The sequence below is a fragment of the Ambystoma mexicanum genome, assembly GCF_040938575.1.
Source record: "Ambystoma mexicanum isolate Mex_15411 chromosome 12 unlocalized genomic scaffold, UKY_AmexF1_1 Mex_chr12_unloc.2, whole genome shotgun sequence".
NCBI classification, from domain to species: domain Eukaryota; kingdom Metazoa; phylum Chordata; class Amphibia; order Caudata; family Ambystomatidae; genus Ambystoma; species Ambystoma mexicanum.
Genome location: NW_027182323.1, coordinates 10,152,847 through 10,224,935, shown reverse-complemented (window position 1 = coordinate 10,224,935; position 72,089 = coordinate 10,152,847). Strand labels below are relative to the sequence as shown.

The 72,089-nt window shown below is 43.2% G+C and overlaps 10 non-coding genes across 10 annotated transcripts; all 10 read left to right on the top strand.

Annotated features, from left to right (window-relative positions):
- The first annotated feature begins 22,156 nt into the window (after positions 1-22,156).
- On the top strand, positions 22,157-22,228 carry TRNAE-CUC (transfer RNA glutamic acid (anticodon CUC)). Its single transcript has one exon. It is a non-coding gene; the product is annotated as a tRNA-Glu (tRNA).
- A 1,527-nt stretch (positions 22,229-23,755) lies between these two features.
- On the top strand, positions 23,756-23,827 carry TRNAA-CGC (transfer RNA alanine (anticodon CGC)). Its single transcript has one exon. It is a non-coding gene; the product is annotated as a tRNA-Ala (tRNA).
- A 9,482-nt stretch (positions 23,828-33,309) lies between these two features.
- On the top strand, positions 33,310-33,381 carry TRNAE-CUC (transfer RNA glutamic acid (anticodon CUC)). Its single transcript has one exon. It is a non-coding gene; the product is annotated as a tRNA-Glu (tRNA).
- Positions 33,382-34,908: 1,527 nt separating this feature from the next.
- TRNAA-CGC (transfer RNA alanine (anticodon CGC)) lies at positions 34,909-34,980 on the top strand. The gene has a single exon. It is a non-coding gene; the product is annotated as a tRNA-Ala (tRNA).
- A 9,492-nt stretch (positions 34,981-44,472) lies between these two features.
- TRNAE-CUC (transfer RNA glutamic acid (anticodon CUC)) lies at positions 44,473-44,544 on the top strand. The gene has a single exon. It is a non-coding gene; the product is annotated as a tRNA-Glu (tRNA).
- Positions 44,545-46,071: 1,527 nt separating this feature from the next.
- On the top strand, positions 46,072-46,143 carry TRNAA-CGC (transfer RNA alanine (anticodon CGC)). The gene has a single exon. It is a non-coding gene; the product is annotated as a tRNA-Ala (tRNA).
- A 9,493-nt stretch (positions 46,144-55,636) lies between these two features.
- On the top strand, positions 55,637-55,708 carry TRNAE-CUC (transfer RNA glutamic acid (anticodon CUC)). The gene has a single exon. It is a non-coding gene; the product is annotated as a tRNA-Glu (tRNA).
- Positions 55,709-57,237: 1,529 nt separating this feature from the next.
- TRNAA-CGC (transfer RNA alanine (anticodon CGC)) lies at positions 57,238-57,309 on the top strand. The gene has a single exon. It is a non-coding gene; the product is annotated as a tRNA-Ala (tRNA).
- A 9,493-nt stretch (positions 57,310-66,802) lies between these two features.
- On the top strand, positions 66,803-66,874 carry TRNAE-CUC (transfer RNA glutamic acid (anticodon CUC)). The gene has a single exon. It is a non-coding gene; the product is annotated as a tRNA-Glu (tRNA).
- Positions 66,875-68,379: 1,505 nt separating this feature from the next.
- On the top strand, positions 68,380-68,451 carry TRNAA-CGC (transfer RNA alanine (anticodon CGC)). Its single transcript has one exon. It is a non-coding gene; the product is annotated as a tRNA-Ala (tRNA).
- The last annotated feature ends 3,638 nt before the right edge of the window (positions 68,452-72,089 follow it).

Below are 72,089 nucleotides of genomic sequence, written 5' to 3'. Positions count from 1 at the left end.
ATTGAAGAATTACCGCCCGTTTATCCAGGGGGAACACATCATAGTGGAGACTCCACACCAGCCTCTGCAATATCTCCAAAGTGACAGAATCCGGGCCGGAAATGTGAGTAATTCCCGAATTACTTCCTGGATTCTGTCAATGCAAGGCTTTCCTGTGGAGGTCAGATATGGCCAAAACAAGAAGAGTCCACTCGCGCAAGGTCTGGCTGACTTGCATGATTGTGCCAGAGAAAACTGTCTCGAGGACGAAAGTCTAAAAATAAAGGACAACATGGAGGCATACCTTAATTCCCCCCACAAAGTCTTTGAAGAAGACAAGTGTGAGGGAATGCCCACTGTCTATGTGGATGGATGCTCTTACCATGTTGACAACAACGGGGAGAAAGAACTGGTGGCCGGCGTAGGGAATGCATGGGTGAATGAGTCCCCAGAACCCTCCGCTGGATACAAAATTGGTCCCCGAAGTAGTCAGGTGGCAGAATTGATGGCTGTGCATCAGGCCATCCTCACTGCTGTCCAACATCAACTCCACGAACTGGTCATAATCACAGATTCGGATTATGTACGGAACGGGTTCGTGGAGCACCTGGTTAATTGGAAAACCAGAGGCATGTTATGTGCTAACAACAAACCCTTGAAACATGGGAAGTTGATCCAAAACATTGATGATCTGGTCACCTCGAACGAGATGACCATCTACTGGAAAAAGATCAAGGGTCATTCCAAAGTAGAGGGACCAGACAAAACTGGAAATGACTTAGCTGATCAGCTGGCCAAAACCGGGGCCATCCAAGGGGATCTAATTGAGATTGAGTCCCTGTTGGGGGAAATCCAGGTCACTGCCATCACTAGGTCCCAGACAACTGCTCACAACGACCTTTCAATTGTACAATGGAGTAAGGAGACCCCTGATGCTGATTTGATTACTGCTCAGAAGGGGGATCCAATAATTGGTAAATTTTACCAGCACCTTGAGGACCCTGAGAACTTTCCCCTGACGGATACCGATTACATTGGGAAAGAGGACCTAAGAGTGTTGATGAAATGTCCAAAAATGTTCCGAATCCAAGACGGTTTGTTGGTAAGGAAATCCAAAGCTGGCCACGATCAGTGGGTGGTTCCTACCTCATTCCGAAGCCTGATGTTAAGTCACGCCCTTGATGCGGCCACTGCCGGTCACAGGGGGTTTCACACAACATTGGAAATCTTAAGAGAGGTTGCATACTGGCCACACATGGGGCAGGACCTCGACCAATACTTGAAGGGGTGTCTTGTGTGTGCACAATTTCAGCCATCATCCCTCACGCACCGCGCGCCTCTCCAAAAGAGGGGATGACACTGCCATGGTCAGATTTACAAATCGACTTTGTAGGCCCTGTGATTCGCTCGGCTAGGGGGAATAAGTACATGTTGACTGTGACATGCTTGTTTACCAAGTGGGTGGAATGTCTCCCAGCCCCAAATTGCAAGACAGAAACGGCAGCTGCCTTGATGATTAACCACATCTTTTCCCGTTTTGGTCTACCTCAAAGGATTGAGTCAGACAGAGGTAGCCACTTCACCAGTGAAGTAATGACAAAGATGTGGGAGATACTGGGGGTCAAGAGAAAGCTGCATATTGCTTATAGACCAGCTTCTTCTGGGGCAGTAGAGAGATATAACCGGACAATTGTGAGCATATTAAAGAAGTTTGTGGCAGATTCTGGGCCAAGTTGGGATATCCGATTACCTCTGGTCCTAATGGCTATCAGATCTACCCCTTCATCTGCAACCAAAATGTCACCATTTGAGTTGATGACTGGGCGCAAGATGGTGCTTCCGCAGCATTTGCTCTACAGGACCCAAGAGCAGACACTGATAAATGCCTCCACTACTCATGAGTATGTAGAGAATTTAAGGAAACACCTTCAACATGCTTTTGCTTATGCTCAGCGGAATCTAGAAAGATCAGCTGATAGCATGAAGACCCATTATGACCTGAAAACTTCCAGGAAGGAATATCAGGTGGGAGACCGGGTCTATCTATACAACTTCCAAAGGAACCAGGCCAAGCAGCGCAAATTTTTGCCTACATGGAAGGGACCCTTTGAGATCGTCGATAAGATCTCCCCTGTGGCCTACAAGATCCGCATCCCCAAAGGCGGTTCGGCAGAGGGGGAAGACAAGTGGGTCCACATAAACCAGTTGAAATGTTGCCATCCCAGGCACACTCTGCAACAACTGGAGGAATCCTCTGGAATCCTAGCGGGTACTGTCTCAGACTAATTCAGTTCCAATCATAAAACATACCACATCTAGTCTCTAAAATATTGTGATTTGCATGAAACTGTCTCTTAGTTATACTGTTTTTTATCAAAATAAGAATGTAATGTTTCGTTATGATGAAATGCATATGCCGCCCCACTATCTCAACGGTGGTGGAAAAACGTCTATGAATAGGTATTGCCGCTCTTCCTTTGTCGTCCTAGGAGAAAGAAAACCTTGAGACGGGCCAAGGAGGACGATCCGGAGACCGGGAGCTGAGACGCAACGGGCTCGGGGTACCGCCCAATATTCCCATCAGGACCGGCGAGGAGAACCGATCGATCCGACCGGATGGAGGAAAAGATGCTGAACTGTGCCATCTATTGGAAGAAGATGAGGAAACATCCCAGGTCTTGCGAGTCCCATTCGTGAATTAGAATGGCCATCGCAAGAGGGGGGCTTGTGGGATGTATTTACCCATGCATCCGAGCCGTACCTCAAAACTGTGCAGTACTGACATGGAAAACATCATGATGGCCAGAGCTTCCCAGAAAATGCGCAGGGAAATGCATGAAGAATAGGCTGCCACCCATTTTTGCCGATGTTATGGGCACAGAAGGACACTGCCTAAAACCACCATTGGACTACCCGCACAGTAGTCTGAAACCATTGGGATTGGCAATGCTGATTGCCAAATGCAACCTAGAATTGTGGGGAATTCATTTTCTTGAATCCCAAAAATGGGTGCAGTACCAGTACTCACCACTATCCAAAAGCCGGCAGTTTAAAACCACCCTGTGTTTCTCTGAAGGCAAGCCAAAGTGCCTATTTCAAACATTGCAATATGTGCAAAATATTCACTGAACACCAGCAGACATTTGGTAGAATGGAGTTTTGTGTGCCTACAAAATTTGGGAAATGAAGAGCCCAGAACAATGCTTATAACAAAACTGGCTGAGCTATGGAGTCAGCAGTTTAAGTTGCACTGGATTTAAAGACACTAAAATCGAAAATGTTTAGATTAAATAAGTGACCTATGTTTGGTGTCACATGCCTTTGTAACTGTTTAAATGTCATAGTTTTAAACTTAGAATCAGCCTTCTAGCTGCATATGTGAAAATGTTTAGTTTTATTTGAATGCAGAAACTGGGGAACAAAAAGTGACATTTTATCTGAAACCCGGCTTAAGGAACTGAATTCTGCCTGGCAACTACCCCCATCAGGAGGGAAACTTGAGTCACCACTGTGTTCCCAGGCCAACCTTCCTTTTGCTGCCCACACTAAGGATATGCCATCTATCTGATAATTGAATTACCTGTGCTCTGCAGGAGAGTGAACAAAGCCCTCTTCACTCAGGCAAAGGTTTTTATTACCGCAGTCGTAAAATGTAGCTTCCTCTTGGCAGGAGCTGGGAGGGGCACTGCCTGTGAGAGCAAGCTGGCTTGGCAGAACTGGAAAGAACCAGAAATTCAACCTTGTGCTGAGGGTAAACCACACCCCTTTGGAGCCAGAACATAACTTTAAAAAGATGAATAACTCATAGAGCGGACATGTGAAAATTTTATAAATGATACCATAATTCTTGTGATTTTTCTGCCCACAGTTTAAGAGGTTTTTAGAACCGGTGGCATGTTCAGGGGGGTGTCAGCGGAAAAGTGGATATTACTCTAAATGTATGCATGTTAAAAATCTGAAACTTCATCAGTTAATGTCCCTACTCCCTGCACACATGTATGTAAAGTTGGGTCAATGTCAGAAATTGCAAAATCAGTTAAAAAGTGAAATATGTGCCATTTCTGAATGCAAGCTCCCAGGAAGAGCAGAGTTTGAACAGGGTATACCTCCTGTAATGCATGATGGGTGCATATGATTTTAAAACAATATGTACCTCTGCAAATATGTATTTGTTTCAAATCTAGATTTGAGTGTAAGTTGACAGGAGGAGTGGACTTTCTGCAGGCTGTAAAATGACATCACTCTGACTCACAGTTCATTCCCCAATCAAATGATAAATGGAAGTTTGACCAATTAGAAGCTGAGAGAGAGGTAGGGTCAGTGATGCTAGAACACACCCACATTCTAAACACATAAAAGCAGACAGACAGGACAGATAGGGGCTTCCAAATCCATCTGCAGCGGGACGCTCTGCCGGAAAAATCCATACTTACCTCCATCAACCTCCAGAAAGCCAAATTAGAGACTTCAATCTATCCAGAACTAGAGACCAGACCAGAGGGAGAAAGCAGTGCTGTACCCAGAGAGAAAGCAGTGCTGTGCCCAGAGAGAGACCCGAGCCCAGTCCAAAACCCTGACCAGATCCATGGCGAGGCCCATTTCACTCAAGAATATAGTGTGAGTACCTAGAAAACTGTGCAGAACCAATCTCTTAGTTAAAATAATATAATTCAATCTATTTAACCTAAGTAGAACTGCCTCCTAACTGTCACTTGTCATTTTCTAGTCGCAAGCTGCACTTGTCTTTTTGAACTTTAAAATTTCAAATCTGAAAAACGACCTTCACAAAATCGCTCATATCTCCGCAACCGTTTGTGCTAGAGACTTGCAATAACTTTTATTTGAAAGCTTAGAATCTTAGCTTTGAATCGCACCTAGAACCGCATTCCTACCCCTTATAGTTTTACCGCAATCGCGGAACACGCATCCGCGAATTTTGCCGCGATTTGCAAATTTCTTCACATGTAAAAACTGCTGCTGCTTGCCTTCCATTTGCCAGAAATTCGTTTAACCTGCTAACTATCCCTGCCTCATTGCTAGTGTGAGCCTGGACTAATATTAACTAGATACCACTCACCCTGAACCTCTGAAAGGGAATTAAAAGCGTTTCCAGCATATTTCTCATTCATTGCCAGCACATATCAAAGCAATTTGAGCCTGTGATTTCAAAACTCCTATCTGTTTTCTGTTGTCTAAGCTTGGGGGGGATTGAACTGATTACATTGATTGCATTTCTGAGAACTGTGTGCTTTCCTCCCATTCCCTTGCATGGCATAAAGAGGGGGGGGGAGTGAATAGCCAGAGAAAAGTGATTACATTGTTTTGTTGAAATCATATTGAGTATTTTCTATACTGCATTTCATTCATTCAACCTTGCATTTCCTTGAACCCTATAAAGCATTTTCTACCACATTATACTTTTGTTCCTATTTACCAGTGTGCTACCTTATCCATTCATGTCAACTCCTTATTGATTATAAGAAGTGTGCTAGTGCCAGATTCTCCGTTGTTGATCTTTATCATATCAGATTCAGTGTGCTATTCAATTATTAATTTATTATAAAGCGTGATATATATATCTATTTTAAATTATCAAATAAACCTTTTAAACTTACAAAACAGAACTACTTCTTGGCTCAGTGGGGTCAGGGGGATTCCAAGAGAGGGGTGTTATACAGGGGTAGTCATCCAGAACGCATGAACTGGACCTAAAGATATATCAATAAGGGTTTTCATTCAGTATTATAGACTAGGCGTTGACTTAGCTGTAGTGTTGAATTGAATCCTCTTACAGGATAGCTAAACTGTGTGGCGGTGAGTGTATTTATATCCTATTTATCCTGCAGCCTTACAAGGCATTACACTGCTAGACATTAGCAGCACTATAAACCTGATGCACTAGGATCTGTTCAATTGTGACATAACCAGTGAAGTATACGTGATCTTCACGCTATAATGACTAGGTGATTTCCTTCCACCATAGGTGCAGGAGTTCGCCGTAAGCTTTGTTGAAGATTAATGAAGAACCAGTTACCCCAATGGAATGATGAGACTAGTGTGTCGACTTCTAGGAAAGGTACCTTCTAAGCACCTCAGCTCTCCCCTTTTCCTTAGCTTACCTTGATGACAAATTAGTGTTTGAAGCTTCACCCCATTGATCCAATTACCATTTCTGACACTGTAGTGGTTTTATTCTTGAGTAAGGTGAGACACATCTAGTTGGCTTCATGGACATATGAAGTGATCAAAGTGTTTGATTCTTTATTGTTCCAAATTCCCGTTTTGTTCCCATGACATTTACTGAAGATTCCATCAGTTATTTGTATTTTGTATTTATTTGTTTATTACTATATGTATATTCAAGTGGCAGAATTGGTAATTCACTGAAAGTGTCTCCTTATGTGATATTTCTCTGCAGTCCGACAAGGCTCATGAAGAAGAGGCCTATCCCTCAAAACGCGTCAGGAAAAGATACCGGACATGTGGATGGCTTTGCCTAAAGTTTTTCACTATTGAAATAGTGAATTTCATTACACACATTGGTTTGAAAATATTTTTCCAGATTTATTGATTGAATTTGCATTTGTTAAAATTTTCAAATTGATTCCTTAACTGTCATTGACTGTTTTCCATAGTGTGCCGGGGACGGGAGGATTCTACCTTTGGATCCTCCTTTTCTTCTGTATCTAGTGTTGGTTCTGTGCCAGGACCTCAGTTCCTCCCCTGCACCTTTAACGCTCCCTAAATGAGTGATTTATCTAACTAGAATATTTCATTTTGAATATTGGTGTGCACCAACAACCCTTGGTTACATAAGGTGTTGATTTGCCTCTCCACTTTGTGTATGCTTCGCTCCAAGCACTGAGGTGCTTTTGCCTGATGTGGATAGCCAGCTAGCGTGCTATCTGTTTTCCTTTGTTCACTGGTTCGTTTGTTTAAAGTTCCTTTTATGGCCCATGACCGCTGCACATGACTGGGAGCATTTATCTCCATTTCTCACCACTTCATTTTTAAAGTATTTTTTTTTTTATTTCTTCTCTGTTTGCATACTTTTATGTGATCTTCAGGGAAGTTTTGCCTGGCCTTCACTTTACCCCGGGGCTCGATCCGGCAGTCAGTTTTTATTTTATTTTTTGCTTGCATGTACTAGACAGCAGTATCTCTTTAGTGGCTGCTAGCATGGGCCTTGCACCTTGCATGCCGAAGTTGCTCCAAAGTTAAGCCTGTCTGTGCCCTTACGGGCCACGGCCAGCTTGGGGGGCTACTCCCCATGGACGCAGTCTGCGTTACCGATACTGCTTGGCTACACGCGAAGCCCACTGCTGAAACTGGCACCATCGTCTACTGTGCTTCCCACAGGATTGACAACGCTAGATAGGTTCCCCAATGTGGGGGGCGTCCGGGCAGCCCCACTGAAGTGTTTACTCCTGAACACACGTTCAGTGGTTGCGCACTGCACGCATTACTATGACTTTGTTGATGATCTCGCCCCTGACTTTGCGTGCAACACTGAGACGTGGCTTGATGATACATCAGGCTCGGTTCTTGGGCATTTACCACCATCTGAATACAGTATACTGCATGTAGACCAGCCTAACCCCAAAAGGGGGGGACACTGCCATTTTTTAAAGTCCTGCTATAGTTACTCTCTTCTTGCTATTAGTCACCACATTAACATGGAGGTTATGTTGGGACGTTTCTCCCTCCCTTCTAAACTTTGTGTCCACTTATTGGAGGTTTAGCGGCCTCCGGCTCAGGACTGTTTTTGGATGCTTTCCTGGATCTTGCAGCTGATGCATGCACACCTTATCATCTTGAGTTATTTTAATCTTAAAGTGAATGCGGTAGAGAACTCGAAGGTTCAAAACTTCCTGACTTCTATGAAAGAGCTATCCCTCGATCAGCTAGTCAATGAGCAGGCGCACTCTTTACGTAATACCATAGACCCAAACTTCTCATCAGGTACGGGGGTTGCTGTCTTCCCGGCTCTTCGAGTCCCGTGGTCAGACCACTTTATGGTCCCCTTTACTTGGAACTTAGTGTGCCCGTTATCCGCCCCAAAGGCCAAATTGATCCTGCAGCGCGGGTGGTGTTCAGTATCCAAAACTGATACGGTTTCTCTTATACATGCCCATCACTCAGTGCTGTCTCCCGTGGACATGAGTTCACTTACGACTACTCTGGTCAGAGTCGCTGACAGAATTGCCTCCTTTAAAAATCTAGGGTGTCCTCACGGCCCTCCCAGCAATGGTTTACGGATGTGCTGCAGGCCCTTTGCGTGCAATCATCCCAGAGAATTGTTTAAGGTGATTCGTAATCTTTCTATCACCTCACCGGTTTTGGATTCGCACCTCTCAGGCCCTTTGTGATTCCATGTCCTTACTTTTTATGCACAAAATTAGCTATATTCGGTCTCAATTTGCGGCTTCTCTTTCACCTCCTGTTGTTGACCCAAGCTCATCTGAATCTTCTACTGCATCTTGGTCTGTGTTCCCTACTTGTTCTGATTCGGATGTCACCACACTAGTTATGAGTCCTAGGTCGTCTTCCCCTCTTGATCCTATCCCTCACCATCTTATTAAGGACATGCTTCCCCATCCTGCTGTCAAAAGCAGTTAACATGTCTCTTTCGACTGGAGTGATCCCAGCTCCTCTGAAGTTGGCCACAGTTCTCCTGCTTCTAAAGAAGCCTTCGCTGGATTCACTGGTCCTTTCCAATTTTCGTCCTATCTCTCTCCTTCCTTTTCTTATGAAACTTCTTGAATCTTTGGTCTGTCCTGTACTCACCCCCTTTCTTGAAGAATCTTCTTTTTTTTCACCGGTCACAGCCTGGTTTCCATCTAGGCCGTGAGACTGAGAGTGTCCTAGTCTCTGTCATGGACGACCTGGCACAGACTCGTGACCAGGGCAGCATCAGTGCTCTGATTCTGCTGGAACTGTCGGCCACCTTTGATACCATTGATCATGATGTCCTGCTGAATCGGCTGGCCGGGGCAGGTCTCTCAGGCGCCGTCCTGGCTGGTTCTCTTCTATTCTCACTGATCGTCATAACATTCTCTATCTTCCTCCTATCGTTACTACGGCTATGGCTCTCAATTGTGCTGATCGTCATCAAATTCTCTATCTTCCTCCTATCATTACTACGGCTATGGCTCTCAATTGTGCTGATCGTCATGAAATTCTCTATCTTCCTCCTATCATTACTACGGCTATGGCTCTCAATTGTGCTGTTCCTCAGGGGTCTGCCATTTCCACAGTCATATTTAACATCTACGTTCAGCCTCTGACTAAGATGATAGTCTCTGATGGCTTCCTTTGCTCTTCATATGCTGACGAAACACAAATCGTGGTTCATTTGGATCTTTCCAGCCCGGAGTCAGCTGCCAGATTTCATGCCTGTCTGGTGGCAGTGGGGGAGTGGATGCTTGATAATTGGCTCAAGCTAAGCTGTGATCTTAGTGGCGAGCCCTCCTGCAGTTTCTTCGCTCTGGACGCCTGCTTTCTGGTCGGGCTCCCTGGGCCCTTTTCCTCAGCCAGTCTCCATAGTCAAGGGCCTTGGGGTTAAACTCATGTCAACCTTGTCCTTGGAGCCGGAGGTAAGTTCAATCTGTCAATTGGGCCATTTTCAGTTTAGGCTTCTGGGACGGGTCACTACTTTCTTTCCGGCTCACCTCCTTGCCTGCGTTATCTCTGCATTGGTCACATCCTCGCTGGACCATTGTAATTCCTTATATTTAGGCCAGCCTTCATATGTACTCCATCGCTTGCAAGTTTTTAAGAACTCTGCAGCTCGGCTTGGGACTTCCAATCCACGCTGTTGCCATATATCCTCTGTCTTCCTCAAACTCATTGGTTACCGGAGATTAAACGTATTCAGTTCAAGGCGCTATGTTTGGTCCACTAGGATTTGTATGGCCAGGAGGCAGAATATCTTAAGGAGAAATTCCTGCCTTACAACCTGAGCCAAGCTTTGCGGTCAGCTAACGCCCGTCTTCTGACTGTCCCAAGGTCAGGTATAGCCGTATTGGCGGCCACTCCTTTTCAGTGGCAGCTGTAGCTCTCTTGTACTCTCTCTATGTTTCGCTTAGAGCTACCCCCGTTCACCGTGCATTGAGCAAAGCTCTTAAAATGCTCCTCTTTTATGTTATTTCTTTCACCGTGCTACAGTGAGCACTGAGATGCCTTTAGGCGAACGTTGCGCTTTATCAATAAAATTCAATCCAACACACACACTGAGTTAATACAAGAGGCTTCACGGAAGCCATGTCTGTATTTTAGGGGGAAATTACCAGAGAAGAGACAAGAGATTAAAAGCAGATGTGACCTGAAGATGACTGTTTTGCCCAGACTTATTTCTAATCGAAGCACTACTGATATAAGACCCAACCTTATTCTCCCACAATGCGAAGAAAACGTTTATACATTCCTTTGGGGAGGGAAGAAATCACGCATAGCATTCGCAAGGCTGACCAGGTGGAAGGTGGAGTAGGCCTCCCAGACTTAAAGGAGTACTATGGAGAGCCCCATCTTTGGATTGCCGTAGATATTGTGGGATGTATTTACCCATGCATCCGAGCCATACCTCAAAACTGTGCAGTACTGACATGGAAAACATCATGATGGCCAGAGCTTCCCAGAAAATGCACAGGGAAATGCATGAAGAATAGGCTGCCACTCATTTTTGCCGATGTTATGGGCACAGAAGGAAACTGCCTAAAACCACCATTGGACTACCCACACAGTAGTCTGAAACCATTGGGAATGGCAATGCTGATTGCCAAATGCAACCTAGAATTGTGGGGAATTCATTTTCTTAAATCCCAAAAATGGGTGCAGTACCAGTACTCACCACTATCCAAAAGCCGGCAGTTTAAAACCACCCTGTGTTTCTCTGAAGGCAAGCCAAAGTGCCTATTTCAAACATTGCAATATGTGCAAAATATTCACTGAACACCAGCAGACATTTGGTAGAATGGAGTTTTGTGTGCCTACAAAACCTGGGAAATGAAGAGCCCAGAACAATGCTTATAACAAAACTGGCTGAGCTATGGAGTCAGCAGTTTAAGTTGCACTGGATTTAAAGACACTAAAATCGAAAATGTTTAGATTAAATGAGTGACCTATGTTTAGTGTCACATGCCTTTGTAACTGTTGAAATGTCATAGTTTTGCACTTAGAATCAGCATTCTAGCTGCATATGTAAAAATGTTTAGTTTTATTTGAATGCAGGAACTGGGGAACAAAAAGTGACATTTTATCTGAAACCTGGCTTAAGGAACTGAATTCTGCCTGGCAACTACCCCCATCAGGAGTGAAACTTGAGTCACAGCTGTGTTCCCAGGCCTAGCTGCCCTTTTGCTGCTCACACTAAGGATATGCCATCTATCTGATAATTGAATTACCTGTGCTCTGCAGGAAAGTGAACAAAGCCCTGTCCTGGCTCAGGCAAAGGTTTTATTGGCAGGAGTCGTAAATGGTCGTAAAAAGTGGCTTCCTCCTGAGGAAAGGGGAGGGGCACTGCCTGTGAGAGCAAGCTGGCTTGGCAGAACTGGAAAAACCAGTATTTCTACCTTGTGCTGAGAGGAAACCACACCCCTTTGGAGCCAGAACATAACTCTAAAAAGATGAATAACTCATAGAGCGGACATGTGAAAATTTTATAAATTATACCATAATTCTTGTGATTTTTCTGCCCACAGTTTAAGAGGTTTTTAGAACCGGTGGTATGTTCAGGGGGGTGTTAGCGGAAAAGTGGATATTACTCTAAATGTATGCATGTTAAAAATCTGAAACTTCATCAGTTAATGTCCATACTCCCTGCGCACATGTATGTAAAGTTGGGTCAATGTCAGAAATTGCAAAATCAGTTAAAAAGTGAAATATGTGCCATTTCTGAATGCAAGCTCCCAGGAAGAGCAGAGTTTGAACAGGGTATACCTCCTGTAATGCATGATGGGTGCATATGATTTTAAAACAATATGTACCTCTGCAAATATGTATTTGTTTCAAATCTAGATTTGTGTGTAAGTTGACAGGAGGAGTGGACTTTCTGCAGGCTGTAAAATGACATCACTCTGACCCAACCTAGCTCCCCCAATCAAATGATAAATGGAAGTTTGACCAATTAGAAGCTGAGAGAGAGGTAGGGTCAGTGATGCTAGAACACACCCACATTCTAAACACATAAAAGCAGACAGACAGGACAGATAGGGACCTTCAATTCCATCTGCAGCGGGACGCTCTGCCGGAAAAATCCATACTTTACCTCCATCAAACCTCCAGAGAGCCAAACTAGAGACTTCAATCTATCCAGAACTAGAGACCCAGACCAGAGAACCAGAGAGAGCTGACCCAGATCACTGTGAAGTGCAGAGACCAGAGGCGAATTTAAAACCCTGACCAGATCCGTGATGAGGCCCATTTCACTCAAGAATATCGTGTGAGTACCTAGAAAACTGTGCAGAACCAATCTCCTAGTTAAAATAATATAATTCAATCTAGCTTAATCTAAGTAGAACTGTCTCCTAACTGTCACCTGTCATTTGTAAAGCTGTCACTTGTCATTTCCTAGTCGCAAGCTGCACGTGTCTTTTTGAACTTTAAAATTTCAAATCTGAAAAACGACCTTTATTTAATCGCTCATATCTCCGCAACCGTTTGTGCTAGAGACTTGCAGTAACTTTCATTTTGAAGCTGAGATCCTAGGCTTTCCTAGGACCCCAAAACGATAGAGATAGTCCTTGTGGTTCCTCTGTAATAGCGCTCGACACATCCGCGAATTTTACCGCGATTTGCAAATTTCTTCACGTGTAAAACTGCTGCTGCTTGCCTTCCATTTGCCAGAAATTCGTTTAACCTGCTAACTATCCCTGCATCATTGCTAGTGTGAGCCTGGACTAATATTAACTAGATACCACTCACCCTGAACCTCTGAAAAGGGAATTAAAAGCATTTTAGCATATTTTTTAATTCATTGCCAGCACATATCAAAGCAATTTGGGCCTGTGTTTTCAAACTTCTGTAGTCTAAGCTTGCTGGGGTGAACTGATTTACATTGATTGCATTTCTGAGAACTGTGTGCTTCCTTCCATTTCCTTGCCTTGCATCAAGGGGGGAAGGGGATTGCCAGAGAAAAGTGATTACATTGTTTTGCTGAAATCATATCAAGTTGTTTTCTATACTGCATTTCATTCATTCAACCTTGCATTTCCTTGAACCTTATAAAGCATTCTCTACCACATTATCCTTCTGTACCTATTTACCAGTGTGCTACCTTATCCATTTCATGTCAACTCCTTATTGACTATAGAGAAGCGTGTTAGTGCCAGATTCTCCGTTATTAATCTTTATCATATCAGATTAAGTGTGCTAGTCAATTATTAATTTATTATAAAGTGTGATATATATATATATTTTAATTTATCAAATAAACCTTTTAAACTTGCAAAACAGAACTACTTCTTGGCTCAGTGGGGTCAGGGGGATTCCAAGAGAGGGGTGTTATATAGGGGTAGTCATCCAGAACGCATGAACTGGACCTAAAGATATATCAATAAGGGTTTTCATTCAGTATTATAGACTAGGCGTTGACTTAGCTATAGTGTTGAATTGAATCCCCTTACAATATTTTAAAGGAGAGTAAATACAAACAATGGGTAGACCTTGAAAATTGTTTGTTGTCTCCAGTCACTTTGGGTAAGTGGTTGTGGGTTCCCTGCAGGCAATTAGTGGTTGGAATATGAATGCACCGCATTCTTGCCACATTATTGCGATTGTGAAGCAAATTGAAGGAAATGGAAGGAGTCACATCCTGGCCCTCGCCTCTTAGTTGTTTGTGGGCCCCTCGAATTAGGGATAAAATACATGAACCACTCAGATATCAGCCCTACTATAAAGTTGGACTGGTGAGAGCGGGTCAGTTATGTCAGGAAGGTACATTTTTGAGCAAGACAGAATTGGATGAGGTGTTGCATGAAAAGTTCATGCCTACATTTATGTTTTTACAACTGAAAGGTGTTTCAACAGATCGTTGTTGAGAAGGGTATCTAAATCGGTAATTTACACCATTCAAGCAAGTCTTAGATAAGCAAACAGGCTCTAGAGGCCTCATCGCTAACTTATATAATGCATTGATAGCCAGAAGATGCACGCATTCTCCCAGCGCTAAAGTATTATGGGAAAGAGACTTGGGTATACAAGAAGGCTAAGATTTATGGCTAGCCATCTATTGGACGGTTTGGTCATCGACGATTGCTGTGCAATATGAAATGCATAATTACAATTTGCTTCAAAGATGGCAATTGACCCCATAGAGGTTAGCCAAGGTGCATCAGGGGGTATGTCTGCTATGTTGGAGAGGGTGTGGTAACATCGGTACCTATTGGCATATTTGGTGGGAATGTCTATTAGTCCAATTGTTTTGGAAAGAGGTTTTTGCAAGGGGAAATGAAATAGATGGAATTGAAAGTCCCCTTTCCTCGATGCTGTTACTATTTGATCAACAGGAAGTGGGAGATTTGCATATCAGATTGGCCCATATGGCAAGGAATTTACTGTTATCGGAGGGTGTGTATGGCAAACCACTCGAAGAGCCTACATCTTCCGACACAGAGAGAATGGATCAGTAAGCTTTTCAAATATTTGAGATGGAGAGCATGATAGACTCAGAATGGCTTCCATTTATATTGTTTTTTTTCTTATTTTCAACAATAGTCAACAAACAACAGTAACATCAACTAAAGTCATTGAACTGCATAACATACAATAGTGGGAAGCAATACAACAGAAATTCATATCATAACCCCGTATCCCACCATCATAAACTGTAAAATCAATCAAAAATCAAATCAAATGTACCAAACAAACAACAACATACTAACAAGACCACACAAACAACCACTCAAACAACACAAAACCCCCACCCCCAAAACTACAGTACTTGAAAGTAAACCAGTGCACTCCACTCCATAACACAACTTAGCCTTATCCATAAAGATCATCCAACTCCCCCCACATTTCATCATAAAGGTCTGCCTTATCTCGTTTTACGAAACATTGTCCTTTCAAACCTCGATAAAGCTCTAACATCCAAAATCCACTCCTCCACTGTCGGCTTTTTCCGTGTCTTCCAGACCTTCAACACCTGTTTGGCTGCCACCAACAAAACTTTACGCACTGCACACAACGTCACCCAACTCACAGTACGCCCACCTCCATAAGACAAAAATATAACTGCCAAGGGATTGCGTGGATAGACAATATTCCAGATCTGGTCGATCCTGTCAAGAACCTCCCTCCAAAAGCCTACCACCCTTTCACAATGCCATAACATATGTAACAGAGTACCCCGTTCTTTCCCACAACCCCAACATAAAGCATCATCAACCAAACCTAATTTGCACATACGTGCTGGAGTCCAATAGATCCTGCCCACTATCCTTTGATGGATGTAGCGTAATTGCAAATCCACTTTGGCTGTCGTCGGCACTCTCCAAATCTTATGCCATTCTCTCAATGCTACCTCCCTACCCAACTCCTCTGTCCATGATAACCTCAACTTTTCCCACAAATCCAACCATTGCCTGTCCGGAAGCATAAACTGCGTGAACGTAGACACCCTTTGGAAACCCATCTCCAAAAGACCAAAGTTCTCTGGCTTTTTCAAAAAAGGAGCATCCAACATCTCTCTCCGCTCAACGAGTAAAGCCACCAAAATATTATACCTCCGCAACTCCCTGTTCCTCAAACCAAATTTCTCTACCAAACTCTCAAAAGGCACTACCCCAGCCTCATTCCACACATCTCCAATAGTCAAAACCCCTCTCTGAATCCAAGTCTTCCAAGACAGTACCTTATTATCAAACAGCAGACCAGGATTACGCCAAAGTGAGGCCTCCTCATAAAGATATAAACCCTGACCAGTACCAACAATCCACGACGACAACGCCTCTTTAGTAGCCAACACAGATTTCAAACACTGTACCTTCTTAGGCAACTTCCCAAAAGAAAATAAACATTTAATATCATAAGGCAAAAACCGCTGCATCTCAATTTGTACCCACCACGACATCCGGTTCAGATCAATACCATAGTAACAAGACTCTTCAACAAGAAACCACTACAATAACTTCTCAAAACCGGATACCCAAATCCTCCATCTTTAACACTCTTGTCCATAATGTACCAGGGAATCCTGGCCCTCTTAGTAATGCCTTAGCATCTAAGATTTTAAATTTAATATTCTCATCTCTCGACAAAGCATAACTCTGTTGTAAGTCACCAAGTACCCTTTCAAGCTCCACCAATCCGGCTTCACCCCCCCTACGCATCCGTGCAGTCCAGTTCATCAGTTCCCCTCTAACAGAAGCTTTAAAAGCATCCCACACCACCATATTGCCTGCCTCATTCATCTAAAAAAGAAAAACAGGTATGAAATTCATTAATGCGTCCACAGCATCCTGGTTGCTTAACACAACAGGTTTCAACCTCCATCTACTAAGATCCTGCCTCTCAGCAAATAACATCAACTTGGTCATTACCATTGAGTGATCCGAAATGTGCCGTTCACCCATAAACACCTCCCTTACATTCTCAACCAGTCTATCCGACATCAATATGTAGTCAAGCCTAGAATAAGAATCATGTACCAGTGAATAAAATGAGAACCCCCTATCCTTCCAATGAAAATGTCTCCAGGTATCCACCAAGTTATAAACATCCAAAAAGTCTCGAAACTCCCTACTCGATTTCTGCCCAGTAAACCTGCACATCGATGACCTATCCATCTTGGGGTCAATCACACAATTAAAATCCCCTCCCAAAACAATAATTTCACTTCCCATATCACTAAGCCTCCCCTTTAGCGAATCAAAAAAGGGCCTCCCACCCGCACATGGCACATACACAGATCCCACAGTTAACAGCAAGCCCTCACATTTAAGATCAATAAGTATAATACGCCCCTCGTCATCCATACTCACTTTTTCAACACATGCATTCAAGCCTTTCTTCAACAATATTCCAACAACTCGGGGGTTGGAGGAGTAGCAATTCAAGAAAACCTTTGTATATCTCGAATTATTCAGTGAATCACCAGACCCATCAATTAAATGTGTTTCTTGCAAGATCGCCACATCAACTTTCTCCCTCCAAAGTTTAGCCAAAATGTTCTTCCTCTTCCGCACACAGTTCAACCCTTACACATTCCAAATACACAACGAAACAGGCCCCTTCATAACTCACTAAAACACTCCATATCTCCACATAGACTCATAACTATCATTCGTCCACAAACCATCTATTAAACACTGTGACAATCATCCAGCCCATCCCATAAAGTGGAGCAACACATGTCTCAACCCCCCACCCCGCTCTACACATAAAACAAAAAACACACACACAGTCAAGACAGCCTTAATTGTAAGAAACCCAGTATAACATAGGTCTCAACAAAATACCATTATGTACAAAATCATAACCCATTCCAACTATCACCTCAGAACCCTATGCCCAATATTTTCACTATCAGAATAACCTCCTCAAACATCCTCAGCAACAAGTCCCAGAACCCACACCAAAACCAACAAGCATCTTCAACAAGACTTCAACTACTATTTATAGTGTAAAAGCATGGATAAGTACCAACCCTTCCACCAAACGTCAACACCCCAAATAGAACTATTGACAACAGCCATCCCAAGCCTGCATGCGCAAACAGGAATTAAGATAAACAAATTGGAAGCCAACTCAAACAAAAGGAGCCCAAATCTAAACAGCAGTTGCTCCAACCACCCCTTCCCCACCAGTGCCATTGCACAACAGCACAGTCATCAATCACAAAGCACACATCCCCATAAAAAATGCCAATCCCACCATTACTCTCCCATAGGGCCAGAATATAAGGGAAAAGATGCAACAATTCAAACAGCACCCACCCCTGTACACCGCCATGACCATTGAGCACATGTCTTCCATCCAATAAGATACGACATGCATAGCAGAATCCACAGAGTCTCTATCTACCGTAAGACTCCATCAAAAGGCATTAAATGTCCGTTGAACAGTATAGTTCATAACAAGAACATGCAAACAGTAGATAATGCATTGAAAGCATTAGTCTACAGACAGACCAACTCTCAACCAACCAACGCTCACACACGGAAACAAAAGGTCAGCATAAGGTACTTCCTGGACGGAATGCAGGCAGAATCCAGGCATGCACTAGTCCACACACCAGCACATATCAGGGCATATCACTTCTTCTCCCCATTTTTATTGTTTAATTGAAGGATAATGTCATGAGATAGGTGTAAACGAGCATGCCAGTAAGTCTGGACTAAAAGCAGTGTACAACAAGTTAACATCAACTCGGTTGCTGATGTACATTTGATTTCCCCATACACCTGAGAGGTCCTGGGTTGGTTACCTTCTTTGATGATTAAATCATCTTTGTTGCCCTTGATACAGGCAGAACAGGCTTGAAGTGAGTGGCAATAGAAAGATATGTATTAGTCTCTTTGGGACAGCTCATAAGCCAATCAGCAGCCTATCCTGCCACACATAGCTCTGCAGGGACGTTGGTGGGCAAAATGAAGACGTGTGTTGATCGAGATGGTTATACTTATAATTGATCGGACTTAAAATCTCAAATCGCCCAAAAATGTTCTGGTAAATACTTATACCTTCCTAGGTATGGAGATGGTTCATCATGCCAGGTATGAGCCCGGATAGCTCAGTGATACTTTGTTTTTCACTTTTAAAGAAAGCAACACATAATTATTATTTCACCTTTCTCAAGCAATTGAGGTGCACTGGCAGTCATCTGTGGTACATATTAAAGTACTGGAATAGCAGTTTGTTCTGACGACCAGGACTGAGAAATGGCTGGAATAACAGGGCAGCATGAGGTCATGATTGAGGTGCACTGACAGAGCTACCTGTGTGTGAGCAGTGCTAGATTACTTTGGGGGTGCTGGTTATGGTAATGTACATTTGATTTCATTTACATTTGTACCGGCTCTCCGTTCTCACCAAGAAGAGAGCCCTTATCCAAGCCCGCATCTCTGCGGCATCAAACAACTCCGCCGAACTCTTTAAAATCTGCAAGGAGCTGGCCAACCCTGTTGCAGTCTCTACCTCTCCTGTCCCCTCCCAGGCCCTCTGCACTGCACTGGCCTCTCACTTCATCTCTAAAACTCAGGACATCCTGTCCTCGCTCTCCTCCTCTCACCTCCCTCCCCCCCTACCTGGCTCTTCCTCTGGCCCTTCTGCGGTCAACCCTCCTCCCTCTTTCTCTGCCTTTCCACCCTTCTCTGCTGACGAGGTTTCCAGACAAGTCCGATCAATGAAAGTCTCGTCTAAACAGGTTCACCCCTGTTCCCCCAAAACTATCAAGGACCACATCGACTCCCTGGCTCCTGCCCTGGCTGACTTTTGCAACCACTCCTTCGCCTCTGGAGTCTTCCCTTCCCCCCTCAAGCACTCCCTTGTGCACCCTCTTCTCAAGAAACCCTCTTCCGACCCCTCCTGCCCGGCTAACTATCGCCCTATCTCCATCACTCCCTTCCTGGGCAAGCTCCTGGAGAAACTGGCTATCTCCCAGCTTAACCTCCATGCTGAATCTGTTGGTAGTCTTCATGACCATCAATCTGGCTTCAGAGCTGCCAGAAGCACGGAAACTGCTCTTCTGAACATCCGTGAAGACCTGCTCCTGAACCTTGATTCCAACACTCCGTGTGTTCTCATTCTGCTCGATCTCTCCTCTGCCTTTGACACTGTCAACCATGCCATCCTGCTCAACCGTCTCCGGGAAAACCTGGGTATCACTGGTCAGGCTCTGGCGTGGCTGACCTCTTTCCTTTCAAATCGACCCTCCCAGGTCCAACTGGGGTCCTTCCTCTCCGACATCTTTTTCTCCACCTGTGGTGTCCCCAGGGATCTAATCTCTCTCCCTGGCTGTTCAACCAGTATCTGGCTCTCCTTGCCCACCGCATCGCCGCTCTCTGCCCTAATTTCCAGTGCTATGCGGACGATACCCAGCTCATTTTCAGGCTACCCTCAGCCTCCCCCTCTCCTTCCCTCATCTCTGACTGTCTGTCTGCTATCCAAGAATGGTGTGCCGCCAATGACCTCTGCCTTAATGCCAGCAAGACTGAGATTCTACTCATCGGTACTCCCACTCCCTCCTTCCCTGCAGCTCTCTGGCCTGCCTCCCTTGGCCCCCTCCCTGCTCCTACCTGCAAGGCAAAAAACCTTGGGGTCATCTTCGACTCAACACTCTCCTTCTCTCCTCATATTTCTTACGTCGCCAAGAGGTCACACTACCAGCTGCACCTCCTCAGAGGTATTCTTCCCTTCCTCTCCTTCCCCCAGAAGCTCACTGTCTCCCGAGCCCTGGTTCTCTCGAAGCTGGATTACTGTAACAGCCTCTATCTTAATCTGCCTGCCTCCACTCTCCGCCCTCTGCAACTCATCCAGAACAGAACTGCGAGACTTGTCCTTGGCCTCAAGCCCAGGGACCGTATCTCTCCAGGACTGAAATCTCTACACTGGCTCCCAGTGGCTGCGAGGATAAAGTTCAAAACCCTCTGCATTGTCCACAAGGCCTTCTGGGGCCTGGGTCCTAAATACCTTCAACTCTCTCTTCCCAAATATCTTCCTCCCCGAGCCCTTCGCTCATCCGCCTCCAACTCCCTCATGGTCAGCCGCTTCTCGAAGCAATGAGCTGGGGGTAGATCTCTCTCCGCGGCAGGGGCCTCCCTCTGGAACAGCCTTCCTGCCTCCCTGAAACTTGAGGAGAACCACCTCCGGTTCCGGAAGCACCTCAAAACCTTCCTCTTTGCTTCTGCTTTCTCTCTCCCTCTCCCCTGCTGAACAGCTAATTAAATTCTTCACTAAACTGCACTGATCCTGCAACTTGACCACTCTAAACTGCCTTCGGTCCTGGTCCCAGTCACTGATCCCCTGGAACCCCTCTGCACTACGGGACTGTCTCTGTATCCCTACAGCCCCCCCCCCCTTCCCCAGCACTTGCTCTGCACTTACCTTGCACTTGCCACTAGCTGGCCCTTTTTTATTTATTACTTACGCCACTTACCTTTACTGCACTTCCCCCCCTCCCCTTCCCCTTGCACTTTTCCCCCCTCCCCCACCCCTGCACTTGCGCGATCTGAATGACACCTGGCCTAGTAGGATCGTTTGTTTTGTCTCCCCTTGTTCCTCCCCTCCCTGCCTCGTCGCGCCTTGAAACACCTGTGTATAGGCGCGTTACAAATACCATATCATATCATATCATATCATATCATATCAATACCCCAGAGTGGTCCTGGGTTGGTTACCTTCTTTGATGATTAAATCATCTTTGTTGCCCTTGATACATGTTGCACCCCGGAAAAAGGGAGGGTGGGTGGAGTTTGCTAAAGTTGGTTGATTGACAGAGATAGCAATATGTTTGCTTTGGCAGGTGTGCAGGATTATTGTTGCTGTTGACTTGCTAATACTCTGTGATGTCATGTCATTCTAGACGTGCATTTCGTTTTTGTTGCTCCCGAAAAAAAAAAATCAATGAAGAGTTAATTACATTTTGTTTTTTAAAAGCAGATGTGAACGTCTGTCCCAGTTACTTTTTATGAGCCACAGGCTTTTAGGGTGCATCAGTAACCCTTGTGCATGGGTGGCTGCAAAGAACCTTACTTGATTGCGAGTGATGAAAAGTGTTGAGTATTCCAGTTCATAGGAGCACATTTATACAGGCATATTTTCTCTGTCTTGCTGGGACTGTCTTATTGATAATTCTGCATGAAGACTTACGAAAAGAAATTAACAAAATATTAACATGATGTGAAATAAAATGCGAGGATGCAGGCTTTAACACAATTATTTATGAAGATGATGCAAAGTATCCGCTCTACCACTGAGCGACTGCCCATGTGAGTTATTACAGTATATATGTGAGCTGCTTGCCACGGTATTTTCATGCTGCAAAGTAAATGGAGGCTGGAAAAAAGATTTGTAAAGTGAAATCGAAATTGATCTGCATTGCAGGACCGAGATTGTTTCTGGCATCCAGTCATTGCTTGTGGAATTCCTATGAAAGAAATTTATAAAACACATGCCACAGCCAGGAAGTCATGGTGGCAGTTACAGGTACATGCGGGAAATGGGTCATATATACATATGCTCCCTGGTGGTCTAGTGGTTAGGATTCGGCGCTCTCACCGCCGCGGCCCGGGTTCGATTCCCGGTCAGGGAAAGCACATTTTTTTTTTATCCTAAGTTGTTATTATTAGTGTGATTGGTTTTCTGTTTGAACGTATTTTCATAAATGTTTACTTCGCTATGGTATTTCAACTTAAAAGTACAGAGACCATCCCAAAATGTGATGAATGAGTTAGATAAGAGAACGTATCTCATTCACTGTAGTCTTGAGAAAACAGTAACTTTGTACATTTTTTTGGTCAGTGTACTGCTGCTAAAACGCGGACAGAAACAGCCCTTGCAGACTTCTTGGTAATTTAGGCGAACAGGTATGGACCATTACTGTCAGCACGCGTGTAAGCCGTCCGTTTTGTCATCTCTGATATGTCTCTCTTACCAGTGGTATTTCGGAATCGTTTACTCTTCCGTGCTAGGGTGGATAAAAGGAAAAGGAAAGCTCCGCTTGTTGTGATTTGAGAAATACAACACTACACTGAGTAACCCTTGCTGTACTGGTGATACTGGGCGGGCGCCCTTCATACTGGGAGGAGACGGGCAGAAGAGGCTTGAAGTGAGTGGCAATAGAAGGATATGTATTAGTCTCTTTGGGACAGCTCATAAGCCAATCAGCAGCCTATCCTGCCACACAAAGCTCTGCAGGGACGTTGGAGGGCAAAGTGAAGACGTGTGTTGATCGAGATGGTTATACTTATGATTGATCGGACTTAAAAAGTCAAATCACACAAAAGTGTTCTGGTAAATACTTATACTTACCTAGGTATGCAGATGGCATGTCAGTTCATAAATGGGTCGGGATAGCTCAGTCGGTAGAGCATCAGACTTTTAATCTGAGGGTCTAGGGTTCAAGTCCCTATTCGGGCGGATATTTTGTTTTTCACTTTTAAAGAAAGCAACACAGAATTATTATTTCACCTTTGTCAAGCAATTGAGGTTCACTGGCAGTCGTCTGTGGTACATATTAAAGTACTGGAATAGCAGGTTGTTCTGGCGATCAGGACCGAGAAATGGCTGGACTATCACAGGCAGCATAAGGTCATGATTGAGTTGCACTGACAGAGCTATCTGTGTGTGAGCAGTGCTAGATTACTTTTGGGTGCTTTTTATGGTAATTGAGGTGTGTTGTGCACAGCTAGGCGTGGGTCCCTGTGGGTGAAGAAACTGGGTGTTTTGCGGGCCAGGGTTGAGGTGCATTGGCAGAGCTGTGTAGGGGCAGGGATTGTCGACAGGCACGTGAGAGTTGAGGTACACTAGCAAAATAGTTGGATCCCGTTCTGACATTGGAGGTGATGCCACAGCTCCGGATTGAGGTGCATTGGTGGAGCTGTTCGTAGAGAACGTGGCCATCAAAACAGGTCTAGGAAGTGGAGGACATTGGTAATGATTGCAACTTCTTACCCTACCCCAAAAACCCAATGATGAATAATTAGGGATGAGGTGCCAGCAACTCTACGCCCCAATACATGACTTAAAAGGCCCCTCTTATAGAAAAAACAAAAATACTCATGGAATAGGGGCTCTGACATATTTAGCTGTGAACTGTCCTTCAGCAAACTAAGGGACAGGGGATGTAGCTCAGTGGTAGAGCGCATGCTTCGCATGTATGAGGCCCCGGGTTCAATCCCCGGCATCTCCAGGTTTTTCTTTTGGCTTTAATCGTTTGTTTTAAACAATGATAAATTCTGTCCATAGCCACAAGGGTAGAGACAACGTCCTCGAAAACCTAAGCTTGGTTGAGATCAAGCAAATTACGTTTACCATTTTCATCATTAACAATCTGTGGGCCATGACACTAAAATATATTTAAAAAGTAGCATATCGAGATCCACAAAAGAAATATCAATATTTTTGTGGACATTCATCAGTGATAGAACTTGTTTTGCTCTTTGTGTGACTTTGCTGCTGGACACCACTCACAATCAGGAGCATGTGGGGTGCTTGTGTTGCTGAGGGATTGTATGGGTTCTGTGTGAATGTGCACCCCACATCTAGCCCTCTTATCTGGGCTAGAATGTGGAATTCCTGTGTGAAAAGGATTGTGTCCTGTGTATGAGTAAAGTTAGGCGCATGTGTAAAGCAGTCATCGGTCAATATAGGCATATTGTCGATAAAACCAACCAGGTAATGACAGAAGTGCAGGCCAGCGCCAGTGTTGTGAAAAATGTTAATGCAAAAATTCCCAAATACGGAACGCACCTCCAAGCACCACAGAAGACTCTCTATTTTCTGCCTTCTTACCTCCCTCTCTTCCTCAGTCCTGCATCCCTCCTTCCATTTTCCCCCGTCCCATCCTCCCTCTTTTGTTTTTTTCCTTCCTCCAAGGCCCTTTGGAACAGATGCAATCGCCCATGTATATTGCAGTGCCATACCCAGTTTCCATTGGGTAGAGGGAAACAACACATGAGAAGGGAGACAGCTATTAACTGTCCATGGCCATTCTAATCTGTTTGGCTATTCCCACCCACTACGTGCCCCTCTACACCCAACACGCATTCTCCTGATATCTCTATGTGCTAGATTTGTGATAGAGTGACTTCGGTAAATTTCGGCCTGCCAATGTTATTTCTAAGCAGTCTGATGAGTGTTAATTGCTTAAGCGCAGTTGTAAAATTCATTGTAAATTCACTGTTCGTGTATAGAAATACCTGAACAAAGTGTGCTTTCAGGCACTTGATTTTTATCTGTTTCTTGCAGGTCCTGTTAAAAACAGGCACTGACACGGGAAATAGTTTTTGCTTGTGCATAGGAATTGTATATGTTTTTTGTGAGACACTGCTATCTTATGCCCATGTATAGGTTCAGCTGTTTTCGTAAGGTACTGCCAGTAAGCAGTGGCTGGCAAATGCCTTACCCATGCCAACACAATAGCCAAAACTGTTGGCTTTGCCAATGCTTGTTTTAATTATGTTTTTAAGGCTCGATGAATTTCCGAAGGCACTGTTTGCAAGGTGGATATTATCAATAGCCGGATGACAATTTGAAACATTTTTGGATGAAACCCAGTGTGGCATTAGCTCAAAAAATGTGTTGAGTGGAACATGGGAGGGATGCATGGCTAACTATTCATAAGTAGAAACAGACATATGATGGTTCTAGGTGGTCATATGGTGTACTTCATAAACCTAATTAATGCAAGTACCTCTTGGTTTTGCACCATGCTTCAGTAACAACCATGATGGGATCGGCTTTATGAATGGGGTGTTGTTTTAATGGAAGGGCACCTTGCAGTGATTGTCACAGGCAATGGGGGCAATTAGAATTCAAAGAGATGGAGGTTAACTTTCATTGTAATAGGGTAGGGCATGAAACTAGTACTGTATACCATCTAGGGAATAACAGGACTCTGGAAAGTTTCAACACACTCTTCATAGAAAGTATACACATGGCTATGGTGACCTTCATAGCTATCGGTTCCTAGTCATTCATTTACTGATGACACGTAAAAGGGATGGACACGCAATGTCGAAATATGTTCAGCTTGGCTAAAAAGGACATACGTGTCCCCCTAGACTTATCTATAGTGATGGCTAGAATAAGAACAGAAGAAAGGTACTGCAGAGTGATTTAATGGAGACGTGACGCAACTCCCCGACTTCAGAACTCACTCAGTTTTAAATACATGAACAATTTCTGAATTAGCACAGGTTGTTCACATGCAACCTTCGTTATTCCCAAGATAACCTGTGTAACTGGGGCTAGGGTAAACAGCGCTGGAGCAGTGCAGCATCCTATCCCTGAGGTGCATCGTTGCAAACCCTGAAGTTTTTATCATATGCCATCTCAGGATATGTGTGTGATTGGTGTTTCAAAATTAGAGACTCTGACAACGTCATCTTTATAACAGATATAGACATAGATTCACACAGGGTACGTTTGCAGATAGTCATATTAATGCACTCTGCCACACTCTATGTCCATCTATGATACTAAAGCACTTAAATGCACAGGACATGGTCATCCATGTCTTATGCAAGTCCTTTCTATTGCGCACAGTCTAGCCAGCCACGTCCATGAGGCACACGGTATAATTGAATGCATTTCTTTTGTACTATATGCTATAACATAGTGGTACAATCCTCCCTTTCACGTACACCACATCCCTTAAACATCTGTGCCCTTTTCTCAGCCACCAATGCTCTCTCTTCCCAAATGTCCACCCAGATGCTTTTCCTATTTCCCATATGTTAAGGCGCTCTGTTTGGTCCATCAGGGTTTGTATGGCCAGGGGGCAGAATAAATTCCTGCCTTACATCCCGAGCCGAGCTTTGCGGTCAGCTAACGCCTGTCTGATGACTGTCCCTACGGTCAGGTATAGCCGTATTGGCGGCCGCTCCTCTTCAGTGGCCGATGTAGCTCTCTTGAACCGTCTCTATCCTTCGCTTAGAACTACCCCTGTTCACTGTGCATTGAGCAAAGCTCTTAAAACGCTCCTCTTTTAGGCTTTTTCTTTCGCTGTGTTACAGCGAACATCAAGATGCTTTTGGGCGAACTTTGCGCTTTATCAATAAAATTCAATCCAACACATACACTGAGTTAATCCAAGAGGTTTGACGGAAGGCATGTCTGTATTTTGGGGGAAAATTAACAGAGAAGAGACAAGACATTAAAAGCAGATGTGACACTATAGATGACTGTTTTGCCCAGACCTATTTCTATTTGAAGCACTACTGATATAAGTACCAACCTTATTCTCCCACGAAGCGAAGAAAACGTTTATACATTCCTTTGGGGAGGGAAGAAATCGCGCATAGCATACTCAGTGCTGACCAGGAGGAAGGTGGAGTAGGCCTCCCAGACTTAAAGGAGTACTATGGAGAGCCCCAACTTCGGATTGTCGTAGATATTTTAAAGGAGAGTAAATACAAACAATGGGTAGACCTTGACAATTGTTTGTTGTCTCCAGTCACCCTGGGTAAGTGCTTGTGGGTTCCCCACAGGCAATTAGCGATTGGAATATGGATGCACCCCATTCTTGCCACATTATGGCGATTGTGGAGCAAATTGAAGGAAATGTAAGGAGTGACATCCTGGCCCTCACCTCTTAGTTTTTTGTGGGCCCCTCCAATTAGGGATAAAATACACAAACCAGTCGGGTATCGGCCCCACTATAAAGTTGGACTGATGACAGCGGGCCAGTTATGTCAGGAAGGTACATTCTTGAGCAAGACGGAATTGGATGAGGTGTTGCATGAAAAGTTTATGCCCACATTTATGTTTTTACAACTGAAAGGTGTTTCAACAGATCGTTGTTGAGAAGGGTATCTAAATCGGTCGTTTACACCATTCAAATAAGTCTTAGATAAGCAAACAGGCTCTAGAGGCCTCATCGCTAACTAATATAATGCATTGATAGCCAGAAGATGCACGCATTCTCCCAGAGCTAAAGTATTATGGGACAGAGACTTGGGTATACAAGAAGGCGAAGATTTATGGCTAACCATCTATTGGACGGTTTGGTCATCGACGATTGCTGTGCAATATGAAATGCATAATTACAATTTGCTTCAAAGATGGCAATTGACCCCATAGAGGTTAGCCAAGGTGCATCAGGGGCTAAGTCTGCTATGTTGGAGAGGGTGTGGTAACATCGGTACCTATTGGCATATTTGGTGGGAATGTCTATTAGTCCAATTGTTTTGGAAAGAGGTTTTTGCAAGGGGAAATGAAATAGATGGAATTGAAAGTCCCCTTTCCTCGATGCTGTTACTATTTGATCAATAGGAAGTGGGAGATCTGCATATCAGATTGGCCCAGATGGCAAGGAATTTACTGTTATCGGAGGGTGTGTATGGCAAACCACTCGAAGAGCCTACATCTTCCGACACAGAGAGAATGGATCAGTAAGCTTTTCAAATATTTGAGATGGAGAGCATGATAGACTCAGAATGGCTTCCATTTATATTGTTTTTTTTTAATTTTTTTAAATCACTTTATTTCTTATTTTCAACAATAGTCAACAAACAACAGTAACATCAACTAAAGTCATTGAACTGCATAACATACAATAGTGGGAAGCAATACAACAGAAATTCATATCATAACCCCGTATCCCACCATCATAAACTGTAAAATCAATCAAAAATCAAATCAAATGTACCAAACAAACAACAACATACTAACAAGACCACACAAACAACCACTCAAACAACACAAAACCCCCCACCCCCAAAACTACAGTACTTGAAAGTAAACCAGTGCACTCCACTCCATAACACAACTTAGCCTTATCCATAAAGATCATCCAACTCCCCCCACATTTCATCATAAAGGTCTGCCTTATCTCGTTTTACGAAACATTGTCCTTTCAAACCTCGATAAAGCTCTAACATCCAAAATCCACTCCTCCACTGTCGGCTTTTTCCGTGTCTTCCAGACCTTCAACACCTGTTTGGCTGCCACCAACAAAACTTTACGCACTGCACACAACGTCACCCAACTCACAGTACGCCCACCTCCATAAGACAAAAATATAACTGCCAAGGGATTGCATGGATAGACAATATTCCAGATCTGGTCGATCCTGTCAAGAACCTCCCTCCAAAAGCCTCCACCCTTTCACAATGCCATAACATATGTAACAGAGTACCCCGTTCTTTCCCACAACCCCAACATAAAGCATCATCAACCAAACCTAATTTGCACATACATGCTGGAGTCCAATAGATCCTGCCCACTATCCTTTGATGGATGTAGCGTAATTGCAAATCCACTTTGGCTGTCGTCGGCACTCTCCAAATCTTATGCCATTCTCTCAATGCTACCTCCCTACCCAACTCCTCTGTCCATGATAACCTCAACTTTTCCCACGAATCCAACCATTGCCTGTCCGGAAGCATAAACTGCGTAAACGTAGACACCCTTTGGAAACCCATCTCCAAAAGACCAAAGTTCTCCGGCTTTTTCAAAAAAGGAGCATCCAACATCTCTCTCCGCTCAACGAGTAAAGCCACCAAAATATTACACCTCCGCAACTCCCTGTTCCTCAAACCACATTTCTCTACCAAACTCTCAAAAGGCACTACCCCAGCCTCATTCCACACATCTCCAATAGTCAAAACCCCTCTCTGAATCCAAGTCTTCCAAGACAGTACCTTATTATCAAACAGCAGACCAGGATTATGCCAAAGTGAGGCCTCCTCATAAAGATATAAACCCTGACCAGTACCAACAATCCACGACGACAACGCCTCTTTAGTAGCCAACACAGATTTCAAACACTCTACCTTCTTAGGCAATTTCCCAAAAGAAAATAAACATTTAATATCATAAGGCAAAAACCGCTGCATCTCAATTTGTACCCACCACGACATCCGGTTCAGATCAATACCATAGTAACAAGACTCTTCAACAAGAAACCACTACAATAATTTCTCAAAACCGGATACCCAAATCCTCCATCTTTAACACTCTTGACCATAATGTACCAGGGAATCCTGGCCCTCTTAGTAATGCCTTAGCATCTAAGATTTTAAATGTAATATTCTCATCTCTCGACAAAGCATAACTCTGTTGTAAGTCACCAAGTACCCTTTCAAGCTCCACCAATCTGGCTTCACCCCCCCTACGCATCCGTGCAGTCCAGTTCATCAGTTCCCCTCTAACAGAAGCTTTAAAAGCATCCCACACCACCATATTGTCTGCCGTACCCTCATTCATCTAAAAAAAAAAAAAAACAGGTATGAAATTCATTAATGCGTCCACAGCATCCCGGTTGCTTAACACAACAGGTTTCAACCTCCATCTACTAAGATCCTGCCTCTCAGCAAATAACATCAACTTGGTCATTACCATTGAGTGATCCGAAATGTGCTGTTCACCCATAAACACCTCCCTTACATTCTCAACCAGTCTATCCGACATCAATATGTAGTCAAGCCTAGAATAAGAATCATGTACCAGTGAATAAAATGAGAACCCCCTATCCCTCCAATGAAAATGTCTCCAGGTATCCACCAAGTTATAAACATCCAAAAAGTCTCGAAACTCCCTACTCGATTTTTGCCCAGTAAACCTGCACATCGATGACCTATCCATCTTGGGGTCAATCACACAATTAAAATCCCCTCCCAAAACAATAATTTCACCTCCCATATCACTAAGCCTCCCCTTTAGCGAATCAAAAAAGGGCCCCCCACCCGCACATGGCACATACACAGATCCCACAGTTAACAGCAAGCCCTCACATTTAAGATCAATAAGTATAATACGCCCCTTGTCATCCATACTCACGTTTTCAACACATGCATTCAAGCCTTTCTTCAACAATATTCCAACAACTTGGGAGTTGGAGGAGTAGCAATTCAAGAAAACCTTTGTATATCTCGAATTAGTCAGTGAATCACCAGACCCATCAATTAAATGTGTTTCTTGCAAGATCGCCACATCAACTTTCTCCCTCCAAAGTTTAGCCAAAATGTTCTTCCTCTTCCGCACACAGTTCAACCCTTACACATTCCAAATACACAACGAAACAGGCCCCTTCATAACTCACTAAAACACTCCATATCTCCACATAGACTCATAACTATCATTCGTCCACAAACCATCTATTAAACACTGTGACAATCATCCAGCCCATCCCATAAAGTGGAGCAACACATGTCTCAACCCCCCACCCCGCTCTACACATAAAACAAAAAACACACACACAGTCAAGACAGCCTTAATTGTAAGAAACCCAGTATAACATAGGTCTCAACAAAATACCATTATGTACAAAATCATAACCCATTCCAACTATCACCTCAGAACCCTATGCCCAATATTTTCACTATCAGAATAACCTCCTCAAAAATCCTCAGCAACAAGTCCCAGAACCCACACCAAAACCAACAAACATCTGCAACAAGACTTCAACTACTATTTATAGTGTAAAAGCATGGATAAGTACCAACCCTTCCACCAAACGTCAACACCCCAAATAGAACTATTGACAACAGCCATCCCAAGCCTGCATGCGCAAACTGGAATTAAGATAAACAAATTGGAAGCCAACTCAAACAAAAGGAGCCCAAATCTAAACAGCAGTTGCTCCAACCACCCCTTCCCCACCAGTGCCATTGCACAACAGCACAGTCATCAATCACAAAGCACACATCCCCATAAAAAATGCCAATCCCACCATTACTCTCCCATAGGGCCAGAATATAAGGGAAAAGATGCAACAATTAAACAGCACCCACCCCTGTTCACCGCCATGACCATTGAGCACATGTCTTCCATCAAATAAGATACGACATGCATAGCAGAATCCACAGAGTCTCTATCTACCGTAAGACTCCATCAAAAGGCATTAAATGTCCGTTGAACAGTATAGTTCATAACAAGAACATGCAAACAGTAGATAATGCATTCAAAGCATTAGTCTGCAGACAGACCAACTCTCAACCAACCAACGCTCACACACTGAAACAAAAGGTCAGCATAAGGTACTTCCTGGACGGAATGCAGGCAGAATCCAGGCATGCACTAGTCCACACACCAGCACATATCAGGGCATATCACTTCTTCTCCCCATTTATATTGTTTAATTGAAGGATAATGTCATGAGATAGGTGTAAACGAGCATGCCAGTAAGTCTGGACTAAAAGCAGTGTACAACAAGTTAACATCAACTCGGTTGCTGATGTACATTTGATTTCCCCATACACCTGAGAGGTCCTGGGTTGGTTACCTTCTTTGATGATTAAATCATCTTTGTTGCCCTTGATACAGGCAGAAGAGGCTTGAAGTGAGTGGCAATAGAAAGATATGTATTAGTCTCTTTGGGACAGCTCATAAGCCAATCAGCAGCCTATCCTGCCACACATAGCTCTGCAGGGACGTTGGTGGGCAAAATGAAGACGTGTGTTGATCGAGATGGTTATACTTATAATTGATCGGACTTAAAATCTCAAATCGCCCAAAAATGTTCTGGTAAATACTTATACCTTCCTAGGTATGGAGATGGTTCATCATGCCAGGTATGAGCCCGGATAGCTCAGTGATACTTTGTTTTTCACTTTTAAAGAAAGCAACACATAATTATTATTTCACCTTTCTCAAGCAATTGAGGTGCACTGGCAGTCATCTGTGGTACATATTAAAGTACTGGAATAGCAGGTTGTTCTGACGACCAGGGCTGAGAAATGGCTGGAATAACAGGGCAGCATGAGGTCATGATTGAGGTGCACGGACAGAGCTATCTGTGTGTGAGCAGTGCTAGATTACTTTGGGGGTGCTGTTTATGGTAATGTACATTTGATTTCCCAATACCCCAGAGAGGTCCTGGGTTGGTTACCTTCTTTGATGATTAAATCATCTTTGTTGCCCTTGATACATGTTGCACCCCGGAAAAAGGGAGGGTGGGTGGAGTTTGCTAAAGTTGGTTGATTGACAGAGATAGCAATATGTTTGCTTTGGCAGGTGTGCAGGATTATTGTTGCTGTTGACTTGCTAATACTCTGTGATGTCATGTCATTCTCGACGTGCATTTCGTTTTTGTTGCTCCCGAAAAAAAAAATCAATGAAGAGTTAATTACATTTTGTTTTTTAAAAGCAGATGTGAACGTCTGTCCCAGTTACTTTTTATGAGCCACAGGCTTTTAGGGTGCATCAGTAACCCTTGTGCATGGGTGGCTGCAAAGAACCTTACTTGATTGCGAGTGATGAAAAGTGTTGAGTATTCCAGTTCATAGGAGCATATTTATACAGGCATATTTTCTCTGTCTTGCTGGGACTGTCTTATTGATAATTCTGCATGAAGACTTACGAAAAGAAATTAACAAAATATTAACATGATGTGAAATAAAATGCGAGGATGCAGGCTTTAACACAATTATTTATGAAGATGATGCAAAGTATCCGCTGTACCACTGAGCGACTGCCCATGTGAGTTATTACAGTATATATGTGAGCTGCTTGCCACGGTATTTCCATGCTGCAAAGTAAATGGAAGCTGGAAAAAAGATTTGTAAAGTGAAATCGAAATTGATCTGCATTGCAGGACCGAGATTGTTTCTGGCATCCAGTCATTGCTTTTGGAATTCCTATGAAAGAAATGTATGAAACACATGCCACAGCCAGAAATTCATGATGGCAGTTGCAGGTACATGCGGGAAATGGGTCGTACATATATGCTCCCTGGTGGTCTAGTGGTTAGGATTCGGCGCTCTCACCGCCGCGGCCCGGGTTCGATTCCCGGTCAGGGAAAGCACATTTTTTTTCATCCTAAGTTGTTATTATTAGTGTGATTGGTTTTCTGTTTGAACGTATTTTCATAAATGTTTACTTCGCTATGGTATTTCAACTTAAAAGTACAGAGACCATCCCAAAATGTATGAATGAGTTCGATAAGAGAACGTATCTCATTCACTGTAGTCTTGAGAAAACAGTAACTTTGTACATTTTTTTTTGGTCAGTGTACTGCTGCTAAAACGCGGACAGAAACAGCCCTTGCAGACTTCTTGGTAATTTAGGCGAACAGGTATGGACCATTACTGTCAGCACGCGTGTAAGCCGTCCGTTTTGTCATCTCTGATATGTCTCTCTTACCAGTGGTATTTCGGAATCGTTTACTCTTCCGTGCTAGGGTGGATAAAAGGAAAAGGAAAGCTCCGCTTGTTGTGATTTGAGAAATACAACACTACACTGAGTAACCCTTGCTGTACTGGTGATACTGGGCGGGCGCCCTTCATACTGGGAGGAGACAGGCAGAAGAGGCTTGAAGTGAGTGGCAATAGAAGGATATGTATTAGTCTCTTTGGGACAGCTCATAAGCCAATCAGCAGCCTATCCTGCCACACAAAGCTCTGCAGGGACGTTGGAGGGCAAAGTGAAGACGTGTGTTGATCGAGATGGTTATACTTATGATTGATCGGACTTAAAAAGTCAAATCACACAAAAGTGTTCTGGTAAATACTTATACCTACCTAGGTTTGGAGATGGCATATCAGTTCATATATGGGCCCGGATAGCTCAGTCGGTAGAGCATCAGACTTTTAATCTGAGGGTCTAGGGTTCAAGTCCCTATTCGGGCGGATATTTTGTTTTTCACTTTTAAAGAAAGCAACACAGAATTATTATTTCACCTTTGTCAAGCAATTGAGGTTCACTGGAAGCCGTCTGTGGTACATATTAAAGTACTGGAATAGCAGGTTGTTCTGGCGATCAGGACCGAGAAATGGCTGGACTATCACAGGCAGCATAAGGTCATGATTGAGTTGCACTGACAGAGCTATCTGTGTGTGAGCAGTGCTAGATTACTTTTGGGTGCTGTTTTTGGTAATTGAGGTGTGTTGTGCACAGCTAGGCGTGGGTCCCTGGTGGTGAAGAAACTGGGTGTTTTGCGGGCCAGGTTTGAGGTGCATTGGCAGAGCTGTGTAGGGGCAGGGATTGTCGACAGGCACGTGAGAGTTGAGGTACACTAGCAAAATAGTTGGATCCAGTTCTGACATTGGAGGTGATGCCACAACTCCGGATTGAGGTGCATTGATGGAGCTGTTCGTAGAGAACGTGGCCATCAAAACAGGTCTAGGAAGTGGAGGACATTGGTAATGATTGCAACTTCTTACCCTACCCCAAAAACCCAATGATGAATAATTAGGGATGAGGTGCCAGCAACTCTACGCCCCAATACATGACTTAAAAGGCCCCTCTTATAGAAAAAACAAAGATACTCACGGAATAGGGGCTCTGACATATTTAGCTGTGAACTATCCTTCAGCAAAGTAAGGGACAGGGGATATAGCTCAGTGGTAGAGCGCATGCTTCGCATGTATGAGGCCCCGGGTTCAATCCCCGGCATCTCCAGGTTTTTCTTTTGGCTTTAATCGTTTCTTTTAAACAATGATAAATTCTGTCCATAGCCACAAGGGTAGAGACAACGTCCTCGAAAACCTAAGCTTGGTTGAGATCAAGCAAATTACGTTTACCATTTTCATCATTAACAATCTGTGGGCCATGACACTAAAATATATTTAAAAAGTAGCATATCGAGATCCACAAAAGAAATATCAATATTTTTGTGGACATTCATCAGTGATAGAACTTGTTTTGCTCTTTGTGTGACTTTGCTGCTGGACACCACTCACAATCAGGAGCATGTGGGGTGCTTGTGTTGCTGAGGGATTGTATGGGTTCTGTGTGAATGTGCACCCCACATCTAGCCCTCTTATCTGGGCTAGAATGTGGAATTCCTGTGTGAAAAGGATTGTGTCCTGTGTATGAGTAAAGTTAGGCGCATGTGTAAAGCAGTCATCGGTCAATATAGGCATATTGTCGATAAAACCAACCAGGTAATGACAGAAGTGCAGGCCAGCGCCAGTGTTGTGAAAAATGTTAATGCAAAAATTCCCAAATACGGAACGCACCTCCAAGCACCACAGAAGACTCTCTATTTTCTGCCTTCTTACCTCCCTCTCTTCCTCAGTCCTGCATCCCTCCTTCCATTTTCCCCCATCCCATCCTCCCTCTTTTGTTTTTTTCCTTCCTCCAAGGCCCTTTGGAACAGATGCAATCGCCCATGTATATTGCAGTGCCATACCCAGTTTCCATTGGGTAGAGGGAAACAACACATGAGAAGGGAGACAGCTATTAACTGTCCATGGCCATTCTAATCTGTTTGGCTATTCCCACCCACTACGTGCCCCTCTACACCCAACACGCATTCTCCTGATATCTCTATGTGCTAGATTTGTGATAGAGTGACTTCGGTAAATTTCGGCCTGCCAATGTTATTTCTAAGCAGTCTGATGAGTGTTAATTGCTTAAGCGCAGTTGTAAAATTCATTGTAAATTCGCTGTTCGTGTATAGAAATACCTGAACAAAGTGTGCTTTCAGGCACTTGATTTTTATCTGTTTCTTGCAGGTCCTGTTAAAAACAGGCACTGACACGGGAAATAGTTTTTGCTTGTGCATAGGAATTGTATATGTTTTTTGTGAGACACTGCTATCTTATGCCCATGTATAGGTTCAGCTGTTTTCGTAAGGTACTGCCAGTAAGCAGTGGCTGGCAAATGCCTAACCCATGCCAACACAATAGCCAAAACTGTTGGCTTTGCCAATGCTTGTTTTAATTATGTTTTTAAGGCTCGATGAATTTCCGAAGGCACTGTTTGCAAGGTGGATATTATCAATAGCCGGATGACAATTTGAAACATTTTTGAATGAAACCCAGTGTGGCATTAGCTCAAAAAATGTGTTGAGTGGAACATGGGAGGGATGCATGGCTAACTATTCATAAGTAGAAACAGACATATGATGGTTCTAGGTGGTCATATGGTGTACTTCATAAACCTAATTAATGCAAGTACCTCTTGGTTTTGCACCATGCTTCAGTAACAACCATGATGGGATCGGCTTTATGAATGGGGTGTTGTTTTAATGGAAGGGCACCTTGCAGTGATTGTCACAGGCAATGGGGGCAATTAGAATTCAAAGAGATGGAGGTTAACTTTCATTGTAATAGGGTAGGGCATGAAACTAGTACTGTATACCATCGGGGGAATAACAGGACTCTGGAAAGTTTCAACACACTCTTCATAGAAAGTATACACATGGCTATGGTGACCTTCATAGCTATCGGTTCCTAGTCATTCATTTACTGATGACACGTAAAAGGGATGCACACGCAATGTCGAAATATGTTCAGCTTGGCTAAAAAGGACATACGTGTCCCCCTAGACTTATCTATAGTGATGGCTAGAATAAGAACAGAAGAAAGGTACTGCAGAGTGATTTAATGGAGACGTGACGCAACTCCCCGACTTCAGAACTCACTCAATTTTAAATACATGAACAATTTCTGAATTAGCAAAGGTTGTTCACATGCAACCTTCGTTATTCCCAAGATAACCTGTGTAACTGGGGCTAGAGTAAACAGCGCTGGAGCAGTGCAGCAGCCTATCCCCGAGGTGCATCGTTGCAAACCCTGAAGTTTTTATCATATGCCATCTCAGGAAATGTGTGTGATTGGTGTTTCAAAATTAGAGACTCTGACAACGTCATCTTTATAACAGATATAGACATAGATTCACACAGGGTATTGTGTACGTTTGCAGATAGTCATATTAATGCACTCTGCCACACTCTATGTCCATCTATGATACTAAAGCACTTAAATGCACAGGACATGGTCATCCATGTCTTATGCAAGTCCTTTCTATTGCGCACAGTCTAGCCAGCCACGTCCATGAGGCACACGGTATAATTGAATGCATTTCTTTTGTACTATATGCTATAACATAGTGGTACAATCCTCCCTTTCACGTACACCACATCCCTTAAACATCTGTGCCCTTTTCTCAGCCACCAATGCTCTCTCTTCCCAAATGTCCACCCAGATGCTTTTCCTATTTCCCAGATGTTAAGGCGCTCTGTTTGGTCCATCAGGGTTTGTATGGCCAGGGGGCAGAATAAATTCCTGCCTTACATCCCGAGCCGAGCTTTGCGGTCAGCTAACGCCTGTCTGATGACTGTTCCTACGGTCAGGTATAGCCGTATTGGCGGCCGCTCCTCTTCAGTGGCCGATGTAGCTCTCTTGAACCGTCTCTATCCTTCGCTTAGAACTACCCCTGTTCACTGTGCATTGAGCAAAGCTCTTAAAACGCTCCTCTTTTAGGCTTTTTCTTTCGCTGTGTTACAGCGAACATCAAGATGCTTTTGGGCGAACTTTGTGCTTTATCAATAAAATTCAATCCAACACATACACTGAGTTAATCCAAGAGGTTTGACGGAAGCCATGTCTGTATTTTGGGGGAAAATTAACAGAGAAGAGACAAGACATTAAAAGCAGATGTGACACTATAGATGACTGTTTGGCCCAGACCTATTTCTATTCGAAGCACTACTGATATAAGTACCAACCTTATTCTCCCACGAAGCGAAGAAAACGTTTATACATTCCTTTGGGGAGGGAAGAAATCGCGCATAGCATACTCAGTGCTGACCAGGAGGAAGGTGGAGTAGGCCTCCCAGACTTAAAGGAGTACTATGGAGAGCCCCAACTTCGGATTGTCGTAGATATTTTAAAGGAGAGTAAATACAAACAATGGGTAGACCTTGACAATTGTTTGTTGTCTCCAGTCACCCTGGGTAAGTGCTTGTGGGTTCCCCACAGGCAATTAGCGGTTGGAATATGGATGCACCCCATTCTTGCCACATTATGGCGATTGTGGAGCAAATTGAAGGAAATGTAAGGAGTGACATCCTGGCCCTCACCTCTTAGTTTTTTGTGGGCCCCTCCAATTAGGGATAAAATACACAAACCGGCCGGGTATCAGCCCCAATATAAAGTTGGACTGATGACAGCGGGCCAGTTATGTCAGGAAGGTACATTCTTGAGCAAGACGGAATTGGATGAGGTGTTGCATGAAAAGTTTATGCCCACATTTATGTTTTTACAACTGAAAGGTGTTTCAACAGATCGTTGTTGAGAAGGGTATCTAAATCGGTCGTTTACACCATTCAAGCAAGTCTTAGATAAGCAAACAGGCTCTAGAGGCCTCATCGCAAACTTATATAATGCATTGATAGCCAGAAGATGCACGCACTCTCCCAGAGCTAAAGTATTATGGGACAGAGACTTGGGTATACAAGAAGGCGAAGATTTATGGCTAACCATCTATTGGACGGTTTGGTCATCGACGATTGCTGTGCAATATGAAATGCATAATTACAATTTGCTTCAAAGATGGCAATTGACCCCATAGAGGTTAGCCAAGGTGCATCAGGGGCTAAGTCTGCTATGTTGGAGAGGGTGTGGTAACATCGGTACCTATTGGCATATTTGGTGGGAATGTCTATTAGTCCAATTGTTTTGGAAAGAGGTTTTTGCAAGGGGAAATGAAATAGATGGAATTGAAAGTCCCCTTTCCTCGATGCTGTTACTATTTGATCAATAGGAAGTGGGAGATCTGCATATCAGATTGGCCCATATGGCAAGGAATTTACTGTTATCGGAGGGTGTGTATGGCAAACCACTCGAAGAGCCTACATCTTCCGACACAGAGAGAATGGATCAGTAAGCTTTTCAAATATTTGAGATGGAGAGCATGATAGACTCAGAATGGCTTCCATTTATATTGTTTTTTTTAAATTTTTTTAAATAACTTTATTTCTTATTTTCAACAATAGTCAACAAACAACAGTAACATCAACTAAAGTCATTGAACTGCATAACATACAATAGTGGGAAGCAATACAACAGAAATTCATATCATAACCCCGTATCCCACCATCATAAACTGTAAAATCAATCAAAAATCAAATCAAATGTACCAAACAAACAACAACATACTAACAAGACCACACAAACAACCACTCAAACAACACAAAACCCCCCACCCCCAAAACTACAGTACTTGAAAGTAAACCAGTGCACTCCACTCCATAACACAACTTAGCCTTATCCATAAAGATCATCCAACTCCCCCCACATTTCATCATAAAGGTCTGCCTTATCTCGTTTTACGAAACATTGTCCTTTCAAACCTCGATAAAGCTCTAACATCCAAAATCCACTCCTCCACTGTCGGCTTTTTCCGTGTCTTCCAGACCTTCAACACCTGTTTGGCTGCCACCAACAAAACTTTACGCACTGCACACAACGTCACCCAACTCACAGTACGCCCACCTCCATAAGACAAAAATATAACTGCCAAGGGATTGCATGGATAGACAATATTCCAGATCTGGTCGATCCTGTCAAGAACCTCCCTCCAAAAGCCTCCACCCTTTCACAATGCCGTAACATATGTAACAGAGTACCCCGTTCTTTCCCACAACCCCAACATAAAGCATCATCAACCAAACCTAATTTGCACATACATGCTGGAGTCCAATAGATCCTGCCCACTATCCTTTGATGGATGTAGCGTAATTGCAAATCCACTTTGGCTGTCGTCGGCACTCTCCAAATCTTATGCCATTCTCTCAATGCTACCTCCCTACCCAACTCCTCTGTCCATGATAACCTCAACTTTTCCCACGAATCCAACCATTGCCTGTCCGGAAGCATAAACTGCGTAAACTTAGACACCCTTTGGAAACCCATCTCCAAAAGACCAAAGTTCTCCGGCTTTTTCAAAAAAGGAGCATCCAACATCTCTCTCCGCTCAACGAGTAAAGCCACCAAAATATTATACCTCCGCAACTCCCTGTTCCTCAAATCAAATTTCTCTACCAAACTCTCAAAAGGCACTACCCCAGCCTCATTCCACACATCTCCAATAGTCAAAACCCCTCTCTGAATCCAAGTCTTCCAAGACAGTACCTTATTATCAAACAGCAGACCAGGATTATGCCAAAGTGAGGCCTCCTCATAAAGATATAAACCCTGACCAGTACCAACAATCCACGACGACAACGCCTCTTTAGTAGCCAACACAGATTTCAAACACTCTACCTTCTTAGGCAACTTCCCAAAAGAAAATAAACATTTAATATCATAAGGCAAAAACCGCTGCATCTCAATTTGTACCCACCACGACATCCGGTTCAGATCAATACCATAGTAACAAGACTCTTCAACAAGAAACCACTACAATAATTTCTCAAAACCGGATACCCAAATCCTCCATCTTTAACACTCTTGACCATAATGTACCAGGGAATCCTGGCCCTCTTAGTAATGCCTTAGCATCTAAGATTTTAAATGTAATATTCTCATCTCTCGACAAAGCATAACTCTGTTGTAAGTCACCAAGTACCCTTTCAAGCTCCACCAATCTGGCTTCACCCCCCCTACGCATCCGTGCAGTCCAGTTCATCAGTTCCCCTCTAACAGAAGCTTTAAAAGCATCCCACACCACCATATTGTCTGCCGTACCCTCATTCATCTAAAAAAAAAAAAAAAAAACAGGTATGAAATTCATTAATGCGTCCACAGCATCCTGGTTGCTTAACACAACAGGTTTCAACCTCCATCTACTAAGATCCTGCCTCTCAGCAAATAACATCAACTTGGTCATTACCATTGAGTGATCCGAAATGTGCCGTTCACCCATAAACACCTCCCTTACATTCTCAACCAGTCTATCCGACATCAATATGTAGTCAAGCCTAGAATAAGAATCATGTACCAGTGAATAAAATGAGAACCCCCTATCCCTCCAATGAAAATGTCTCCAGGTATCCACCAAGTTATAAACATCCAAAAAGTCTCGAAACTCCCTACTCGATTTTTGCCCAGTAAACCTGCACATCGATGACCTATCCATCTTGGGGTCAATCACACAATTAAAATCCCCTCCCAAAACAATAATTTCACCTCCCATATCACTAAGCCTCCCCTTTAGCGAATCAAAAAAGGGCCCCCCACCCGCACATGGCACATACACAGATCCCACAGTTAACAGCAAGCCCTCACATTTAAGATCAATAAGTATAATACGCCCCTTGTCATCCATACTCACTTTTTCAACACATGCATTCAAGCCTTTCTTCAACAATATTCCAACAACTCGGGAGTTGGAGGAGTAGCAATTCAAGAAAACCTTTGTATATCTCGAATTATTCAGTGAATCACCAGACCCATCAATTAAATGTGTTTCTTGCAAGATCGCCACATCAACTTTCTCCCTCCAAAGTTTAGCCAAAATGTTCTTCCTCTTCCGCACACAGTTCAACCCTTACACATTCCAAATACACAACGAAACAGGCTCCTTCATAACTCACTAAAACACTCCATATCTCCACATAGACTCATAACTATCATTCGTCCACAAACCATCTATTAAACACTGTGACAATCATCCAGCCCATCCCATAAAGTGGAGCAACACATGTCTCAACCCCCCACCCCGCTCTACACATAAAACAAAAAACACACACACAGTCAAGACAGCCTTAATTGTAAGAAACCCAGTATAACATAGGTCTCAACAAAATACCATTATGTACAAAATCATAACCCATTCCAACTATCACCTCAGAACCCTATGCCCAATATTTTCACTATCAGAATAACCTCCTCAAAAATCCTCAGCAACAAGTCCCAGAACCCACACCAAAACCAACAAACATCTGCAACAAGACTTCAACTACTATTTATAGTGTAAAAGCATGGATAAGTACCAACCCTTCCACCAAACGTCAACACCCCAAATAGAACTATTGACAACAGCCATCCCAAGCCTGCATGCGCAAACTGGAATTAAGATAAACAAATTGGAAGCCAACTCAAACAAAAGGAGCCCAAATCTAAACAGCAGTTGCTCCAACCACCCCTTCCCCACCAGTGCCATTGCACAACAGCACAGTCATCAATCACAAAGCACACATCCCCATAAAAAATGCCAATCCCACCATTACTCTCCCATAGGGCCAGAATATAAGGGAAAAGATGCAACAATTAAACAGCACCCACCCCTGTTCACCGCCATGACCATTGAGCACATGCCTTCCATCAAATAAGATACGACATGCATAGCAGAATCCACAGAGTCTCTATCTACCGTAAGACTCCATCAAAAGGCATTAAATGTCCGTTGAACAGTATAGTTCATAACAAGAACATGCAAACAGTAGATAATGCATTCAAAGCATTAGTCTGCAGACAGACCAACTCTCAACCAACCAACGCTCACACACTGAAACAAAAGGTCAGCATAAGGTACTTCCTGGACGGAATGCAGGCAGAATCCAGGCATGCACTAGTCCACACACCAGCACATATCAGGGCATATCACTTCTTCTCCCCATTTATATTGTTTAATTGAAGGATAATGTCATGAGATAGGTGTAAACGAGCATGCCAGTAAGTCTGGACTAAAAGCAGTGTACAACAAGTTAACATCAACTCGGTTGCTGATGTACATTTGATTTCCCCATACACCTGAGAGGTCCTGGGTTGGTTACCTTCTTTGATGATTAAATCATCTTTGTTGCCCTTGATACAGGCAGAAGAGGCTTGAAGTGAGTGGCAATAGAAAGATATGTATTAGTCTCTTTGGGACAGCTCATAAGCCAATCAGCAGCCTATCCTGCCACACATAGCTCTGCAGGGACGTTGGTGGGCAAAATGAAGACGTGTGTTGATCGAGATGGTTATACTTATAATTGATCGGACTTAAAATCTCAAATCGCCCAAAAATGTTCTGGTAAATACTTATACCTTCCTAGGTATGGAGATGGTTCATCATGCCAGGTATGAGCCCGGATAGCTCAGTGATACTTTGTTTTTCACTTTTAAAGAAAGCAACACATAATTATTATTTCACCTTTCTCAAGCAATTGAGGTGCACTGGCAGTCATCTGTGGTACATATTAAAGTACTGGAATAGCAGGTTGTTCTGACGACCAGGGCTGAGAAATGGCTGGAATAACAGGGCAGCATGAGGTCATGATTGAGGTGCACGGACAGAGCTATCTGTGTGTGAGCAGTGCTAGATTACTTTGGGGGTGCTGTTTATGGTAATGTACATTTGATTTCCCAATACCCCAGAGAGGTCCTGGGTTGGTTACCTTCTTTGATGATTAAATCATCTTTGTTGCCCTTGATACATGTTGCACCCCGGAAAAAGGGAGGGTGGGTGGAGTTTGCTAAAGTTGGTTGATTGACAGAGATAGCAATATGTTTGCTTTGGCAGGTGTGCAGGATTATTGTTGCTGTTGACTTGCTAATACTCTGTGATGTCATGTCATTCTCGACGTGCATTTCGTTTTTGTTGCTCCCGAAAAAAAAAATCAATGAAGAGTTAATTACATTTTGTTTTTTAAAAGCAGATGTGAACGTCTGTCCCAGTTACTTTTTATGAGCCACAGGCTTTTAGGGTGCATCAGTAACCCTTGTGCATGGGTGGCTGCAAAGAACCTTACTTGATTGCGAGTGATGAAAAGTGTTGAGTATTCCAGTTCATAGGAGCATATTTATACAGGCATATTTTCTCTGTCTTGCTGGGACTGTCTTATTGATAATTCTGCATGAAGACTTACGAAAAGAAATTAACAAAATATTAACATGATGTGAAATAAAATGCGAGGATGCAGGCTTTAACACAATTATTTATGAAGATGATGCAAAGTATCCGCTGTACCACTGAGCGACTGCCCATGTGAGTTATTACAGTATATATGTGAGCTGCTTGCCACGGTATTTCCATGCTGCAAAGTAAATGGAAGCTGGAAAAAAGATTTGTAAAGTGAAATCGAAATTGATCTGCATTGCAGGACCGAGATTGTTTCTGGCATCCAGTCATTGCTTTTGGAATTCCTATGAAAGAAATGTATGAAACACATGCCACAGCCAGAAATTCATGATGGCAGTTGCAGGTACATGCGGGAAATGGGTCGTACATATATGCTCCCTGGTGGTCTAGTGGTTAGGATTCGGCGCTCTCACCGCCGCGGCCCGGGTTCGATTCCCGGTCAGGGAAAGCACATTTTTTTTCATCCTAAGTTGTTATTATTAGTGTGATTGGTTTTCTGTTTGAACGTATTTTCATAAATGTTTACTTCGCTATGGTATTTCAACTTAAAAGTACAGAGACCATCCCAAAATGTATGAATGAGTTCGATAAGAGAACGTATCTCATTCACTGTAGTCTTGAGAAAACAGTAACTTTGTACATTTTTTTTTGGTCAGTGTACTGCTGCTAAAACGCGGACAGAAACAGCCCTTGCAGACTTCTTGGTAATTTAGGCGAACAGGTATGGACCATTACTGTCAGCACGCGTGTAAGCCGTCCGTTTTGTCATCTCTGATATGTCTCTCTTACCAGTGGTATTTCGGAATCGTTTACTCTTCCGTGCTAGGGTGGATAAAAGGAAAAGGAAAGCTCCGCTTGTTGTGATTTGAGAAATACAACACTACACTGAGTAACCCTTGCTGTACTGGTGATACTGGGCGGGCGCCCTTCATACTGGGAGGAGACAGGCAGAAGAGGCTTGAAGTGAGTGGCAATAGAAGGATATGTATTAGTCTCTTTGGGACAGCTCATAAGCCAATCAGCAGCCTATCCTGCCACACAAAGCTCTGCAGGGACGTTGGAGGGCAAAGTGAAGACGTGTGTTGATCGAGATGGTTATACTTATGATTGATCGGACTTAAAAAGTCAAATCACACAAAAGTGTTCTGGTAAATACTTATACCTACCTAGGTTTGGAGATGGCATATCAGTTCATATATGGGCCCGGATAGCTCAGTCGGTAGAGCATCAGACTTTTAATCTGAGGGTCTAGGGTTCAAGTCCCTATTCGGGCGGATATTTTGTTTTTCACTTTTAAAGAAAGCAACACAGAATTATTATTTCACCTTTGTCAAGCAATTGAGGTTCACTGGAAGCCGTCTGTGGTACATATTAAAGTACTGGAATAGCAGGTTGTTCTGGCGATCAGGACCGAGAAATGGCTGGACTATCACAGGCAGCATAAGGTCATGATTGAGTTGCACTGACAGAGCTATCTGTGTGTGAGCAGTGCTAGATTACTTTTGGGTGCTGTTTTTGGTAATTGAGGTGTGTTGTGCACAGCTAGGCGTGGGTCCCTGGTGGTGAAGAAACTGGGTGTTTTGCGGGCCAGGTTTGAGGTGCATTGGCAGAGCTGTGTAGGGGCAGGGATTGTCGACAGGCACGTGAGAGTTGAGGTACACTAGCAAAATAGTTGGATCCAGTTCTGACATTGGAGGTGATGCCACAACTCCGGATTGAGGTGCATTGATGGAGCTGTTCGTAGAGAACGTGGCCATCAAAACAGGTCTAGGAAGTGGAGGACATTGGTAATGATTGCAACTTCTTACCCTACCCCAAAAACCCAATGATGAATAATTAGGGATGAGGTGCCAGCAACTCTACGCCCCAATACATGACTTAAAAGGCCCCTCTTATAGAAAAAACAAAGATACTCACGGAATAGGGGCTCTGACATATTTAGCTGTGAACTATCCTTCAGCAAAGTAAGGGACAGGGGATATAGCTCAGTGGTAGAGCGCATGCTTCGCATGTATGAGGCCCCGGGTTCAATCCCCGGCATCTCCAGGTTTTTCTTTTGGCTTTAATCGTTTCTTTTAAACAATGATAAATTCTGTCCATAGCCACAAGGGTAGAGACAACGTCCTCGAAAACCTAAGCTTGGTTGAGATCAAGCAAATTACGTTTACCATTTTCATCATTAACAATCTGTGGGCCATGACACTAAAATATATTTAAAAAGTAGCATATCGAGATCCACAAAAGAAATATCAATATTTTTGTGGACATTCATCAGTGATAGAACTTGTTTTGCTCTTTGTGTGACTTTGCTGCTGGACACCACTCACAATCAGGAGCATGTGGGGTGCTTGTGTTGCTGAGGGATTGTATGGGTTCTGTGTGAATGTGCACCCCACATCTAGCCCTCTTATCTGGGCTAGAATGTGGAATTCCTGTGTGAAAAGGATTGTGTCCTGTGTATGAGTAAAGTTAGGCGCATGTGTAAAGCAGTCATCGGTCAATATAGGCATATTGTCGATAAAACCAACCAGGTAATGACAGAAGTGCAGGCCAGCGCCAGTGTTGTGAAAAATGTTAATGCAAAAATTCCCAAATACGGAACGCACCTCCAAGCACCACAGAAGACTCTCTATTTTCTGCCTTCTTACCTCCCTCTCTTCCTCAGTCCTGCATCCCTCCTTCCATTTTCCCCCATCCCATCCTCCCTCTTTTGTTTTTTTCCTTCCTCCAAGGCCCTTTGGAACAGATGCAATCGCCCATGTATATTGCAGTGCCATACCCAGTTTCCATTGGGTAGAGGGAAACAACACATGAGAAGGGAGACAGCTATTAACTGTCCATGGCCATTCTAATCTGTTTGGCTATTCCCACCCACTACGTGCCCCTCTACACCCAACACGCATTCTCCTGATATCTCTATGTGCTAGATTTGTGATAGAGTGACTTCGGTAAATTTCGGCCTGCCAATGTTATTTCTAAGCAGTCTGATGAGTGTTAATTGCTTAAGCGCAGTTGTAAAATTCATTGTAAATTCGCTGTTCGTGTATAGAAATACCTGAACAAAGTGTGCTTTCAGGCACTTGATTTTTATCTGTTTCTTGCAGGTCCTGTTAAAAACAGGCACTGACACGGGAAATAGTTTTTGCTTGTGCATAGGAATTGTATATGTTTTTTGTGAGACACTGCTATCTTATGCCCATGTATAGGTTCAGCTGTTTTCGTAAGGTACTGCCAGTAAGCAGTGGCTGGCAAATGCCTAACCCATGCCAACACAATAGCCAAAACTGTTGGCTTTGCCAATGCTTGTTTTAATTATGTTTTTAAGGCTCGATGAATTTCCGAAGGCACTGTTTGCAAGGTGGATATTATCAATAGCCGGATGACAATTTGAAACATTTTTGAATGAAACCCAGTGTGGCATTAGCTCAAAAAATGTGTTGAGTGGAACATGGGAGGGATGCATGGCTAACTATTCATAAGTAGAAACAGACATATGATGGTTCTAGGTGGTCATATGGTGTACTTCATAAACCTAATTAATGCAAGTACCTCTTGGTTTTGCACCATGCTTCAGTAACAACCATGATGGGATCGGCTTTATGAATGGGGTGTTGTTTTAATGGAAGGGCACCTTGCAGTGATTGTCACAGGCAATGGGGGCAATTAGAATTCAAAGAGATGGAGGTTAACTTTCATTGTAATAGGGTAGGGCATGAAACTAGTACTGTATACCATCGGGGGAATAACAGGACTCTGGAAAGTTTCAACACACTCTTCATAGAAAGTATACACATGGCTATGGTGACCTTCATAGCTATCGGTTCCTAGTCATTCATTTACTGATGACACGTAAAAGGGATGCACACGCAATGTCGAAATATGTTCAGCTTGGCTAAAAAGGACATACGTGTCCCCCTAGACTTATCTATAGTGATGGCTAGAATAAGAACAGAAGAAAGGTACTGCAGAGTGATTTAATGGAGACGTGACGCAACTCCCCGACTTCAGAACTCACTCAATTTTAAATACATGAACAATTTCTGAATTAGCAAAGGTTGTTCACATGCAACCTTCGTTATTCCCAAGATAACCTGTGTAACTGGGGCTAGAGTAAACAGCGCTGGAGCAGTGCAGCAGCCTATCCCCGAGGTGCATCGTTGCAAACCCTGAAGTTTTTATCATATGCCATCTCAGGAAATGTGTGTGATTGGTGTTTCAAAATTAGAGACTCTGACAACGTCATCTTTATAACAGATATAGACATAGATTCACACAGGGTATTGTGTACGTTTGCAGATAGTCATATTAATGCACTCTGCCACACTCTATGTCCATCTATGATACTAAAGCACTTAAATGCACAGGACATGGTCATCCATGTCTTATGCAAGTCCTTTCTATTGCGCACAGTCTAGCCAGCCACGTCCATGAGGCACACGGTATAATTGAATGCATTTCTTTTGTACTATATGCTATAACATAGTGGTACAATCCTCCCTTTCACGTACACCACATCCCTTAAACATCTGTGCCCTTTTCTCAGCCACCAATGCTCTCTCTTCCCAAATGTCCACCCAGATGCTTTTCCTATTTCCCAGATGTTAAGGCGCTCTGTTTGGTCCATCAGGGTTTGTATGGCCAGGGGGCAGAATAAATTCCTGCCTTACATCCCGAGCCGAGCTTTGCGGTCAGCTAACGCCTGTCTGATGACTGTTCCTACGGTCAGGTATAGCCGTATTGGCGGCCGCTCCTCTTCAGTGGCCGATGTAGCTCTCTTGAACCGTCTCTATCCTTCGCTTAGAACTACCCCTGTTCACTGTGCATTGAGCAAAGCTCTTAAAACGCTCCTCTTTTAGGCTTTTTCTTTCGCTGTGTTACAGCGAACATCAAGATGCTTTTGGGCGAACTTTGTGCTTTATCAATAAAATTCAATCCAACACATACACTGAGTTAATCCAAGAGGTTTGACGGAAGCCATGTCTGTATTTTGGGGGAAAATTAACAGAGAAGAGACAAGACATTAAAAGCAGATGTGACACTATAGATGACTGTTTGGCCCAGACCTATTTCTATTCGAAGCACTACTGATATAAGTACCAACCTTATTCTCCCACGAAGCGAAGAAAACGTTTATACATTCCTTTGGGGAGGGAAGAAATCGCGCATAGCATACTCAGTGCTGACCAGGAGGAAGGTGGAGTAGGCCTCCCAGACTTAAAGGAGTACTATGGAGAGCCCCAACTTCGGATTGTCGTAGATATTTTAAAGGAGAGTAAATACAAACAATGGGTAGACCTTGACAATTGTTTGTTGTCTCCAGTCACCCTGGGTAAGTGCTTGTGGGTTCCCCACAGGCAATTAGCGGTTGGAATATGGATGCACCCCATTCTTGCCACATTATGGCGATTGTGGAGCAAATTGAAGGAAATGTAAGGAGTGACATCCTGGCCCTCACCTCTTAGTTTTTTGTGGGCCCCTCCAATTAGGGATAAAATACACAAACCGGCCGGGTATCAGCCCCAATATAAAGTTGGACTGATGACAGCGGGCCAGTTATGTCAGGAAGGTACATTCTTGAGCAAGACGGAATTGGATGAGGTGTTGCATGAAAAGTTTATGCCCACATTTATGTTTTTACAACTGAAAGGTGTTTCAACAGATCGTTGTTGAGAAGGGTATCTAAATCGGTCGTTTACACCATTCAAGCAAGTCTTAGATAAGCAAACAGGCTCTAGAGGCCTCATCGCAAACTTATATAATGCATTGATAGCCAGAAGATGCACGCACTCTCCCAGAGCTAAAGTATTATGGGACAGAGACTTGGGTATACAAGAAGGCGAAGATTTATGGCTAACCATCTATTGGACGGTTTGGTCATCGACGATTGCTGTGCAATATGAAATGCATAATTACAATTTGCTTCAAAGATGGCAATTGACCCCATAGAGGTTAGCCAAGGTGCATCAGGGGCTAAGTCTGCTATGTTGGAGAGGGTGTGGTAACATCGGTACCTATTGGCATATTTGGTGGGAATGTCTATTAGTCCAATTGTTTTGGAAAGAGGTTTTTGCAAGGGGAAATGAAATAGATGGAATTGAAAGTCCCCTTTCCTCGATGCTGTTACTATTTGATCAATAGGAAGTGGGAGATCTGCATATCAGATTGGCCCATATGGCAAGGAATTTACTGTTATCGGAGGGTGTGTATGGCAAACCACTCGAAGAGCCTACATCTTCCGACACAGAGAGAATGGATCAGTAAGCTTTTCAAATATTTGAGATGGAGAGCATGATAGACTCAGAATGGCTTCCATTTATATTGTTTTTTTAAAATTTTTTTAAATAACTTTATTTCTTATTTTCAACAATAGTCAACAAACAACAGTAACATCAACTAAAGTCATTGAACTGCATAACATACAATAGTGGGAAGCAATACAACAGAAATTCATATCATAACCCCGTATCCCACCATCATAAACTGTAAAATCAATCAAAAATCAAATCAAATGTACCAAACAAACAACAACATACTAACAAGACCACACAAACAACCACTCAAACAACACAAAACCCCCCACCCCCAAAACTACAGTACTTGAAAGTAAACCAGTGCACTCCACTCCATAACACAACTTAGCCTTATCCATAAAGATCATCCAACTCCCCCCACATTTCATCATAAAGGTCTGCCTTATCTCGTTTTACGAAACATTGTCCTTTCAAACCTCGATAAAGCTCTAACATCCAAAATCCACTCCTCCACTGTCGGCTTTTTCCGTGTCTTCCAGACCTTCAACACCTGTTTGGCTGCCACCAACAAAACTTTACGCACTGCACACAACGTCACCCAACTCACAGTACGCCCACCTCCATAAGACAAAAATATAACTGCCAAGGGATTGCATGGATAGACAATATTCCAGATCTGGTCGATCCTGTCAAGAACCTCCCTCCAAAAGCCTCCACCCTTTCACAATGCCGTAACATATGTAACAGAGTACCCCGTTCTTTCCCACAACCCCAACATAAAGCATCATCAACCAAACCTAATTTGCACATACATGCTGGAGTCCAATAGATCCTGCCCACTATCCTTTGATGGATGTAGCGTAATTGCAAATCCACTTTGGCTGTCGTCGGCACTCTCCAAATCTTATGCCATTCTCTCAATGCTACCTCCCTACCCAACTCCTCTGTCCATGATAACCTCAACTTTTCCCACGAATCCAACCATTGCCTGTCCGGAAGCATAAACTGCGTAAACTTAGACACCCTTTGGAAACCCATCTCCAAAAGACCAAAGTTCTCCGGCTTTTTCAAAAAAGGAGCATCCAACATCTCTCTCCGCTCAACGAGTAAAGCCACCAAAATATTATACCTCCGCAACTCCCTGTTCCTCAAATCAAATTTCTCTACCAAACTCTCAAAAGGCACTACCCCAGCCTCATTCCACACATCTCCAATAGTCAAAACCCCTCTCTGAATCCAAGTCTTCCAAGACAGTACCTTATTATCAAACAGCAGACCAGGATTATGCCAAAGTGAGGCCTCCTCATAAAGATATAAACCCTGACCAGTACCAACAATCCACGACGACAACGCCTCTTTAGTAGCCAACACAGATTTCAAACACTCTACCTTCTTAGGCAACTTCCCAAAAGAAAATAAACATTTAATATCATAAGGCAAAAACCGCTGCATCTCAATTTGTACCCACCACGACATCCGGTTCAGATCAATACCATAGTAACAAGACTCTTCAACAAGAAACCACTACAATAATTTCTCAAAACCGGATACCCAAATCCTCCATCTTTAACACTCTTGACCATAATGTACCAGGGAATCCTGGCCCTCTTAGTAATGCCTTAGCATCTAAGATTTTAAATGTAATATTCTCATCTCTCGACAAAGCATAACTCTGTTGTAAGTCACCAAGTACCCTTTCAAGCTCCACCAATCTGGCTTCACCCCCCCTACGCATCCGTGCAGTCCAGTTCATCAGTTCCCCTCTAACAGAAGCTTTAAAAGCATCCCACACCACCATATTGTCTGCCGTACCCTCATTCATCTAAAAAAAAAAAAAAAAACAGGTATGAAATTCATTAATGCGTCCACAGCATCCTGGTTGCTTAACACAACAGGTTTCAACCTCCATCTACTAAGATCCTGCCTCTCAGCAAATAACATCAACTTGGTCATTACCATTGAGTGATCCGAAATGTGCCGTTCACCCATAAACACCTCCCTTACATTCTCAACCAGTCTATCCGACATCAATATGTAGTCAAGCCTAGAATAAGAATCATGTACCAGTGAATAAAATGAGAACCCCCTATCCCTCCAATGAAAATGTCTCCAGGTATCCACCAAGTTATAAACATCCAAAAAGTCTCGAAACTCCCTACTCGATTTTTGCCCAGTAAACCTGCACATCGATGACCTATCCATCTTGGGGTCAATCACACAATTAAAATCCCCTCCCAAAACAATAATTTCACCTCCCATATCACTAAGCCTCCCCTTTAGCGAATCAAAAAAGGGCCCCCCACCCGCACATGGCACATACACAGATCCCACAGTTAACAGCAAGCCCTCACATTTAAGATCAATAAGTATAATACGCCCCTTGTCATCCATACTCACTTTTTCAACACATGCATTCAAGCCTTTCTTCAACAATATTCCAACAACTCGGGAGTTGGAGGAGTAGCAATTCAAGAAAACCTTTGTATATCTCGAATTATTCAGTGAATCACCAGACCCATCAATTAAATGTGTTTCTTGCAAGATCGCCACATCAACTTTCTCCCTCCAAAGTTTAGCCAAAATGTTCTTCCTCTTCCGCACACAGTTCAACCCTTACACATTCCAAATACACAACGAAACAGGCTCCTTCATAACTCACTAAAACACTCCATATCTCCACATAGACTCATAACTATCATTCGTCCACAAACCATCTATTAAACACTGTGACAATCATCCAGCCCATCCCATAAAGTGGAGCAACACATGTCTCAACCCCCCACCCCGCTCTACACATAAAACAAAAAACACACACACAGTCAAGACAGCCTTAATTGTAAGAAACCCAGTATAACATAGGTCTCAACAAAATACCATTATGTACAAAATCATAACCCATTCCAACTATCACCTCAGAACCCTATGCCCAATATTTTCACTATCAGAATAACCTCCTCAAAAATCCTCAGCAACAAGTCCCAGAACCCACACCAAAACCAACAAACATCTGCAACAAGACTTCAACTACTATTTATAGTGTAAAAGCATGGATAAGTACCAACCCTTCCACCAAACGTCAACACCCCAAATAGAACTATTGACAACAGCCATCCCAAGCCTGCATGCGCAAACTGGAATTAAGATAAACAAATTGGAAGCCAACTCAAACAAAAGGAGCCCAAATCTAAACAGCAGTTGCTCCAACCACCCCTTCCCCACCAGTGCCATTGCACAACAGCACAGTCATCAATCACAAAGCACACATCCCCATAAAAAATGCCAATCCCACCATTACTCTCCCATAGGGCCAGAATATAAGGGAAAAGATGCAACAATTAAACAGCACCCACCCCTGTTCACCGCCATGACCATTGAGCACATGCCTTCCATCAAATAAGATACGACATGCATAGCAGAATCCACAGAGTCTCTATCTACCGTAAGACTCCATCAAAAGGCATTAAATGTCCGTTGAACAGTATAGTTCATAACAAGAACATGCAAACAGTAGATAATGCATTCAAAGCATTAGTCTGCAGACAGACCAACTCTCAACCAACCAACGCTCACACACTGAAACAAAAGGTCAGCATAAGGTACTTCCTGGACGGAATGCAGGCAGAATCCAGGCATGCACTAGTCCACACACCAGCACATATCAGGGCATATCACTTCTTCTCCCCATTTATATTGTTTAATTGAAGGATAATGTCATGAGATAGGTGTAAACGAGCATGCCAGTAAGTCTGGACTAAAAGCAGTGTACAACAAGTTAACATCAACTCGGTTGCTGATGTACATTTGATTTCCCCATACACCTGAGAGGTCCTGGGTTGGTTACCTTCTTTGATGATTAAATCATCTTTGTTGCCCTTGATACAGGCAGAAGAGGCTTGAAGTGAGTGGCAATAGAAAGATATGTATTAGTCTCTTTGGGACAGCTCATAAGCCAATCAGCAGCCTATCCTGCCACACATAGCTCTGCAGGGACGTTGGTGGGCAAAATGAAGACGTGTGTTGATCGAGATGGTTATACTTATAATTGATCGGACTTAAAATCTCAAATCGCCCAAAAATGTTCTGGTAAATACTTATACCTTCCTAGGTATGGAGATGGTTCATCATGCCAGGTATGAGCCCGGATAGCTCAGTGATACTTTGTTTTTCACTTTTAAAGAAAGCAACACATAATTATTATTTCACCTTTCTCAAGCAATTGAGGTGCACTGGCAGTCATCTGTGGTACATATTAAAGTACTGGAATAGCAGGTTGTTCTGACGACCAGGGCTGAGAAATGGCTGGAATAACAGGGCAGCATGAGGTCATGATTGAGGTGCACGGACAGAGCTATCTGTGTGTGAGCAGTGCTAGATTACTTTGGGGGTGCTGTTTATGGTAATGTACATTTGATTTCCCAATACCCCAGAGAGGTCCTGGGTTGGTTACCTTCTTTGATGATTAAATCATCTTTGTTGCCCTTGATACATGTTGCACCCCGGAAAAAGGGAGGGTGGGTGGAGTTTGCTAAAGTTGGTTGATTGACAGAGATAGCAATATGTTTGCTTTGGCAGGTGTGCAGGATTATTGTTGCTGTTGACTTGCTAATACTCTGTGATGTCATGTCATTCTCGACGTGCATTTCGTTTTTGTTGCTCCCGAAAAACAAAATCAATGAAGAGTTAATTACATTTTGTTTTTTAAAAGCAGATGTGAATGTCTGTCCCAGTTACTTTTTATGAGCCACAGGCTTTTAGGGTGCATCAGTAACCCTTGTGCATGGGTGGATGCAAAGAACCTTACTTGATTGCGAGTGATGAAAAGTGTTGAGTATTCCAGTTCATAGGAGCACATTTATACAGGCATATTTTCTCTGTCTTGCTGGGACTGTCTTATTGATAATTCTGCATGAAGACTTACGAAAAGAAATTAACAAAATATTAACATGATGTGAAATAAAATGCGAGGATGCAGGCTTTAACACAATTATTTATGAAGATGATGCAAAGTATCCGCTGTACCATTGAGCGACTGCCCATGTGAGTTATTACAGTATATCTGTGAGCTGCTTGCCACAGTATTTTCATGCTGCAAAGTAAATGGAGGCTGGAAAAAAGATTTGTAAAGTGAAATCGAAATTGATCTGCATTGCAGGACCGAGATTGTTTCTGGCATCCAGTCATTGCTTTTGGAATTCCTATGAAAGAAATGTATGGAACACATGCCACAGCCAGAAATTCATGATGGCACTTGCAGGTACATGTGGGACATGGTTCATATATATATGTGCTCCCTGGTGGTCTAGTGGTTAGGATTCGGCGCTCTCACCGCCGCGGCCCGGGTTCGATTCCCGGTCAGGGAAAGCACATTTTTTTTTTTATCCTAAGTTGTTATTGTTAGTGTGATTGGTTTTCTGTTTGAACGTATTTTCATAAATGTTTACTTCGCTATGGTATTTCAACTTAAAAGTACAGAGACCATCCCAAAATGTGATGAATGAGTTCGATAAGAGAACGTATCTCATTCACTGTAGTCTTGAGAAAACAGTAACTTTGTACATTTTTTTTGGTCAGTGTACTGCTGCTAAAACGCGGACAGAAACAGCCCTTGCAGACTTCTTGGTAATTTAGGCGAACAGGTATGGACCATTACTGTCAGCACGCGTGTAAGCCGTCCGTTTTGTCATCTCTGATATGTCTCTCTTACCAGTGGTATTTCGGAATCGTTTACTCTTCCGTGCTAGGGTGGATAAAAGGAAAAGGAAAGCTCCGCTTGTTGTGATTTGAGAAATACAACACTACACTGAGTAACCCTTGCTGTACTGGTGATACTGGGCGGGCGCCCTTCATACTGGGAGGAGACGGGCAGAAGAGGCTTGAAGTGAGTGGCAATAGAAGGATATGTATTAGTCTCTTTGGGACAGCTCATAAGCCAATCAGCAGCCTATCCTGCCACACAAAGCTCTGCAGGGACGTTGGTGGGCAAAATGAAGACGTGTGTTGATCGAGATGGTTATACTTATAATTGATCGGACTTAAAAAGTCAAATCACACAAAAGTGTTCTGGTAAATACTTATACTTACCTAGGTATGCAGATGGCATGTCAGTTCATAAATGGGCCCGGATAGCTCAGTCGGTAGAGCATCAGGTCTTTAATCTGAGGGTCTAGGGTTCAAGTCCCTATTCGGGCGGATATTTTGTTTTTCACTTTTAAAGAAAGCAACACAGAATTATTATTTCACCTTTGTCAAGCAATTGAGGTTCACTGGCAGTCGTCTGTGGTACATATTAAAGTACTGGAATAGCAGGTTGTTCTGGCGATCAGGACCGAGAAATGGCTGGACTATCACAGGCAGCATAAGGTCATGATTGAGTTGCACTGACAGAGCTATCTGTGTGTGAGCAGTGCTAGATTACTTTTGGGTGCTGTTTATGGTAATTGAGGTGTGTTGTGCACAGCTAGGCGTGGGTCCCTGGTGGTGAAGAAACTGGGTGTTTTGCGGGCCAGGTTTGAGGTGCATTGGCAGAGCTGTGTAGGGGCAGGGATTGTCGACAGGCACGTGAGAGTTGAGGTACACTAGCAAAATAGTTGGATCCAGTTCTGACATTGGAGGTGATGCCACAGCTCCGGATTGAGGTGCATTGATGGAGCTGTTCGTAGAGAACGTGGCCATCAAAACAGGTCTAGGAAGTGGAGGACATTGGTAATGATTGCAACTTCTTACCCTACCCCAAAAACCCAATGATGATTAATTAGGGATGAGGTGCCAGCAACTCTACGCCCCAATACATGACTTAAAAGGCCCCTCTTATAGAAAAAACAAAGATACTCACGGAATAGGGGCTCTGACATATTTAGCTGTGAACTATCCTTCAGCAAAGTAAGGGGCAGGGGATGTAGCTCAGTGGTAGAGCGCATGCTTCGCATGTATGAGGCCCCGGGTTCAATCCCCGGCATCTCCAGGTTTTTCTTTTGGCTTTAATCGTTTCTTTTAAACAATGATAAATTCTGTCCATAGCCACAAGGGTAGAGACAACGTCCTCGAAAACCTAAGCTTGGTTGAGATCAAGCAAATTACGTTTACCATTTTCATCATTAACAATCTGTGGGCCATGACACTAAAATATATTTAAAAAGTAGCATATCGAGATCCACAAAAGAAATATCAATATTTTTGTGGACATTCATCAGTGATAGAACTTGTTTTGCTCTTTGTGTGACTTTGCTGCTGGACACCACTCACAATCAGGAGCATGTGGGGTGCTTGTGTTGCTGAGGGATTGTATGGGTTCTGTGTGAATGTGCACCCCACATCTAGCCCTCTTATCTGGGCTAGAATGTGGAATTCCTGTGTGAAAAGGATTGTGTCCTGTGTATGAGTAAAGTTAGGCGCATGTGTAAAGCAGTCATCGGTCAATATAGGCATATTGTCGATAAAACCAACCAGGTAATGACAGAAGTGCAGGCCAACGCCAGTGTTGTGAAAAATGTTAATGCAAAAATTCCCAAATACGGAACGCACCTCCAAGCACCACAGAAGACTCTCTATTTTCTGCCTTCTTACCTCCCTCTCTTCCTCAGTCCTGCATCCCTCCTTCCATTTTCCCCCATCCCATCCTCCCTCTTTTGTTTTTTTCCTTCCTCCAAGGCCCTTTGGAACAGATGCAATCGCCCATGTATATTGCAGTGCCATACCCAGTTTCCATTGGGTAGAGGGAAACAACACATGAGAAGGGAGACAGCTATTAACTGTCCATGGCCATTCTAATCTGTTTGGCTATTCCCACCCACTACGTGCCCCTCTACACCCAACACGCATTCTCCTGATATCTCTATGTGCTAGATTTGTGATAGAGTGACTTCGGTAAATTTCGGCCTGCCAATGTTATTTCTAAGCAGTCTGATGAGTGTTAATTGCTTAAGCGCAGTTGTAAAATTCATTGTAAATTCGCTGTTCGTGTATAGAAATACCTGAACAAAGTGTGCTTTCAGGCACTTGATTTTTATCTGTTTCTTGCAGGTCCTGTTAAAAACAGGCACTGACACGGGAAATAGTTTTTGCTTGTGCATAGGAATTGTATATGTTTTTTGTGAGACACTGCTATCTTATGCCCATGTATAGGTTCAGCTGTTTTCGTAAGGTACTGCCAGTAAACAGTGGCTGGCAAATGCCTAACCCATGCCAACACAATAGCCAAAACTGTTGGCTTTGCCAATGCTTGTTTTAATTATGTTTTTAAGGCTCGATGAATTTCCGAAGGCACTGTTTGCAAGGTGGATATTATCAATAGCCGGATGACAATTTGAAACATTTTTGAATGAAACCCAGTGTGGCATTAGCTCAAAAAATGTGTTGAGTGGAACATGGGAGGGATGCATGGCTAACTATTCATAAGTAGAAACAGACATATGATGGTTCTAGGTGGTCATATGGTGTACTTCATAAACCTAATTAATGCAAGTACCTCTTGGTTTTGCACCATGCTTCAGTAACAACCATGATGGGATCGGCTTTATGAATGGGGTGTTGTTTTAATGGAAGGGCACCTTGCAGTGATTGTCACAGGCAATGGGGGCAATTAGAATTCAAAGAGATGGAGGTTAACTTTCATTGTAATAGGGTAGGGCATGAAACTAGTACTGTATACCATCGGGGGAATAACAGGACTCTGGAAAGTTTCAACACACTCTTCATAGAAAGTATACACATGGCTATGGTGACCTTCATAGCTATCGGTTCCTAGTCATTCATTTACTGATGACACGTAAAAGGGATGCACACGCAATGTCGAAATATGTTCAGCTTGGCTAAAAAGGACATACGTGTCCCCCTAGACTTATCTATAGTGATGGCTAGAATAAGAACAGAAGAAAGGTACTGCAGAGTGATTTAATGGAGACGTGACGCAACTCCCCGACTTCAGAACTCACTCAATTTTAAATACATGAACAATTTCTGAATTAGCACAGGTTGTTCACATGCAACCTTCGTTATTCCCAAGATAACCTGTGTAACTGGGGCTAGGGTAAACAGCGCTGGAGCAGTGCAGCAGCCTATCCCCGAGGTGCATCGTTGCAAACCCTGAAGTTTTTATCATATGCCATCTCAGGAAATGTGTGTGATTGGTGTTTCAAAATTAGAGACTCTGACAACGTCATCTTTATAACAGATATAGACATAGATTCACACAGGGTATTGTGTACGTTTGCAGATAGTCATATTAATGCACTCTGCCACACTCTATGTCCATCTATGATACTAAAGCACTTAAATGCACAGGACATGGTCATCCATGTCTTATGCAAGTCCTTTCTATTGCGCACAGTCTAGCCAGCCACGTCCATGAGGCACACGGTATAATTGAATGCATTTCTTTTGTACTATATGCTATAACATAGTGGTACAATCCTCCCTTTCACGTACACCACATCCCTTAAACATCTGTGCCCTTTTCTCAGCCACCAATGCTCTCTCTTCCCAAATGTCCACCCAGATGCTTTTCCTATTTCCCAGATGTTAAGGCGCTCTGTTTGGTCCATCAGGGTTTGTATGGCCAGGGGGCAGAATAAATTCCTGCCTTACATCCCGAGCCGAGCTTTGCGGTCAGCTAACGCCTGTCTGATGACTGTTCCTACGGTCAGGTATAGCCGTATTGGCGGCCGCTCCTCTTCAGTGGCCGATGTAGCTCTCTTGAACCGTCTCTATCCTTCGCTTAGAACTACCCCTGTTCACTGTGCATTGAGCAAAGCTCTTAAAACGCTCCTCTTTTAGGCTTTTTCTTTCGCTGTGTTACAGCGAACATCAAGATGCTTTTGGGCGAACTTTGTGCTTTATCAATAAAATTCAATCCAACACATACACTGAGTTAATCCAAGAGGTTTGACGGAAGCCATGTCTGTATTTTGGGGGAAAATTAACAGAGAAGAGACAAGACATTAAAAGCAGATGTGACACTATAGATGACTGTTTGGCCCAGACCTATTTCTATTCGAAGCACTACTGATATAAGTACCAACCTTATTCTCCCACGAAGCGAAGAAAACGTTTATACATTCCTTTGGGGAGGGAAGAAATCGCGCATAGCATACTCAGTGCTGACCAGGAGGAAGGTGGAGTAGGCCTCCCAGACTTAAAGGAGTACTATGGAGAGCCCCAACTTCGGATTGTCGTAGATATTTTAAAGGAGAGTAAATACAAACAATGGGTAGACCTTGACAATTGTTTGTTGTCTCCAGTCACCCTGGGTAAGTGCTTGTGGGTTCCCCACAGGCAATTAGCGGTTGGAATATGGATGCACCCCATTCTTGCCACATTATGGCGATTGTGGAGCAAATTGAAGGAAATGTAAGGAGTGACATCCTGGCCCTCACCTCTTAGTTTTTTGTGGGCCCCTCCAATTAGGGATAAAATACACAAACCGGCCGGGTATCAGCCCCACTATAAAGTTGGACTGATGACAGCGGGCCAGTTATGTCAGGAAGGTACATTCTTGAGCAAGACGGAATTGGATGAGGTGTTGCATGAAAAGTTTATGCCCACATTTATGTTTTTACAACTGAAAGGTGTTTCAACAGATCGTTGTTGAGAAGGGTATCTAAATCGGTCGTTTACACCATTCAAGCAAGTCTTAGATAAGCAAACAGGCTCTAGAGGCCTCATCGCAAACTTATATAATGCATTGATAGCCAGAAGATGCACGCACTCTCCCAGAGCTAAAGTATTATGGGACAGAGACTTGGGTATACAAGAAGGCGAAGATTTATGGCTAACCATCTATTGGACGGTTTGGTCATCGACGATTGCTGTGCAATATGAAATGCATAATTACAATTTGCTTCAAAGATGGCAATTGACCCCATAGAGGTTAGCCAAGGTGCATCAGGGGCTAAGTCTGCTATGTTGGAGAGGGTGTGGTAACATCGGTACCTATTGGCATATTTGGTGGGAATGTCTATTAGTCCAATTGTTTTGGAAAGAGGTTTTTGCAAGGGGAAATGAAATAGATGGAATTGAAAGTCCCCTTTCCTCGATGCTGTTACTATTTGATCAATAGGAAGTGGGAGATCTGCATATCAGATTGGCCCATATGGCAAGGAATTTACTGTTATCGGAGGGTGTGTATGGCAAACCACTCGAAGAGCCTACATCTTCCGACACAGAGAGAATGGATCAGTAAGCTTTTCAAATATTTGAGATGGAGAGCATGATAGACTCAGAATGGCTTCCATTTATATTGTTTTTTTTTAATTTTTTTAAATAACTTTATTTCTTATTTTCAACAATAGTCAACAAACAACAGTAACATCAACTAAAGTCATTGAACTGCATAACATACAATAGTGGGAAGCAATACAACAGAAATTCATATCATAACCCCGTATCCCACCATCATAAACTGTAAAATCAATCAAAAATCAAATCAAATGTACCAAACAAACAACAACATACTAACAAGACCACACAAACAACCACTCAAACAACACAAAACCCCCCACCCCCAAAACTACAGTACTTGAAAGTAAACCAGTGCACTCCACTCCATAACACAACTTAGCCTTATCCATAAAGATCATCCAACTCCCCCCACATTTCATCATAAAGGTCTGCCTTATCTCGTTTTACGAAACATTGTCCTTTCAAACCTCGATAAAGCTCTAACATCCAAAATCCACTCCTCCACTGTCGGCTTTTTCCGTGTCTTCCAGACCTTCAACACCTGTTTGGCTGCCACCAACAAAACTTTACGCACTGCACACAACGTCACCCAACTCACAGTACGCCCACCTCCATAAGACAAAAATATAACTGCCAAGGGATTGCATGGATAGACAATATTCCAGATCTGGTCGATCCTGTCAAGAACCTCCCTCCAAAAGCCTCCACCCTTTCACAATGCCATAACATATGTAACAGAGTACCCCGTTCTTTCCCACAACCCCAACATAAAGCATCATCAACCAAACCTAATTTGCACATACATGCTGGAGTCCAATAGATCCTGCCCACTATCCTTTGATGGATGTAGCGTAATTGCAAATCCACTTTGGCTGTCGTCGGCACTCTCCAAATCTTATGCCATTCTCTCAATGCTACCTCCCTACCCAACTCCTCTGTCCATGATAACCTCAACTTTTCCCACGAATCCAACCATTGCCTGTCCGGAAGCATAAACTGCGTAAACGTAGACACCCTTTGGAAACCCATCTCCAAAAGACCAAAGTTCTCCGGCTTTTTCAAAAAAGGAGCATCCAACATCTCTCTCCGCTCAACGAGTAAAGCCACCAAAATATTATACCTCCGCAACTCCCTGTTCCTCAAATCAAATTTCTCTACCAAACTCTCAAAAGGCACTACCCCAGCCTCATTCCACACATCTCCAATAGTCAAAACCCCTCTCTGAATCCAAGTCTTCCAAGACAGTACCTTATTATCAAACAGCAGACCAGGATTATGCCAAAGTGAGGCCTCCTCATAAAGATATAAACCCTGACCAGTACCAACAATCCACGACGACAACGCCTCTTTAGTAGCCAACACAGATTTCAAACACTCTACCTTCTTAGGCAACTTCCCAAAAGAAAATAAACATTTAATATCATAAGGCAAAAACCGCTGCATCTCAATTTGTACCCACCACGACATCCGGTTCAGATCAATACCATAGTAACAAGACTCTTCAACAAGAAACCACTACAATAATTTCTCAAAACCGGATACCCAAATCCTCCATCTTTAACACTCTTGACCATAATGTACCAGGGAATCCTGGCCCTCTTAGTAATGCCTTAGCATCTAAGATTTTAAATGTAATATTCTCATCTCTCGACAAAGCATAACTCTGTTGTAAGTCACCAAGTACCCTTTCAAGCTCCACCAATCTGGCTTCACCCCCCCTACGCATCCGTGCAGTCCAGTTCATCAGTTCCCCTCTAACAGAAGCTTTAAAAGCATCCCACACCACCATATTGTCTGCCGTACCCTCATTCATCTAAAAAAAAAAAAAAAAACAGGTATGAAATTCATTAATGCGTCCACAGCATCCTGGTTGCTTAACACAACAGGTTTCAACCTCCATCTACTAAGATCCTGCCTCTCAGCAAATAACATCAACTTGGTCATTACCATTGAGTGATCCGAAATGTGCCGTTCACCCATAAACACCTCCCTTACATTCTCAACCAGTCTATCCGACATCAATATGTAGTCAAGCCTAGAATAAGAATCATGTACCAGTGAATAAAATGAGAACCCCCTATCCCTCCAATGAAAATGTCTCCAGGTATCCACCAAGTTATAAACATCCAAAAAGTCTCGAAACTCCCTACTCGATTTTTGCCCAGTAAACCTGCACATCGATGACCTATCCATCTTGGGGTCAATCACACAATTAAAATCCCCTCCCAAAACAATAATTTCACCTCCCATATCACTAAGCCTCCCCTTTAGCGAATCAAAAAAGGGCCCCCCACCCGCACATGGCACATACACAGATCCCACAGTTAACAGCAAGCCCTCACATTTAAGATCAATAAGTATAATACGCCCCTTGTCATCCATACTCACTTTTTCAACACATGCATTCAAGCCTTTCTTCAACAATATTCCAACAACTCGGGAGTTGGAGGAGTAGCAATTCAAGAAAACCTTTGTATATCTCGAATTATTCAGTGAATCACCAGACCCATCAATTAAATGTGTTTCTTGCAAGATCGCCACATCAACTTTCTCCCTCCAAAGTTTAGCCAAAATGTTCTTCCTCTTCCGCACACAGTTCAACCCTTACACATTCCAAATACACAACGAAACAGGCCCCTTCATAACTCACTAAAACACTCCATATCTCCACATAGACTCATAACTATCATTCGTCCACAAACCATCTATTAAACACTGTGACAATCATCCAGCCCATCCCATAAAGTGGAGCAACACATGTCTCAACCCCCCACCCCGCTCTACACATAAAACAAAAAACACACACACAGTCAAGACAGCCTTAATTGTAAGAAACCCAGTATAACATAGGTCTCAACAAAATACCATTATGTACAAAATCATAACCCATTCCAACTATCACCTCAGAACCCTATGCCCAATATTTTCACTATCAGAATAACCTCCTCAAAAATCCTCAGCAACAAGTCCCAGAACGCACACCAAAACCAACAAACATCTGCAACAAGACTTCAACTACTATTTATAGTGTAAAAGCATGGATAAGTACCAACCCTTCCACCAAACGTCAACACCCCAAATAGAACTATTGACAACAGCCATCCCAAGCCTGCATGCGCAAACTGGAATTAAGATAAACAAATTGGAAGCCAACTCAAACAAAAGGAGCCCAAATCTAAACAGCAGTTGCTCCAACCACCCCTTCCCCACCAGTGCCATTGCACAACAGCACAGTCATCAATCACAAAGCACACATCCCCATAAAAAATGCCAATCTCACCATTACTCTCCCATAGGGCCAGAATATAAGGGAAAAGATGCAACAATTAAACAGCACCCACCCCTGTTCACCGCCATGACCATTGAGCACATGTCTTCCATCAAATAAGATACGACATGCATAGCAGAATCCACAGAGTCTCTATCTACCGTAAGACTCCATCAAAAGGCATTAAATGTCCGTTGAACAGTATAGTTCATAACAAGAACATGCAAACAGTAGATAATGCATTCAAAGCATTAGTCTGCAGACGGACCAACTCTCAACCAACCAACGCTCACACACTGAAACAAAAGGTCAGCATAAGGAACTTCCTGGACGGAATGCAGGCAGAATCCAGGCATGCACTAGTCCACACACCAGCACATATCAGGGCATATCACTTCTTCTCCCCATTTATATTGTTTAATTGAAGGATAAAGTCATGAGATGGGTGTAAACGAGCATGCCAGTAAGTCTGGACTAAAAGCAGTGTACAACAAGTTAACATCAACTCGGTTGCTGATGTACATTTGATTTCCCCATACACCTGAGAGGCCCTGGGTTGGTTACCTTCTTTGATGATTAAATCATCTTTGTTGCCCTTGATACAGGCAGAACAGGCTTGAAGTGAGTGGCAATAGAAAGATATGTATTAGTCTCTTTGGGACAGCTCATAAGCCAATCAGCAGCCTATCCTGCCACACATAGCTCTGCAGGGACGTTGGTGGGCAAAATGAAGACGTGTGTTGATCGAGATGGTTATACTTATAATTGAATGGACTTAAAATCTCAAATCGCCCAAAAATGTTCTGGTAAATACTTATACCTTCCTAGGTATGGAGATGGTTCATCATGCCAGGTATGAGCCCGGATAGCTCAGTGATACTTTGTTTTTCACTTTTAAAGAAAGCAACACATAATTATTATTTCACCTTTCTCAAGCAATTGAGGTGCACTGGCAGTCATCTGTGGTACATATTAAAGTACTGGAATAGCAGGTTGTTCTGACGACCAGGGCTGAGAAATGGCTGGAATAACAGGGCAGCATGAGGTCATGATTGAGGTGCACGGACAGAGCTATCTGTGTGTGAGCAGTGCTAGATTACTTTGGGGGTGCTGTTTATGGTAATGTACATTTGATTTCCCAATACCCCAGAGAGGTCCTGGGTTGGTTACCTTCTTTGATGATTAAATCATCTTTGTTGCCCTTGATACATGTTGCACCCCGGAAAAAGGGAGGGTGGGTGGAGTTTGCTAAAGTTGGTTGATTGACAGAGATAGCAATATGTTTGCTTTGGCAGGTGTGCAGGATTATTGTTGCTGTTGACTTGCTAATACTCTGTGATGTCATGTCATTCTCGACGTGCATTTCGTTTTTGTTGCTCCCGAAAAAAAAAATCAATGAAGAGTTAATTACATTTTGTTTTTTAAAAGCAGATGTGAATGTCTGTCCCAGTTACTTTTTATGAGCCACAGGCTTTTAGGGTGCATCAGTAACCCTTGTGCATGGGTGGATGCAAAGAACCTTACTTGATTGCGAGTGATGAAAAGTGTTGAGTATTCCAGTTCATAGGAGCACATTTATACAGGCATATTTTCTCTGTCTTGCTGGGACTGTCTTATTGATAATTCTGCATGAAGACTTACGAAAAGAAATTAACAAAATATTAACATGATGTGAAATAAAATGCGAGGATGCAGGCTTTAACACAATTATTTATGAAGATGATGCAAAGTATCTGCTGTACCACTGAGCGACTGCCCATGTGAGTTATTACAGTATATATGTGAGCTGCTTGCCACAGTATTTTCATGCTGCAAAGTAAATGGAGGCTGGAAAAAAGATTTGTAAAGTGAAATCGAAATTGATCTGCATTGCAGGACCGAGATTGTTTCTGGCATCCAGTCATTGCTTTTGGAATTCCTATGAAAGAAATGTATGAAACACATGCCACAGCCAGAAATTCATGATGGCACTTGCAGGTACATGTGGGACATGGTTCATATATACATATGCTCCCTGGTGGTCTAGTGGTTAGGATTCGGCGCTCTCACCGCCGCGGCCCGGGTTCGATTCCCGGTCAGGGAAAGCACATTTTTTTTTATCCTAAGTTGTTATTATTAGTGTGATTGGTTTTCTGTTTGAACGTATTTTCATAAATGTTTACTTCGCTATGGTATTTCAACTTAAAAGTACAGAGACCATCCCAAAATGTGATGAATGAGTTCGATAAGAGAACGTATCTCATTCACTGTAGTCTTGAGAAAACAGTAACTTTGTACATTTTTTTTGGTCAGTGTACTGCTGCTAAAACGCGGACAGAAACAGCCCTTGCAGACTTCTTGGTAATTTAGGCGAACAGGTATGGACCATTACTGTCAGCACGCGTGTAAGCCGTCCGTTTTGTCATCTCTGATATGTCTCTCTTACCAGTGGTATTTCGGAATCGTTTACTCTTCCGTGCTAGGGTGGATAAAAGGAAAAGGAAAGCTCCGCTTGTTGTGATTTGAGAAATACAACACTACACTGAGTAACCCTTGCTGTACTGGTGATACTGGGCGGGCGCCCTTCATACTGGGAGGAGACGGGCAGAAGAGGCTTGAAGTGAGTGGCAATAGAAGGATATGTATTAGTCTCTTTGGGACAGCTCATAAGCCAATCAGCAGCCTATCCTGCCACACAAAGCTCTGCAGGGACGTTGGTGGGCAAAATGAAGACGTGTGTTGATCGAGATGGTTATACTTATAATTGATCGGACTTAAAAAGTCAAATCACACAAAAGTGTTCTGGTAAATACTTATACTTACCTAGGTATGCAGATGGCATGTCAGTTCATAAATGGGCCCGGATAGCTCAGTCGGTAGAGCATCAGACTTTTAATCTGAGGGTCTAGGGTTCAAGTCCCTATTCGGGCGGATATTTTGTTTTTCACTTTTAAAGAAAGCAACACAGAATTATTATTTCACCTTTGTCAAGCAATTGAGGTTCACTGGCAGTCGTCTGTGGTACATATTAAAGTACTGGAATAGCAGGTTGTTCTGGCGATCAGGACCGAGAAATGGCTGGACTATCACAGGCAGCATAAGGTCATGATTGAGTTGCACTGACAGAGCTATCTGTGTGTGAGCAGTGCTAGATTACTTTTGGGTGCTGTTTATGGTAATTGAGGTGTGTTGTGCACAGCTAGGCGTGGGTCCCTGGTGGTGAAGAAACTGGGTGTTTTGCGGGCCAGGTTTGAGGTGCATTGGCAGAGCTGTGTAGGGGCAGGGATTGTCGACAGGCACGTGAGAGTTGAGGTACACTAGCAAAATAGTTGGATCCAGTTCTGACATTGGAGGTGATGCCACAGCTCCGGATTGAGGTGCATTGATGGAGCTGTTCGTAGAGAACGTGGCCATCAAAACAGGTCTAGGAAGTGGAGGACATTGGTAATGATTGCAACTTCTTACCCTACCCCAAAAACCCAATGATGAATAATTAGGGATGAGGTGCATGACTTAAAAGGCCCCTCTTATAGAAAAAACAAAGATACTCACGGAATAGGGGCTCTGACATATTTAGCTGTGAACTATCCTTCAGCAAAGTAAGGGGCAGGGGATGTAGCTCAGTGGTAGAGCGCATGCTTCGCATGTATGAGGCCCCGGGTTCAATCCCCGGCATCTCCAGGTTTTTCTTTTGGCTTTAATCGTTTCTTTTAAACAATGATAAATTCTGTCCATAGCCACAAGGGTAGAGACAACGTCCTCGAAAACCTAAGCTTGGTTGAGATCAAGCAAATTACGTTTACCATTTTCATCATTAACAATCTGTGGGCCATGACACTAAAATATATTTAAAAAGTAGCATATCGAGATCCACAAAAGAAATATCAATATTTTTGTGGACATTCATCAGTGATAGAACTTGTTTTGCTCTTTGTGTAACTTTGCTGCTGGACACCACTCACAATCAGGAGCATGTGGGGTGCTTGTGTTGCTGAGGGATTGTATGGGTTCTGTGTGAATGTGCACCCCACATCTAGCCCTCTTATCTGGGCTAGAATGTGGAATTCCTGTGTGAAAAGGATTGTGTCCTGTGTATGAGTAAAGTTAGGCGCATGTGTAAAGCAGTCATCGGTCAATATAGGCATATTGTCGATAAAACCAACCAGGTAATGACAGAAGTGCAGGCCAGCGCCAGTGTTGTGAAAAATGTTAATGCAAAAATTCCCAAATACGGAACGCACCTCCAAGCACCACAGAAGACTCTCTATTTTCTGCCTTCTTACCTCCCTCTCTTCCTCAGTCCTGCATCCCTCCTTCCATTTTCCCCCATCCCATCCTCCCTCTTTTGTTTTTTTCCTTCCTCCAAGGCCCTTTGGAACAGATGCAATCGCCCATGTATATTGCAGTGCCATACCCAGTTTCCATTGGGTAGAGGGAAACAACACATGAGAAGGGAGACAGCTATTAACTGTCCATGGCCATTCTAATCTGTTTGGCTATTCCCACCCACTACGTGCCCCTCTACACCCAACACGCATTCTCCTGATATCTCTATGTGCTAGATTTGTGATAGAGTGACTTCGGTAAATTTCGGCCTGCCAATGTTATTTCTAAGCAGTCTGATGAGTGTTAATTGCTTAAGCGCAGTTGTAAAATTCATTGTAAATTCGCTGTTCGTGTATAGAAATACCTGAACAAAGTGTGCTTTCAGGCACTTGATTTTTATCTGTTTCTTGCAGGTCCTGTTAAAAACAGGCACTGACACGGGAAATAGTTTTTGCTTGTGCATAGGAATTGTATATGTTTTTTGTGAGACACTGCTATCTTATGCCCATGTATAGGTTCAGCTGTTTTCGTAAGGTACTGCCAGTAAGCAGTGGCTGGCAAATGCCTAACCCATGCCAACACAATAGCCAAAACTGTTGGCTTTGCCAATGCTTGTTTTAATTATGTTTTTAAGGCTCGATGAATTTCCGAAGGCACTGTTTGCAAGGTGGATATTATCAATAGCCGGATGACAATTTGAAACATTTTTGAATGAAACCCAGTGTGGCATTAGCTCAAAAAATGTGTTGAGTGGAACATGGGAGGGATGCATGGCTAACTATTCATAAGTAGAAACAGACATATGATGGTTCTAGGTGGTCATATGGTGTACTTCATAAACCTAATTAATGCAAGTACCTCTTGGTTTTGCACCATGCTTCAGTAACAACCATGATGGGATCGGCTTTATGAATGGGGTGTTGTTTTAATGGAAGGGCACCTTGCAGTGATTGTCACAGGCAATGGGGGCAATTAGAATTCAAAGAGATGGAGGTTAACTTTCATTGTAATAGGGTAGGGCATGAAACTAGTACTGTATACCATCGGGGGAATAACAGGACTCTGGAAAGTTTCAACACACTCTTCATAGAAAGTATACACATGGCTATGGTGACCTTCATAGCTATCGGTTCCTAGTCATTCATTTACTGATGACACGTAAAAGGGATGCACACGCAATGTCGAAATATGTTCAGCTTGGCTAAAAAGGACATACGTGTCCCCCTAGACTTATCTATAGTGATGGCTAGAATAAGAACAGAAGAAAGGTACTGCAGAGTGATTTAATGGAGACGTGACGCAACTCCCCGACTTCAGAACTCACTCAATTTTAAATACATGAACAATTTCTGAATTAGCACAGGTTGTTCACATGCAACCTTCGTTATTCCCAAGATAACCTGTGTAACTGGGGCTAGGGTAAACAGCGCTGGAGCAGTGCAGCAGCCTATCCCCGAGGTGCATCGTTGCAAACCCTGAAGTTTTTTTATCATATGCCATCTCAGGAAATGTGTGTGATTGGTGTTTCAAAATTAGAGACTCTGACAACGTCATCTTTATAACAGATATAGACATAGATTCACACAGGGTATTGTGTACGTTTGCAGATAGTCATATTAATGCACTCTGCCACACTCTATGTCCATCTATGATACTAAAGCACTTAAATGCACAGGACATGGTCATCCATGTCTTATGCAAGTCCTTTCTATTGCGCACAGTCTAGCCAGCCACGTCCATGAGGCACACGGTATAATTGAATGCATTTCTTTTGTACTATATGCTATAACATAGTGGTACAATCCTCCCTTTCACGTACACCACATCCCTTAAACATCTGTGCCCTTTTCTCAGCCACCAATGCTCTCTCTTCCCAAATGTCCACCCAGATGCTTTTCCTATTTCCCAGATGTTAAGGCGCTCTGTTTGGTCCATCAGGGTTTGTATGGCCAGGGGGCAGAATAAATTCCTGCCTTACATCCCGAGCCGAGCTTTGCGGTCAGCTAACGCCTGTCTGATGACTGTTCCTACGGTCAGGTATAGCCGTATTGGCGGCCGCTCCTCTTCAGTGGCCGATGTAGCTCTCTTGAACCGTCTCTATCCTTCGCTTAGAACTACCCCTGTTCACTGTGCATTGAGCAAAGCTCTTAAAACGCTCCTCTTTTAGGCTTTTTCTTTCGCTGTGTTACAGCGAACATCAAGATGCTTTTGGGCGAACTTTGTGCTTTATCAATAAAATTCAATCCAACACATACACTGAGTTAATCCAAGAGGTTTGACGGAAGCCATGTCTGTATTTTGGGGGAAAATTAACAGAGAAGAGACAAGACATTAAAAGCAGATGTGACACTATAGATGACTGTTTGGCCCAGACCTATTTCTATTCGAAGCACTACTGATATAAGTACCAACCTTATTCTCCCACGAAGCGAAGAAAACGTTTATACATTCCTTTGGGGAGGGAAGAAATCGCGCATAGCATACTCAGTGCTGACCAGGAGGAAGGTGGAGTAGGCCTCCCAGACTTAAAGGAGTACTATGGAGAGCCCCAACTTCGGATTGTCGTAGATATTTTAAAGGAGAGTAAATACAAACAATGGGTAGACCTTGACAATTGTTTGTTGTCTCCAGTCACCCTGGGTAAGTGCTTGTGGGTTCCCCACAGGCAATTAGCGGTTGGAATATGGATGCACCCCATTCTTGCCACATTATGGCGATTGTGGAGCAAATTGAAGGAAATGTAAGGAGTGACATCCTGGCCCTCACCTCTTAGTTTTTTGTGGGCCCCTCCAATTAGGGATAAAATACACAAACCGGCCGGGTATCAGCCCCACTATAAAGTTGGACTGATGACAGCGGGCCAGTTATGTCAGGAAGGTACATTCTTGAGCAAGACGGAATTGGATGAGGTGTTGCATGAAAAGTTTATGCCCACATTTATGTTTTTACAACTGAAAGGTGTTTCAACAGATCGTTGTTGAGAAGGGTATCTA